The sequence below is a fragment of the Spinacia oleracea genome, chromosome 6, assembly GCF_020520425.1.
Source record: "Spinacia oleracea cultivar Varoflay chromosome 6, BTI_SOV_V1, whole genome shotgun sequence".
Classification (NCBI taxonomy): domain Eukaryota; kingdom Viridiplantae; phylum Streptophyta; class Magnoliopsida; order Caryophyllales; family Amaranthaceae; genus Spinacia; species Spinacia oleracea.
In genome coordinates, this window is record NC_079492.1 from 115,184,481 (window position 1) to 115,256,569 (window position 72,089).

A 72,089-nucleotide genomic window follows, 5' to 3' on the forward strand; every position below is an offset into this window, starting at 1 on the left:
CACCCTTACATGCGTGTCTAATTTATTAAAAAATTACTTAGGAAAAGGTTGTCATCTCTATTTGTAGAAGGTAATCTCACACATCACTGCATAAGCAGTTAAGCACTAGCAGTGAAGGAAATCAAGAATGAGAAGTTGAAGAAGAGAGGAACTTATTATCATCTTGATTTGAAAACTGAAATCATGAAAAATGGAGGGACCAGAAGAAGTGAATATGCATGTGAATTACTCTTTCTTCTGCCATTTTCACCCTTTTCAGAACCCACCCAACCCACTTTGGCCCATTTTCCCTTTTTTAAGTTTTCAAGTTACACCACATGCCCACATACTCCCCCCTTTTATGCCTAGTACCGACCCCCACACGCACACTAATTATTACGGTACTCCACTTGATACGGATTATTTACCTTTTCTAGTAATTAATATACGGGCGAACCAAGTTAGTTTTGATCGAATGGTGAAAAATGTTATCTTCCAAACTCAAGATTAGGAGTGAAATCTCCACTGAAATACCATATGACTTTAAAAAAACATCTTTTCTGCTAAGGGCCCTAATCCGATTAGAAGGACAAGTGCATTATATTGTACGATTTGTACCACCATTATGTTAAGAGTGATACTCCCTCCGTATTTATTTAAGAGATACACTTGGTCGGACACGGGTATTAAAAAGAACAATTGAATGAAATAAAGTAATAAAACAAGTGGGATTGAGTAGATATTTTCATGAGTAAAACAGTGGGGACCATGTCATTTTAGGGGGTGAGAGGTGGTGGTGGAGTGTAGATAGATTATTTAATTAGATGATGGGGTTAATAAGTTACTAAAAATAGCAAGTGTATCTCTTAAATAAATACGGCCGGAAAAAACAAGTGTATCCCTTAAATAAATACGGGGGAGTAATATAATGCATTTTTAAAACAAAATCTATACATTTTTTAACCGACATTTAAAATTGAAATTTTGAAAGTTTTACGAAGAAAAATACTTTAGAATGTGTTGAACTATGTCAAATTTCATCCTATAATCAATTTATTCATCACAAGGAATAGTTAAATGATGTGAAAATCAAATCATTCACGTAAAAGTTTAAGTGAAAACGGGTAAAATTAAAAGTACATTTATAAGAAGCCTTCCCTCCCCTTGCTTATTCAATATACGGAGTAAGTGAGTAACTACTAGACCAAAATATAGTTTCTATATTTAAATTGGCGATTTAGTTTGACAAGGCGATTAATAAAATATGAAAATGTTATTAGGCACTAAATTTTTGGGACAATACTAGATATAAACTTGTACTAATGGTTAAATTGAACATCAGTTTTGATTATAAACTCGTAATATGAAAAGCTTTTTTTATTTTACAAATGAATTATAAAGGCAATACAAATTACAAATAAGATAGGAATATGTAAACGTATGACCTATGGGCTATGGTACATAAACTCTCATCTTAACATGACTCTTAAATAAATTAATAAAAAAAACAAGTTCAATAAGAGGTTATACTTATACATTGTACGAGGGCGAAGAGACCAATATCTGATATGTATTTCAAGATACATATCAAGTCCGTAGTATTGTACACCACTCCACATGCAAGATTTTAGCCTTTTGGGTTTCCTCTTCATAAAAGAAAAGGAACACATTAAAATTTAATGAAGATGACATAATTATGGAGGTGCATGGACATGATTATTATTTAGATTAATTAATGGATATAGGTATATCTATCTAAACAGAGATCCACGTGTAGTTAATACATAGATGAGATGGCTCCCACGAGGCACGAGGAGAGGAGCACATCAAAGATTTGACCCAGTCCAATCTACTTTTAGCTAATTAATCACTTCATTTTCTAAGATCTTTAATCATATTAAATTGATTAATTAATCAACTAATCACGAGCTTGGTTAGAAGTTAGAACTAACTACAAAATTTAGGCACCAATTGAGGTTGGTATGAGTGGTTAAGGGCCTCTTGCTCCTTAACCAAGGCCTCGGGTTCAAGCCTTGGGAATGGAAAAAATCTCAACTGGGAGGGATGTTGCCTATCGAGGTACCTATGCAAACTCCCGTGAGAGATTAGTCTACTCGTCGAAGGCGGTGGAAACTTCTCGTAATAGAAAAAAAAAAAAAAAAACTACAAAATTTTGGTAACTAACTAGTCTAAAACTGCCTCTGCGGCTCTGCCAAATGACCATCTCTCCCCTCCAAACTAAAGATCGATGGCCTTGGGCACTGGGCAGGTGAATGGCATATTGGCATATTGCCATGTTGACATGCCACTGAGGACCATCGATTACGGCTCAAGACGAAAAAGCACGTATGTATATGTGCGGGTTGTATGTTTTTTAGACAAGAAAGACAAGTTAGTTTCATCACGTCCTAACTGCTACGAATCATGCTAACATAAGGCTTAGGCCTGTTTAATTCACCTTATTTTTCATTATCTGATCTGATCTAAACTTCTTTTTTTTATTTGATCTGATCTAATTTTTCTTAATTTAGATTTAAATAACAAAAACTAAAATTATTAACGTTAAATGATTTACATATATATAAAATAAATTTTATTCAAATTTATAATATTGTTATAATTACAAATTATTTATTTGACTTTACATTATTCAACTATTCCATGTATTAAATAGACTTGGACATGGTGTGAATATATCGGTCTAATTTGGACATGATATGGACATACCGGTTTTGACAAGGACATAATGGTTCTGACTTTGACATTATTTGGACACACCGGTTCTGATCTGGACGTATGAGTTCTGATTTGGACAGATTGGTCCAGATATAGATATAATCTGTACAGATCGGTTCTAATCTAGACATGAGCTGTACAAATCGATTATGATCCGGACATGATCTGCACATACCGGACCTGATCTGGACATGAAGGTTCTGACCTGGACATGATCCGCACATACCAATCCCAGTTCTAATCTGGACAAATCAGTTCAGATTTGGGCATGATCTGTACTGATCGGTTCTGATATGGACATGAATTGTACAGACCAGTTCTGATCTAGACATGATCTGCACATACCAATCATACCAATTCTGATTATACCAGTTTAGATTTGGACATATTGGTTCTGATCTAGACATGAATTGCACAGGTCGGTTCTGATCTGGACATGATCTGTATAGATCTGTTCTAATCTGGACATGATATTTACAAATCTAGACATGATCTATACATATCATTTCTGATCTGGATATATCGGTTTTGATCTGAACATGATCTGTACAGATCAGTTTCGATATGGATATATCGGTTCAGATCAGAACATGATCTCTGCCAATCGATTCTGGTATGCACATACCGGTTCTGATCTAGGCATGATCTATACATATTGGTTATGATATGGACATAATTTGATCATGCCGGTTATAATCTGGACATATCAATACTCTAGACATGATCTATATAGATCGGTTTTGATCTGAACATAATATGTACAAGTTAGTTCTGATCTGGACATATCGAATCTGATCTTCACATTGTGTGTAATTGTCAGTACAAATCGGTTATGGTCTGAACATAATATGTACAAATCAGTTGTGATTTGGACATGATCTGATCATACCGTTTTTTATATAGACATATCGGTTCAAATCTAGACAACAACATTTTTCTTATTAAAAGCAATAATAGTAATAATAATAATAATAATAATAATAATAATAATAAATAATAATAATAATAATAATAATAATAATAATAATAATATGATCTGATCTGATCAGAACTAAACTTATTTTTTCTAGTCTGATCTGATTAAATCTGAAATAAGTAATAAGGTAATGAAATAAGGTGAACTGAACAGGGCCTTGGACATGCAAGCACAACACAATCGATAACATGTAGGCTTGTTACTCTCGTTTCAATCACGACATCTATCTAGAGGGTTGGGCCTAAATAACCCCAAGGCATGTTGAATTGACACTAGGCATGACCTATTATCCCCTACTTCATACATATACAAACAAATTTCCGTCCCCCCCCCCCCCCCCCCCCCCCTCTAAATATAGCTACGTTTAGGACGTATTCTACCTCTGGACTCAATAGCTATACTTAATGTGACAACCACATTCACAACTAAAAGAAAATCTACTTTTTTAATGGTGTATAAGATTGAAAATAAAATCGTAAAGATACTCTAATTTTGCAAATTCTCATTTCTTTGAAGAATGATGAATACTTCGTTGATTTAATGTTTGTTTATTAGTTAAAAGGATGACCAAATTATTGATGGTCTTTCTAAATTACTTTGTAGCAATAAAAAAAACGGAGGAACACAATCTTCTCAATTGAAAAATGGCGTGATCATTATACTATTTTCTTTTAAAAAAAACTTGTATTTACAACAATAGCATAGAAAAGGCATGAAAATTACTCTGTTAAATCTGACTATTTGTATCTTCAGAATCCGAACAAGGAAATTTGATTAATCAGCAACCAACCCAAGAGTTCTTTAAAATGTTATGGTCTCTCAACATCCTTCCCAAGTGAAAACTTGTCATTTGGAAAATCATGCTTCAGAGTCCCACGATGAAGCCATAATGGAAATAAAGGCGGTATGCCTCACTTGCAGTATACATGATGAGGATGCTCATCATGTTTTTCATCGGTGTTCACCAGCAAAACAGGTTTGGATGTGTGGATATTTGTGAATCTACTCTACCTTCGATGAGAATATTTCCCTCCAAGAATGGATTGTCTAACATATACGACCCTTTATAAGCTCATATGATCGACTAGGGTAGATACACCCTATTTTCTCAGTACTCTTTGGGCTCTTTGGATCTCCAGGAACAACAAGGTGTTCAAGGGACATGATACTATAATTCTTGTAGTGTTATCTCATGTGGATGATGCAATGGCGCAATACAAAGTTATAAGTATATAGTTTAGATTAACAGTATGAATTTATCCACACCCCATCAATGGTGTCAACTTACTCTCCGGGTTTCTTAGAGTTTATATTGGTAACATTAATTAAGAATGGTGTTATAGTCTACCATCTACAAGTGGATGCAACGTGAACAAAAGGGAATCATCGTGTTGGGCTGGGTTGGTCTTTATGCGTTACATAAGCGGTGAATGGAGTAATGGAAGGTAATGCTTCGGAAATTTCTAGCTCAACGACGCATGTAGAGGCAAAAGCTTGTTTACGAGGAATGAAATGGGTGTTATCTCGTTATATTGATACAATTTGCATTTCCAGACTTTGCTAATCTTGTTACTAACTTGAGGAACCCAGGGACCCCGGAAAATTCAACATGAATTGACGCTTTCAAGTATTCGCCAAAAATGTAAGAGTTTCAGCATATGTGTGATCCCCAAGATTGATCGTGACAAAGTCTAACAAGCCCATAACTTGACACAAGTCATAGTTCAACTAGAAATTCGCACATCGCAACATCCTTTAGAGGCAGATTAGTTTGGTTTTATTTTGATGTTTTTATAGTTTCTTTATTACTTTTTGTATTTAAAGTCGTAAAAAAAAATACAAACATGGAAAGGACATGTATTAGTATGAAAATAAAATTTCAAGACCATAGTCTTGTTCTTCACCACCTCATACTATCTCAAATAACATTATTAAAGATGGCTACTTCAAACATATAGATCTAGAAAATCTCATCATGAAGGATACACTGTTAGATAATAGTCTTCTATTTGTGAGTGTGGGAGTATTCTCCCACATGGAAGAAATATGAAGTTTGTGATGTCTTTAAATAGACCCATGTGCATAGTATATTAAATATGTGGTGGGTTAAGTTGTTGGGTCAAATGGAGCATTGGGCTTTGGTGTGCTAGTATTGGGTTGGTAATATAGCTATATATTACTAATCAAGACTTAGCACTAGCACTTAGCACGCGCACGGTTATTAATGACATAATTAACGTTAATCTTTTTGCGGTTACTAGTTAATTAATATTTCGATATTAATTAATTATTTATTTTAAATAGGATAATAACAAAAGGGCGGTTATTAGTAACTGCCATATGGTTTCCTATTTAATCTAATGCACATTGATTATGTTAATTACGTTTTCCTTCATATTTATCACAATGTCAGTTTCTTCAAAAATACTTGTTCATGGAGAATGGTTTAATTTGCTGTAATCCGTTCTTGATTAGGGAATCCTAAGGGTAGATCACTAGATTAGTTTTGAATTCCATCAGCAATATAGTGGGGGCTAATATTATCCTAAGGATAGAGATTAACTCGTCCTAATCTAGTTTCTGTATTTCGTTTTCATAATTCAAAGTTTCGTATTTAACATACACATATGATATTTTTTACATTATACATTATGCCTAACATTTTGATTTCACAACCAACATGAGTTGGTGGAGAACTCATCTTGTGACTTGGAGTTTAAAAGGTCGAGCTTCATCAAATGCGCAATGGTTGAAAGTGACTCAAGCGAAAACTTACGTAATCAGGATGGCTAACATGTAATATATGTTGGTTCACTAACTTCTTCTTACCTTAAAAATAAAATAATATTAATAATTTCAATTTCACAAAATAAATACCACGGAGTAAAAGGAAATTGAAAAAAAAAAAAACCATCGTTATTTAGGAATGGGATAGCATATAAATATACTTTCGCCTATTTATTCAAGCCTTCCTTTAAAATCCCCTTTTGCCCTTACAAAAATTGACATAAAAAAGCAATACAAAAAAAGTTTCCCCAATACAACCAACTTAACCACCCCCAAACCTAATTAGTAATTAGCCTTTTTTTTCTCAAATTCCCTCTCTGTCATTCTTGCACCCCTTCTTCTCTCTCTACGTTACTTCCCCATTACAGAACCAATTGCACTGCACCGTTTTTCTCCCTCCTCAACCTCAACCTCAACCTCAACCAGATGCGCTGATTAATTTTCTGGATTTCCCGGGTCGGGTCAATGTGGCCATCGTGGGGGAAATCATCGCAGAAGATTTCCGATACACCTAAACACAAATTCCAATCCTCCAATTTCCGATGTTCGTCGTTTAAAGACATCGAAAATCTCTGCAATTTCGACCTCGATTTCCCCATTTCTTCTTCTCCCAATACTACGAACACCACCCTCAAACGGCAACCTTCTGTTCCAACCCAACCTCGAACCTGCCGCGCCGTTTTCCACCGAGTCCGAACCGCCAACTCGCTCCTTCAACAATGGGCCAGCAGATCCAACCCACCAAAACCCGAGAATACCCCCACAAGAGCAACGCCCGGCTCATTAACAGAAACCAGCCCCAAAATACCCTCCCCTGATGCCCGAATCGTGGTTTACTACACTAGTCTCCGGATAGTCCGGCCCACATTTCAGGCTTGCCGGGCGGTTATGTCGATACTACAAGGTTTCCAGGTGGTTATAGATGAGAGAGACTTAGCGATGGATTCGAGTTTCATGTCGGAGCTCCGGGAACTTCTCGGATTAAAACCCACCGAGCAGCTGGCCTTGCCGAGGGTTTTCATTGGTGGGAGATACGTAGGTGGGGCGGATGAGGTTAAATATCTTCATGAGATCGGTGAACTCAAAAAGCTCGTTTCCGGAATACCCCCAAAAAAGCCCGGTACGTGCCATACGTGTGGTGGGTACAGGTTTATCCTCTGCGCCGAGTGTAGCGGTAGCCATAAAATCTTCTCGGAAAAAATTGGGTTTCGTACTTGTTCGGCGTGCAATGAGAACGGTCTGATTCGATGTCTTGATTGTTCTTCACCTCCTTTCCGCCGTCCGATTTTAATGGCTGCTGATTGATAGACAGGTCCATCTTTCCTTTTTTATTTTTTTATTTTATTTTTTTGGTTTTTAGAATGGGTAATGTTTAGGCCCATTAGGGCCTTAATTAGGTCCGAGATATATTTGACATTTTTCTTTTTGTTTGGATTTGGTTGTGTTTTTGTTATCCATGTAGTGTAAAGATGATGATGACATAAATGGAGAAAAAAAGGAAAAAAATTGGACATATTTTTTTGACAAAAACTTTATACGGAGTATTATAATGTTTACCGATTTTCGGCTAAAATGCTAGAATATGTTAAAATTCCTGAACGTTTATTTTGAATTACTAGCATTTTAGCAGGAAGTCCGTCTATAAAGTTTGTTTTGATGGTATTTATTTATATAATAATGGAAGATAGATTTGGTGGTTTGATAAATGTGGCATCTTAAAGGTGCAATTCTATTTGGTGCTATTATTGATGGAAACTGTGTTTGGTTGATAGTTTATGTTTGCACATTTACAAAAAAAAAATATAAAAAAGTAAGGTGGATTAGAGTTGTCACTTTCAAGAGGATGAGTTATTTGATAATGAGTCATGTTGTGTGTTTTGTACTAGTACTACATGCATAATAGTGACATGTTGATCCATTTTTGACTTTTGTTGTGTTCATTTTTCAATTTTGATGCCTACTCTGTGTTATTTTTTAGTTGGTTGTCGCATTTTTTATTGTCCTCACCATTTTAGGAAGTATGAAACTGTATGACATCACTAAAAGACTAGGAATACTTCTGTTAGGAAATGTGACAAAATATTCGGATTATTTGTGATTATTCTACAAGGATATGATGAAGTAGTGACCAATGACCAGTGACTCATTATGGATTCGTAATTTGTTTTGGGGTTTGGTTGAATAAAGGTGTGTGTATTAATCTCATAAAAGATGGTTAGGGACATTGAGGTAGTCTGTTATCAGTTTTGTGGGGTGTTTACTGTGTTATCAGGTTTGTCTGTAAGTTGTTGGGGAGGGTGCGTTGAAATTGATAGTGCGAATGCCTGATTTCGATCTAGATACATGAGATGGATTGATATTGATTTCGACAAAGTTGGCTATGAGTGCTTTCTCTGAAGATGGTTCAATCAGTGCCGATGGAGTAAAACTGTTTAACAGCATTGTCGTTTTAATTGGTATATTTGTCTGTGCGGATATTTGGGATGGCAATGAAGCATAGATTGGCGGACTACTGTTATAATGATTAATCATCAACCATCATAGGCGTGAGGCGTGAGGGGTTGGCTGACTACTGTTATGAAATTAGATTTCTGCGTCATGCAGAAATTACAGATATGTGATGTGTTTCACTTGTAATTACAGTTGTATTGGCTCCCCCTTCCCTCCCTTGTATTTTCTTGTGTAGGAAACTTGAGTTTTATGAGCTACAAAATGAAGTTTACCCCACAACACCTAGCAATAAAGCTTTAAGATGGTAAAAGAAACCAGAAATTTTACAAGTGGTGAACATTGATAATTTGATACTGATATTTAGAATGAAAGGCATCTTGAACAGAGAGATGAATCTGTCTGGCCTGATTTCAGCTGCGTGTGGCTACAAAGCGCATGCCTGAAAGCCTGTGCTTGAACTGCAACACCTACTATGTATGGAGTATGGAGTATGGAGTATGGAGTAAAATCATCAAATTCAAACAGCAGTCAGCCAAACAAGTGTAATGTAAGTGTAACTAAGAATAAATCATTTAGCTGGTTGAAGAAAACAAGTGTACCTGGGATAAAGCGAGTTGAATCCTTGCATCTCACATAGCTACAAGGAGTCATTTGCTCTGCACCTGCGCAACAAATCTAAAATACGGAGAAAGAAACAAAGGCATGTCAAGCAATCATTCCTTCAACATCAAACATCAATACCTGGTGCTAAGATTCGGATACTTTCTGCATTATCATTATTAAGCTCTATGACTCCTTTTTTTTTTTTGAGTTACAACTTACAACAGTGTTTATTCATCTGCTGACAATTAACATGCATCCTTTTTATTTGCATATGCTAGAGAATATACCAAGTAGCTAGCTAAAATATACTTGAGAATCTACCAAACACTTTTCAGTTACGTTGCTGTTATTTGGCCGCGCATATTAAGAATTACTGCACACATTACCAAGTTAGACGTGGCTGTGAAATTTAAACATATTTTTTGGTGGGTTTAGTCTACCTGATGCGGAGAGTGTTCCACTTATTCCTGGCTCTGTAACACTCTCACTATACTGTAATGACTGTATATCTGTAATACCTAAATAGTAGAGTACTCCGTAAATGTTACACACTTACAGCATGTATAATACAAATTAATAGAATATATATACTCTGAACTGCTATGATGACAGAGGAGGATAGGCGGCTAGCCGGGCACTCTGAACTCGTCTGCTGCAGCAGGCATAAGGCTTATTAGGCAAAGGATCAATGCAGTAAGATAGATGGATATCCTTGTGCTCTTCATATTTGGTTTATCATAATTGATCACTTAATCAAGTTTCTGGACATTGTTATGGCTTTACCTCGACTACCAACTTTTGGATTCATTAAACTTTATAATCAACTTCTTTTTACATTGTTGGCCCAATTGGCCCAATTGCATGACTATGGACTGTTGCACACCCCAACGACCTAGTTGATCCTTACGAAGTTACGATTGTAGTTGTAAGAAGCTCAATAATTTTTATTTCAAAATTACCCTCCTTTAAGAATTTAGGATTATCCTAAAACACCATTTTATACTTGTCAAAATTAGCTTTAGAATTAGACATAAAAAGGTTATCCCCAACAAGTTTCAAACACAAATTCTTATTTACAATGGGTGTACAATAAATATTGTACACCGAAGTAAAAGTTAACACAAAATGCTTAAAAGTTAAGCTTATATATGTAAAAGTTATCTATTTTTAAGTAATAAATTTTTTCATTTTAGTAAAACTTATTTCTTCAATAATGTATAAAATCAATCATTTAACCTTTCAAAATATTTATCTATTAATTTTTTTTACTAATATAAAAGTTAATCAAAATTAGGTTAAAGTTATAAAAAAAAAAAGGTTAAAGTTATCTTGGTGTACAATAAATTTATTGTACACCTTGTGCGTGCAAGACCTATTGAGTTTCAAATCATTACTTGGATTTCAATGATCGATGAGATTTGCTCTAAACAAAGATATGGTAACATAGTTGAATCCACAATTACTTCTAATCAATATTGTATTTCATTTTCTTAGTCTCTTACTACGTACTTGCCAATTAAAGCAAATCTCTATTATATAAGCCAAGAGGTGAGGGGCTTTTTCGTAACATCACTTTTCGTATCCCCCTATGAATAGACTAAGTTACCCCTACTAACCTATATTAAGACTAACTTTAAAATGCAAAAAAAAGTTAAAAAGTTAAAAGTGAAATCAATAATGCCCACAACAAGGGAAACAACAGCAATTCAAGAATGTAGGAATATTTTCCTTTATTATTCCATTAATATACATACAAATTTCAAGCATGATATGTTGCTGATCTTTAGGCCTTAATTAGCATAATATACGACATACTTTAAGTGAATTTTCTACACATTACCTAATATACAAGATCATAATATGCATTGACATCTATATAATATATTAAAAGAGAGGAAATTAATGTGGTGATGACAAATGTCACTCATTGATTTGCCTCTCTTTTAATATAAAATGAATTAATAATTACAAATTTTTCTTGACTTTGTAGCAGGTAACCGGCCATCCAGGCTTAATAATAGTAGTTGGGTCATAAAGGTTGGATTATTTAGAAATATCGCATAGGTAGGCTTAATTAAAGAAAATCGGGCAAAGGTTGGATTAATAATTACAAATTTTCCTTGACTTTGTAGCAGGTAACCGGTCATCCAGGCTTAATAATAGTAGTTGGGTCATAAAGGTTGGATTATTTAGAAATATCGCATAGGTAGGCTTAATTAAAGAAAATCGGGCAAATGTTGGATTAATAATTACAAATTTTCTTTAATAGATAATGTTTATGTCATACTTAACTTAATGAATTTTATTGTAACCATTACTAATATGGAAAAATCTATAAAGAATTAAATATCCATCAATAATTTTACTAACTTATATAGAAAATTTTCTATATATTTATAATGAATATGTAAATCTATATTTTATATCTATCTCTTTTCTATTGTTGGAAAGGATCATTCTCTGGAAAAATAATCTATTACTGCGTAGCATATATTCATTATTAGTAGTTCTTTGGCATTCATTTTGCTTAATCATATACGAAGTATATACTACCTTTTATTATTATTTTTAATTTTTCTTACTCATGTGTATTTAATCTCATCGCAAAAAGTTTCGTATGCGAAGATTGATGATATTTATTACGAAGTATTATTCTTTTACACCTAAGTATAGTACGAACTTCTACGTGTTATTCAAAATTCCTATTTAGTTAAATTTAATAACATACGAGTATAATTTATTATCCAAGTAAGAGAGAATAATTTGTTCAAGTATTACTTAGCCGTGTTGATGTTGCCACATGTTGGACATCTGTCCCCAACTTGTGTTAAATATTATGCTTTATTCAAAATTATGATCTTCGACATCGCTAATGATTCATCAACCTTAATCTCTTATATACGGCTTGACTTCGGTTTATATGGATTCTTACTCATAATATACTAATAATGAGGGGTATTGGAATGGGGTATGAGATTATTTCGACAAAAATGCTAATAGTTGATCGATAATGGCTAATTGATGAGAAATGCATTATTTCGGAGTTCTAATATTAAAAAATGCTAATAGTTGATCGATAATGGCTAATTGTTGAAATATATTGTGTACACATCAAGATCATTGACTAAAAACATTATACTAAGAATCTACTTCAATATCACAATATTTACAATATGACAATAATTTGTTTAACATAAAAAAATATTTTAACAATGTTGTCTAAAATATTTTATTTAAAATATTTTAACACCCATTTAGCATGCATTAAAATATTTAACTTAAATTTACTAATGACTAATTGTATGTAATGTCAACTTTTATTTAAAAATGTGTCTTATATTGACTGGGATATGTATAACGAATATTTACCTTTGCTTTAATATTCGAAGTAGTATTTTTCAAGGTTGTGTAAAATATGCTTTATTGAAAGAAAAAAAATTGTTTAATAACTTTGTATTTTTTCTTTTTCGAATTTATAATTTCTACTTATCCTTTTATTTAATACTTCCATAATCTTTTAAGGGTTTTATAGTTTTATTTTATATTATTAGTTTCTTTGTCTTTGATCATTTGATGGGTAATATATTTGCCTTTATTTTACATTGTAATCTAATTATAAATCTTCGCGCACAATTTTGGATAACGAAAATCGATGTGCAGCTATGTAGCTCTCTGATTTGCCTCTCTTGTACTTGATTCTATAAAAATTCCACTATCTCCCAACGTACCTATTTTTCAATTAAATTATAATATATAAGCTTACAATAACTTCACGTAAAACTCCGTGAAAAGACTATTGCAACGATTAAATTTGGACGGAGAGAGTACATATTATAATGTTTTGTCCATTTACTCAATTATTCTAATAAGACACTGGAATTATAGAAGACTCTACAAAAGAATTTAATTAAAAAATCTCGACCAAAAAAAAAAAAAAAATGGTAGTCCATGGGTGGGTTTGAGGCGAGTGTGGATACACGGGTCGGTGATAGAACGGGGGTGAGTATTATTTTTTACCCGTTAATAAGGAGATTGGGAGGGTTGAGTATCTTTCCTATCGTGATTCGTGAGTGACGGGAATATGGATGAGAATTTTAGACGAGTAAGAGTATGGAGACCCCGACCATCCCCAAAGTCATGACTAGCTGAATGAAGGAAATAAGTTTAACATAAGTGATGAATGGGGAGGAAACAATTTTGTGTATGTACCCTTATTTGTTTTTTTTAATAGATAAGACACTAAATAAGGCTATAACAAATTTATCTATCATTAGTTTTAATCAGGAGAATATCTATAAGCTATATGTGTCCAAAGTATATTCTAATCAGACACCCAAATTGTCAAATACTATAGGATAGAGTTTTAAAATTCAAAACTCTCTTACCCGAAATTAATGTCGGGGCCAACCGTCTCGGGCTACGTTTGACACATGTGATGAATCAGGAGCAAAATAATTTTGTCTATGTGCCCTTATTTGTTTTCTTATTTTAATAAATAACACACCGAATGAGGCTATAAAAAATGTATCCATCATTAATTTTAATTAGGAAATTATCTATAAGCTATAATTAATGTGCCTGGAGTATAATTAATTAGACAACCAAATTGTCAAATACTTTTAGAGTTTTAAAATTCAAAACTCTCTTATCAAAAGAGTTTTAAAATTCAAAACTCTCTTATCAAAAAAAATGTATGGTCCAGCCCTGTAAGGCTTGGTTTGAGGCGGGTGTGGATACACGTACATGTGATGAAGCGGGGTTAATTTTATTTTCCGCCCGCGAGGCGGGGATGCGTATCATACTTATCGTGGAGACGAGCATGGGGATGAGAATTTTAGGCAGGTATAAGTGTTGAGCGACGACCAGCCTACTTCGAAGTTATCTCTATAAGGTATATGGTGGGAGTGAGTGTTAAATGATCGGGTAATGATGTAGATGGTAGGGGAGTATTAACTGGATATGACTATCGAAGTAAAGAGCGAGTGAGAATAAATTTATGTTTGACATGGGTTATGAAAGGGGAAGAACATAAATTTATCTATGTACTATTATTTAATTTTTTTGAATTTGTTAAATAAATAAGACAATGAACGGGGAAGTAACAGATCTATCCATAATTTTCTTTAATAAAAAGATTATCTATAAGCTCTATTCTGATGACAATTTTCTATAGCTATAGTTTAGTAAAAGTTTAGATATGCAAATTTAATATTCATATCATAAATCGTGCATCGCACGGGTACTATACTAGTAATTATCTAATTTACATAATATACAAAATATTCTAACAAAGAAAATAGGCGATGCGTTCATTCAACCCTTTCATTTTCTCTCTTCATAAACCACGGTGATTCCTATATTTTCCCCTCAATTTCCCCTAATTTCTATCATATTTCTCACAATTTCTTACTAATTTTTCTAAAATTCTTCAACAAATTCGTGAATTGCTAAGAACATCGTAGTTGTTGATTACATCTTCAACAAGTTTATCCTGTGGTGAAGGGTCCCAGACTTTACTCCGACATCGGCAAAAGAGCTAGAGGTTCATTTCTTTTTTACCATGTTTTCTGTTGATCGAATTTCAAAGTTATTGTTCTTGATTTTTTTGGGTATAATTAATGGGTTGATTTTGTGTTTTTGATGGGTTTTTGTTTGTTGTTATTGTAGATCTTATGTGCAAGGATTATCAGAGTGACCACAAGTTCACCCTTACCACTTACACTACAAGTTCAATTGATGGACGCCGCCACTTGGGTACGGTGCTGATGCGCAAGGTCAATTTCTAGGTGAAGAACGAGTACGATATGATCCAAAATTACATAAGGTTCTTCAAGATGTCTTCAATAAGCTTAAGATTACTAAGGTTCTCTTCAATTAATTTTGTTTTGTTTTCTGATTTATTCTATTGCTCATGTACTAATTTTCTTTGGTTAATTTATTTGTTTGGGATGTTGAATTCAGCTTATAAAAGTTAACAAACTCATAAAAGGGAGGTCGTTGGATAATCTGGAGTTTATGCAATGAATGAAGAAATACTTTTCATTCGGTTAATGGTGGTCTCCACAAATAATTAATCACAATTTCTCTTTTTTCAGAAAATAGGTTTAATTTTAAGAAATTAATCATTATTATTCAATTTGTGTGATTTTTATTTTTGTATTTGATGTTCAAGACGTCCTAATTAAAAAATGGTGGGTTATTTTCGTACTATTTTTTATTTTGAGATATATTATTGGCATTTTTAGATAAATTTGAAATTTTGTAGTTGTAGAGTTTTTTATAGGTTTTTTATTTGACTTATCATGTTTGACAAAAAGTGGTAATACTACATGACATTGCTCACATATATTAGGTTGTTTGGCTACTGATATAATTAAAATTAGTACCTTAACAGGTTTCAGCCCTACTGTGTGTATTTAAATTAAAGAAAATTTCTACGTTTATGCAGCTTAGGACGCAATCGGGTCAAAGAAAAATTACTCTCAAATCTTCAAAAACAAAGCTTTTTAATGGGTGCTACCTCCAACAATTGAAGATTTGAATTCAGAATAATCCTATAATGTTAGTTATATGTTGAAAGTCAATTGAGCAGAAAACATGTGATTAACCAAGTACATTGGGAGTACTTGAGCAGAAAACGAGTTTTATTTTATTCGATTTGTTATGTATTTGATAGATTCAGATTTCTTTTGTAGATGTGGTATGACTTTTTATTAATGAATTAATTTTATTTCAAAAAAACCAAGTACATTGGGAGAAAAGAAGAAGTGAAACACACTATTTATATGTTAAGTTTCTTTACTTTAGTACTACAATTTTGATTTTTCGTCATATAATATGTACATTACATTGTTTAACTATGTAAATGCTTTTAACTAGAGATTATATCTAATTTTTCTTTATATGAATTTTTCAAACAATTTTTCTAGCATATTATTTAGTGTGATTAGTTGTCATAACGCAATTTTTAGTTTTATATAATCTCACACGCATAACGTGCATATAAGACTAGTAAAATCATAACAAATTAACAAGGGGGCGTAAGTGCGTCATGCCTTGCTTTATCAAAAGAAAATTACATCGTATTATTTCTACATTGAATTAGAAATTTGATAGGCTGGAAAACTTCGAAATTACGAACATCTAATTAGACATGTCAAACGGGTCGGTCGGGTCGGGTTGTAAAAAATTATTTTCGGGTTCGGGTTGAATCGGGTCGGTCACTTTCGGGTTCGGGTTTACAAATGCTTGTTCAAGACCCAGAACTTTCGGGTTCGGGTTGACCCAACGGGTTGAGAGCATTTAAAACGCGCATTATATTTTCATTAATTTAGGTGATAAATATACAAAATATGGGCACAAATTTACAAATTTTCCTACACAAGTTTATATTTAGTCAACTTCAAGCAATGGCGTATAATTCAAATTAAAATCATATTACACACAACAATAGTAAAAACAATGTGTTTATTATGCTTAAATTTTCTCATAACCTCATTTATTACTATAAATACAATGCTTTTCAATTGGTACTCGGGTCCAAAATGGGTTCGGTCGGGTTTTGACCCATTACTTTTCGGGTTACTCGGGTTCGGATAAAATCGGGTTACGGGTCACAAAATCTTGTTCAAGACCCAGTATTTTCGGGTCGGGCTCGGGTCGTTTTTCGGGTCGGGTCGACTTTTGACAGGTCTACATCTAATAAATTTAGCATAATCGTGTGACCACATGTATGATTTTGTGAGAGTGATGGATAACTCAGTTGGTTAAAGCTTCCATCTCGATTCCAGGTGATTCTGTGATCGATTCTCATCCCCGCCTTGTGGCTCATTCGCACCAAAAAAAAAACATGTGACACCTTGTGACACTCAATCGTGTTCACTCGTATGTACTCCGTTTCTCGACCAGAGAAGGGCAATATAAATAATGTTATGGATCGTTTCGTACCGTACATGTCGCGGTCTGTTCCTATGTTTGAGGAGCGTTATGGCTGAGTCATGGAAGACTTGTTGGGCAAGGTCAAAGAGGTTAGCAAAGATCAAGCAAACGGTTGGAGGAGATCAAGGAATCAGTTGAGCAATTCAAGGAGCACTACTAGCACAACTCCCTCAACAAATGCCGCACCAAAGTCGTATATAAAGACCAACCTTCTACGATAATTGGGAACTTCCTATTTCGGATCTCATCATATTACCTCATTCCACTAATGATGCCACAAAAATATATCCAACTACTATTTTTTATTCATTGCCTCTCTTTCTATTAAACCCATTCACTCTCAGTTTCTCAGTAGTCTATCTTTCTCACACTACCAAGGCCTTACGCCATGTATCACCACTATTGCATCACCTACTCCGATGATCCATTATTATTTATCTTTGTTAAATACATCTTATCCGATGATCTAACCTATTGCCGTGAACATATTAGATATCCCTAATGATCCGTAATCCATCTAGATCTTCTTCTCATATTTCCTATATTAATTACATTATACGTATGTATTACTGCAAGATACACATTTACATATATGCGGATATCCGTTGTACTTATATTCAATGGGCTTTTTATGCCAGCAACATAGTAGATTGGTGGACTAATGGCCACCTGCGGTTTTTATCCCTTTCGGGTTTTCCGCGTCACCATCTCTTGTCTCGTCTCTCTTTATTTTCTGCCCTTTATTTCCTGTCATTTATTTGCTATATTTAATCTAGTCGTCTATGTCCCAACCAAAGGTCGTCCATACGAAATTTGGCATAAACAGTTTGGCGCCGTCTGTGGGGAGATGGCTAGACTTATCTTCAAACACATATCCACAAATATCCTCTCAAACACAATATCCGACCCACTTGGGTTCACCAATAAAGTTGTCGCCAGGCTATGGATTGTTGTCATACTTTGTCGCCACCATGAGATGGAGCTACGTCAGGGCACATGTCGTCGACATGACAGGTGTCGTCGACGGGTCAGGCGTAGTCGACGGTCTGGTGTCCTTGACGGGTCAGGTGTCGTCGACCGGTCAGGTGTCGTCGACGGGTCAGGTGTCGTCGACGGTCAGGCGTCGTCGACGGGTCAGGTGTCGTCGACGGGTCAGGTGTCGTCGCCAGGCTCGTTGGTCGATGGGATATGGAATGACGTCAGGGTACATGTCGTCGCTAGATCAGGTGTCAACATCAGCAGCTGTCATCGCTAGAAGTGACGCGTCTGAGTGGTCGAATTCAACCTAGATGATGCATATCGTGACAACAACGACACCAACGCTTGATGACATCGAAAATAGGCACTAATATTTATAATATTCAACTCTAACCGTTTGGCCTCGTTTTCGAATACGTGACAGGTTTCGGACTAGACGTCACGGACCATCATGCAGATGTCACCACAAACAAGATACAATATGAGTTGTCTCGTGAAGGAAATAATTCCCTTGGTCCAAGTATGCATTCAATGATAAGTCTAATAAATGCGGTTCAGTATTAATAACAAGTTAATAATTCAGTGAGATCAAGTGAGCTGAATGCCTAGCTAGAGGCCGCTTCAGTTCAAGTGGAATTAATGATATTAATCCACAGCTTACTCTTGACTGAACCCGTAGGGTCACACAAATAGTACGTAAACGGATCAAGTATTTAATGGCATTAAATACTCCATCTATGGATATTCGGAATCGACGGATCTTGGTTTCAGTGGGAGCTGAGATCGTCACAGGCAAGAAATGAATACTCCGGAAACGATGATATTGCCGGAAACGGAAATATGGATCGTATCGGAAATATAAATATTATCCAAGTCGTAGATGTTGCCGGAAACGGAAACATGGTACGTATCGGAAAATATTAATCGGAAATAGAAATATTGCCGGAATCGGAAATATTGCCGGAAACGGAAATATTGTCAGAATCGGAAATATTATCGGAATCGGAAAATAATTCCGGAAACGGAAATATTAAATATTTGTTCGAAACGGAAATTGATTCCGGAATCGGAAATATTAAATATTGTTCGTATCGGAAATGAATTCCGGAATCGGGAATTTAATCGGAAGCGTACAAGGCCACTCGGAGAGCTAGAAACTGTGAAATGCATGGCCGTTTTCAGATGAATCATAGGCTATGATTATCTGTTTATTTGATCAGTTGAACTCTGAAACCGAGGAACACCTCTGGACATAATAAGGATGACAACTCTTACCTTATGTTCAAGAGCAAGCATCGAGCGACAAAGGAATTAGGAAATGCACACTTGCCCCTAAGGACAAGTGGGAGACTGAAGGAAATAATGCCCTTGGTCCAAGTATGCATTTAATGATAAGTCTAATAAATGCGGTCCAGTATTAATTAACAAGTTAATAATTCAGTGAGATCAAGTGAGCTGAATGCCTAGCTAGAGGCCGCTTCTGTTCAAGTGGAATTAATGATATTAATCCACAACTTACTCTTGACTGAACCCGTAGGGTCACACAAATAGTACGTAAACGGATCAAGTATTTAATGGCATTAAATACTCCATCTATGGATATTCGGAATCGACGGATCTTGGTTTCAGTGGGAGCTGAGATCGTCACAGGCAAGAAATGAATACTCCGGAAACGATGATATTGCCGGAAACGGAAATATGGATCGTATCGGAAATATAAATATTATCCAAGTCGTAGATGTTGCCGGAAACGGAAACATAGTACGTATCGGAAAATATTATCGGAAATGGAAATATTGCCGGAATCGGAAATATTGCCGGAATCGGAAATATTGTCAGAATCTGAAATATTATCGGAATCGGAAAATAATTCCGGAAACGGAAATATTAAATATTTGTTCGAAACGGAAATTAATTCCAGAATCGAAAATATTAAATATTGTTCGTATCGGAAATAAATTCCGGAATCGGGAATTTAATCGGAAGCGTATCGTACGAATTAGCATCGGACGAGGCCTGCCAGACGAAGGCCCAGCACGAAGCCGGGCCATCGCCCAGCGAGCCAACACGCACCATCGCATGCCAAGCCTCGACCAGGCCCAGCGCAAGGCCAGGCCCAGCCAAGGCTTGGGGCGCGCGCGCGAGAGCACATCAGTGGGCCGAGCGCTGTGCGCCTAGCGTGGGCCGCAAGGCTTGCGCGGGTGTACGGTGCTCGTGCAATGCTTGTGCGGGAATCCTAAAGCTATCGGGATTCGAAATATGATTAAATCCTAAAACTATTAGATAATGATTATTTAATTAGAGTCCTAGTAGGATTATAATTAAATAAATTAGTATCCTAATAGGATTCCAAAACCTTTTCCATAACTCTATAAATAGGTGCCTAGGGTCACATATTTACATGGATTGTTCAAGTATTCGAAGTGAGTTTTTGAGAGAAAAAAAAATTCAGTCACACATTTGCCCAAAAGTGCCGAAAATAATAGTACCTTAAGGGCGATTCTAGTTGGTCAATCTTAAGGCGGATCCGGACGTGCTGTGGACTATCTACGGAGGGACGACACTTGGAGTCTTAAAGACTTGTTCTTGTTCGGTTCGGGCGCAGCTAGGGAAGGCACGCAACAAAGAGTATGCATCTAGACTATGCTAAATGATTATGTGTAAATAATATGTAATCCTGGCTTAATGGTTGTTTCCGCATGATTTATGAATTGTCATATGTATCATAACCTAACAGTGGTATCACGAGCCCCTTATTATTTTTATAATCTAAATTGCATGAACATGGTTAAAAATTACAAATTTGCAAGAATTAAAAGGGGTGATTAATTTTCGTAATTGTTAATTAATTGCAAATTGCGTTTATTTAATTATACGTACGCAGTTTTTCAGCAGTTTCTTCGTTACTCATCCAAATCGAGTGATTTTTGTGTCAATTCCGCATGTAAAAGGCATTCTAAAATTTTGACAAAAACAATATTTTTCTGCCGAACCCAGAATTCTCAAATTCGAAGCCTAACTATGACTTTTCGGAGGTTTTAGTTTTTCGAATGCAAAATTTCGTAAATTTAAGATGTTAAATTAAATATTTGCGATTCTTGTTGATAAATCTTGAATTTTTGATTGACCTACTGTATATGTTTAACAAGTTTGAATGCCTAGCCTTGTTAATTATGCAATCTAATTTGTAATTATGATTAATTTGTTGAAAATTGGAATAATTTAGAATATAATTTGATTTTCATAGTTAATTATAATTTAATTAGATACATATGATTAAAAACCACCATAAAAATTGTAAATTTATGATAAATTTTAAATTTTTATGACCTAGACTTGAATCCATGTTAATCGGAAATCAATTGAATAATAAATTTTCGATTTTTCGCCCTAAAATTATGAAATTAATATTATTTTTTAATTTGTCATTAATTTTAAATATAAATTTTTAAAATTTTATGCGATTCGTTCATATAACTTGCACGCACAAAGCAATGGACGCTACGTGTTACCCTTAAGGGGTGTTGTATAGTGCAGGCATGTGACGACGAGCAAGGGAGCTCGTCGCCCATGCGGCACGAATGCAATGAGCAAGGCCATGGTGCACGAGCACAAGGCAGCAACCCTGCCTTGTGTCGTGGGCTATGAGCAATGGACGAATGGGCGAGGGCGAATGCAAGGCACAGCAGTCGCGTGTGGGCAGCAAGCGAGCTGCGCCACAACGCGCACTGCCTCGCGCAAGCGCGCGGAGCCTCGCGCGCATCGAGCGCAAGCTCGCGTGCCACGAGTGCTCCGCCCAGCGTCGATGCCTTGCGCAGCGAGCGCTGGCGAGCGCGCACAGCGAGCGCTGGCGAGCGCGCATACCGAGCGCTGGCGAGCGCGCATAGCGAGCGCTGGCGAGCGAGCGCAGCGAGCGATGGCTCGCGTGCATCGAATGCTGGCGCGCGCAGCGAGCACCAGCTCGCGTGGAGCCTTGCGAGGGATAGCAGCAGCAGCGATGCGACGCAGCGCATGGGCTGCGCGCACATGGCCAGCGATGGCTGTGTGCGTGTGGCCCATGGGCGTACGTTGCGTAGGGTGTTTGCGTTGCGATTAGATCGTTTTGAAATTTTAATTTGAAATTTTCAGTTTACGTAATTTTAATTAATTTTAAAATTAATAATTTAAATTATTTTCTTGGATTTTAATTTTGAATATTGTAATTATAATAAATTTTATTTATTCTAATTATTTTACTAAAATTAAAATCATGAATTAATTTAAATACGACTGAAATTAAATTAAACTTTTTGGATTCAATTATAAATTTATATGAGCTTTAAATTTTAATTAAATTTGTATGTTTCCGGTTAGACTAGAAATACATTTTTATGTTTAAAATTAGTAAAGCATATGAATTTATTGGTTTAAGTGGGAGCCCTTTTAGTCATAAACTCTTGATTAGGTCTACAAATCCTTAAGGTTAAAACAACTTGATTAGAATTAATAAGGACTGAATAATTGGTAGATTATTGGTGCCCTTGATTAATTGCTGCAAATGTTTACATGATGCATAATGTGTTTTACTAACCAGCTATGTGGGCCATTCATGATAATGAATGGGTGAATGGTATATATTGTATATGTACTATTTTGCAGGTTATGAAGTGACTAGTATGGCCCAAATAGGATAGAAAATATGGTCTGCGTACCATTAATTTGAATGTAATTGGTCTAAGGTACCAAAGTTGTTTTTCAATTCAAATATGGTCTGCGTACCATCAAATAGTTGTAATTAGTTTTAATTATAGCTTATCCTATTTGAAGAAAATGGTGCCTCCCACGGAGATTTTCAAGACGGACTTTGAAGTTAAAGCTTCAAGATGAAGTCGGGCCATACTAGATCACATTTATCTTATGCATGTTTTAAGTTATTTATTGCTTTTAAATATGTCTTAAAATGCATGAGATCAAAAGCTTGATTATGTTGCATGATTAAGGATTTTAGTTCACTTAAAATCTAACCAACATAGTAAGAGCCTTAAGTTCCAAACTCAAAAATTGAGTTAAAAGGTGCCATGCCAAAATATACACTTGCTTGGATATCCTTTACATCAATCTAGTAATAGTTTTCGCTCAACGAGGTGTTACTTATTGGTCCTAAAGGGGCAAGGTACACAAATAATTGTGAGTACATGTTAGTTTTGGTGAAACTCAACGATATAAGTAAGGAGTCCTTTTATGTCGTGGCAAAATCGATAGGTTTACCTAATAAGTTCTTAGACGTACCTATCAACCAAGAATAGTTTCTAGACTATTAGCAAAAGGCTTTTGCTTACCTAAGATGTTTTAGGATTAAGTCGACAAACTGTGCTTAGTTCTTCAATGATTTTAGGATCTTGGAATCATTTTATTCACACCTGCCGGAACACATAACTTGAATAAAATGCTTAATAAACATTGAATTATGCATGTATGCTAGAATTTAAGTTTATTAAGAGAAACTGTGAATGGTTATTTATTTGTTTATTCTTTTCAATTGTAGTTTATAATATGGCAAACAACAATTCATTCAACATTCGATCAATTCTCGAAAAGGAGAAGTTGAACGGGAAAAACTTCCTTGACTGGCAAAGGAACTTGCAAATAGTTCTTATGCAGGAAGAAAAGGAGTATGTCCTAGAAGAGGCGATGCCCGAAGCCGCAGGCGACGGGGTCACTCAGGCAGCCCTCAATCGTTGGATTGATGCCAACAAGGATGTGAAATGTCTAATGCTCGCCACCATGAGTGCGGATCTGCAGAAAACGTTCATCAACTCAGATGCTTTCACAATCATCAGTGAGTTGAAGAACATGTTCCAAGATCTGGCTCGAGTCGAAAGATTCGAGACTCATAGGCAAATTCTTGAGACCAAGCTTAAGAAAGGCGAGCCCGTAAGTCCACATGTTCTCAAAATGATTGGACTCATTGAGAATATGAGTCGGCTGGATCAGCAATTTTTTCAGGAAATGGCTATAGACACCATCCTCCATTCTCTTCATAGCGGGTATGATCAGTTCAAACTGAACTACAGTATGAATAGTCTGGACAAAACGCTCACTGAGCTTCACGGTATGCTGAAGACCGCTGAAAAGACGCTCAAAAGTGATAAGCAGGATGTGCTTATGGTGCGTGGGGGCAAGTTCAAGAAATCTGGAAAGAAGAGGAATGCTAAGAAAGGTGGCAACAAGGCCAGCCCAACTAAGCAAACTGGCGCCAAATCTGTAAAGAGGAAGGTCAGTCAACCCACTTCTGAATCCGAATGCTTCTACTGCAAGAAGAAGGGGCATTGGAAGAGAGATTGCTTGAAGCTAAAGGAAGATCAGAAGAACGGAACAGCCGTTCCATCTTCAGGTATTTTCGTTATAGACTGTATACTTGCTAATTCAACTTCTTGGGTATTAGATACAGGTTGTGGCTCACACTTATGTTCCAATCCACAGGGACTAAGAAGAAGTAGAAAGTTAAGCAAGGGTGAAGTCGACCTACGAGTGGGAAATGGAGCACGAATTGCTACATTAGCTGTAGGAACTTACTATTTGTCGTTGCCCTCCGGGATAGTTTTGGAACTGGAAGAATGTTTCCATGTTCCAAGTCTTACTAAAAACATCATTTCAGTTTCTTGCTTAGATGCTAAGGGATTTTCCTTTTTAATAAAAGACAATAGTTGTTCGTTTTATTTTAAAGAGATGTTTTATGGATCTGCTAGATTAGTCAATGGACTTTATTTATTAGATCACGACAAACAAGTATATAACATAAATACCAAAAAGGCCAAAAAGGATGATTCAGATCTCACCTATCTGTGGCATTGTCGATTAGGCCATATAAACTTGAAACGCTTAGAAAGACTTCAAAAGGAAGGAATTCTAGAACCATTTGACTTAGAGGATTATGGTAAATGCGAATCATGTTTACTTGGCAAAATGACAAAGCAACCTTTCTCTAAAGTTGGAGAAAGAGCAAATGAACTATTGGGTTTAATCCATACAGATGTATGTGGACCAATGAGTACAAATGCTAGAGGTGGTTTCAGCTACTTTATCACTTTCACTGATGACTTCAGTAGATATGGTTATGTCTACCTAATGAAGCATAAGTCTGAATCCTTTGACAAATTCAAGGAATTTCAGAGTGAAGTAGAGAATCAATTAGGCAAGAAGATTAAGGCACTGCGGTCTGATAGAGGCGGTGAATATCTGAGCTATGAATTTGATGACCCTCTGAAAGAATGTGGAATTCTATCAGAATTGACTCCTCCAGGAACACCACAATGGAACGGTGTGTCAGAACGGAGGAACAGAACCTTGCTAGACATGGTCAGGTCAATGATGGGTCAGGCCAAACTTCAATTAGAATTTTGGGGACATGCACTAAATACAGCTGCACTCACTATAAATAGAGCTCCGTCTAAAGCTGTCGAAAAGACTCCATATGAGTTATGGTTTGGAAAACCTCCAAATGTGTCTTTTCTTAAGATTTGGGGATGTGAAGTATACGTCAAACGATTAATTTCAGACAAACTTCATCCAAAATCTGACAAATGTATCCTTGCGGGCTATCCAAAGGAAACAAAGGGGTATTACTTCTACAATACATCTGAGAACAAGGTGTTTGTTGCTCGAGATGGTGTCTTTTTGGAGAAAGATCACATTTCCAAAATGACAAGTGGGAGAAAAGTAGACCTCGAAGAAATTCGAGTCGAACAACAAACTCTAGAGAATGCTCAAGATGACATTCAGGATGAAACTTAGAGATCTTTAGAAGAATCTGGTGAGAATCATGGTCAATCTAGAAATGTTACCCCGCGTAGATCGCAAAGATACAGATCTCAACCGGAAAGGTACATAGGTATTTTGACGAACGAGAGCTATGACGTTCTATTACTTGAAAGTGATGAACCTGCGACTTACAAACAAGCTATGACGAGCCCTAGCTCCAAGCAATGGCAAGAAGCCATGCAATCTGAATTAGACTCCATGTCTGAAAACCAAGTATGGGATTTGGTCGATTTGCCAGATGGCTACCAAGCCATTGGAAGCAAATGGGTTTTCAAACTGAAAAAGGACAAGGATGGGAAACTTGAAGTTTTCAAAGCTAGATTGGTTGCAAAAGGTTACAGGCAAGTCCACGGTGTGGATTACGATGAAACCTTTTCACCAGTTGCAATGCTAAAGTCTATTCGGATAATGTTAGCAATCGCTGCATATTATGATTACGAAATATGGCAGATGGATGTCAAAACTGCTTTCTTAAACGGCGTTTTAACAGAAACTGTGTTTATGACACATCCTGAAGGTTTTGAGGATCCAAAGAATGCTAAAAAGGTATGCAAGATAAAGAAGTCAATCTACGGATTGAAGCAGGCATCCAGGAGCTGGAATATACGTTTTGATGAAGCAGTCAGTGACTTTGGTTTCATCAAGAACGCAGACGAATCTTGTGTATACAAGAAGGTCAGTGGGAGCAAAATTGCTTTCCTAGTATTATATGTCGACGACATATTACTTATCGGAAATGACATTCCTATGTTGAACTCTATCAAGATTTGGCTTGGGAAATGTTTTTCGATGAAAGATCTAGGAGAAGCACAGTACATATTGGGCATCAAGATTTACAGAGATAGATCTAAAAAGATGATTGGACTTAGTCAAAGCACTTATATCAATAAGGTGCTTGATAGGTTCAAGATGGCGGACTCCAAGCGAGGCTACCTACCCATGTCTCATGGAATGACTCTAAGCAAGAATCAGTGCCCAAAAACACTTGATGAGCGTAGACGAATGAATGGGATTCCATATGCATCATTGATTGGTTCAATAATGTATGCTATGATATGTACACGCCCGGATGTTGCGTATGTACTCAGTGCTACGAGCAGATACCAGTCAGACCCAGGAGAGGCGCATTGGACTGCTGCCAAGAATATTCTGAAGTACCTGAAAAGGCACAAAGATGACTTCCTGGTCTATGGTGGAGATGATGAATTAATTGTTAAAGGCTATATGGACGCAAGTTTCCAAACCGACAAAGATGATTTCAGATCACAGTCTGGGTTTGCCTTCTGCCTCAACGGAGGTGCAGTAAGCTGGAAAAGTGTTAAGCAAAGCACCATTGCGGATTCTACAACTGAAGCGGAGTACATTGCTGCACATGAAGCAGCAAAGGAAGCTATATGGCTAAGGAAGTTCATAGGTGAACTTGGTGTAGTCCCCTCCATTAAAGGACCAATAGCCCTGTATTGTGATAATAACGGAGCTATTGCACAGGCGAAGGAGCCTAGACACCACCAGAGAGTCAAGCATGTACTTCGTAGATTTCACCTTCTACGAGAGTTCGTTGAAAGAAAAGAAGTCGAGATAAGCAAAATTGGAACTGATGATAACATATCAGATCCATTGACTAAACCTCTGCCGCAGGCGAAGCACAACTCGCACACTGCAGCTATGGGAATCAAGCATATTGGAGAATGGCTTTGATGACCCTGTTTAATGTTTTAAAGTTTTAGAGTTTAAATCTTTGTAAAAAATTTTTGGTTAATCATTCACAATAAATGAAAAGAATTCATTTTTCCATTTAATTTGTGGTTTATCAAATGATGAGTCCCTTCAATTTGACGATATATTCAAGATAGACTGTCAGGACCAGTCCTGTGACTAAGAAATGTCTATCAAGTGAACTTGAATGTCAAAAGTTGAAAATGGTCCCTAGTCGGAGTTTTCTATAAAATTGGACGCATAGAAAACGTTAGACGATTAGAATGCAAGATGACTAGTAGTTCTGTTTCTTGAACTATGTGGACATGGCAATGTCATAATCATTTGCATAGATACTTACTTTGGGAAGACTAGTATCGGAAAAGACCTATGAAACTTTACTGTAAGATATGAGAATCTGTCATAAGTAAATTTCATTAAAATTATTAGACACTAAATCCTCAATACCTGAGTAATTTGAGATTACTTGTTTGAGAACTGGTTGCTTTGACGTTGACCAACCGTCGCACCGTAAAAGGAGGCTATAAAGGCAACGCTCAGGTAATCACCTATCAAACGAAGTCTAATCTCAAGATCGCAAGATTGGGATTGTCCTCCCATAAATCGGGATGAGATGCTTAAAAGTTGTACAAGGCCACTCGGAGAGCTAGAAACTGTGAAATGCATGGCCGTGCTCGGATGAATCATAGGCTATGATTATCTGTTTATTTGATCAGTTGAACTCTGAAACCGAGGAACACCTCTGGACATAATAAGGATGACAACTCTTACCTTATGTTCAAGAGCAAGCATCGAGCGACAAAGGAATTAGGAAATGCACACTTGCCCCTAAGGACAAGTGGGAGACTGAAGGAAATAATGCCCTTGGTCCAAGTATGCATTCAATGATAAGTCTAATAAATGCGGTTCAGTATTAATTAACAAGTTAATAATTCAGTGAGATCAAGTGAGCTGAATGCCTAGCTAGAGGCCGCTTCAGTTCAAGTGGAATTAATGATATTAATCCACAGCTTACTCTTGACTGAACCCGTAGGGTCACACAAATAGTACGTAAACGGATCAAGTATTTAATGGCATTAAATACTCCATCTATGGATATTCGGAATCGACGGATCTTGGTTTCAGTGGGAGCTGAGATCGTCACAGGCAAGAAATGAATACTCCGGAAACGATGATATTGCCGGAAACGGAAATATGGATCGTATCGGAAATATAAATATTATCCAAGTCGTAGATGTTGCCGGAAACGGAAACATGGTACGTATCGGAAAATATTAATCGGAAATGGAAATATTGCCAGAATCGGAAATATTGCCGGAAACGGAAATATTGTCAGAATCGGAAATATTATCGGAATCGGAAAATAATTCCGGAAACGGAAATATTAAATATTTGTTCGAAACGGAAATTGATTCCGGAATCGGAAATATTAAATATTGTTCGTATCGGAAATGAATTCCGGAATCGGGAATTTAATCGGAAGCGTATCGTACGAATTAGCATCGGACGAGGCCCGCTAGACGAAGGCCCAGCACGAAGCCAGGCCATCGCCCAGCGAGCCAACACGCACCATCGCATGCCAAGCCTCGACCAGGCCCAGCGCAAGGCCAGGCCCAGCCAAGGCCTGGGGCGCGCGCGCGAGAGCACAGCAGTGGGCCGAGCGCTGTGCGCCTAGCGTGGGCCGCAAGGCTTGCGCGGGTGTACGGTGCTCGTGCAATGCTTGTGCGGGAATCCTAAAGCAATCGGGATTCGAAATATGATTAAATCCTAAAACTATTAGATAATGATTATTTAATTAGAGTCCTAGTAGGATTATAATTAAATAAATTAGTATCCTAATAGGATTCCAAAACCTTTTCCATAACTCTATAAATAGGTGCCTAGGGTCACATATTTACATGGATTATTCAAGTATTCGAAGTGAGTTTTTGAGAGAAAAAAAAATTCAGTCACACATTTGCCCAAAAGTGCCGAAAATAATAGTACCTTAAGGGCGATTCTAGTTGGTCAATCTTAAGGCGGATCCGGACGTGCTGTGGACTATCTACGGAGGGACGACACTGAAGGAAATAATACCCTTGGTCCAAGTATGAATTCTATGTTAAGTCTAATAAATGCGGTTCAGTATTACTTAACAAGTTAATAAGTCAGTGAGATCAAGTGAGCTGAATGCCTAGCTAGAGGCCGCTTCAGTTCAAGTGGAATTAATGATATTAATCCACAGCTTACTCTTGACTGAACCCGTAGGGTCACACAAATAGTACGTAAACGGATCAAGTATTTAATGGCATTAAATACTCCATCTATGGATATTCGGAATCGACGGATCTTGGTTTCAGTGGGAGCTGAGATCGTCACAGGCAAGAAATGAATACTCCGGAAACGATGATATTGCCGGAAACGGAAATATGGATCGTATCGGAAATATAAATATTATCCAAGTCGTAGATGTTGCCGGAAACGGAAACATGGTACGTATCGGAAAATATTATCGGAAATGGAAATATTGCCAGAATGAACGTGGTTAAATATACAAATTTGCAAGAATTAAAGGGGTGATTAATTTTCGTAATTGTTAATTAATTGCAAATTGCGTTTATTTAATTATACTACGCAGTTTTTTCGGCAGTTTCTTCGTTACTCATCCAAATCGAGTGATTTTTGTGTCATTCCGCATGTAAAAGGCATCTAAAATTTGACAAAAAAGTTTTTTCTGCCGAACCCAGAATTCTCAAATTCGAAGCCTAACTATAACTTTTCGAATGTTTTAGTTTTTCGAATGCAAAATTTCGTAAATTTAAGATGTTAAATTAAATATTTGCGATTCTTGTTGATAATCTTGAATTTTTGATTGACCTACTGTATATGTTTAACAAGTTGAATGCCTAGCCTTGTTAATTATGCAATCTAATTTGTAATTATGATTAATTGTTTGAAAATTAGAATAATTTAGAATTAATTTGATTTTCATAATTAATTATAATTTAATTAGAAACCTATGATTAAAAACCACCATAAAATTGTAAATTTATGATAAATTTTAAATTTTATGACCTAGGTTTGAATCCATAATATCGGAAATCAATTGAATAATAAATTTTCGATGTTTCGCCCTAAAATTATGAAATTAATATTATTTATTAATTTATCATTAATTTTAGATATAAATTTTAATTTTTATGCGATTCGTTCATATACTTGCACGCACAAAGCATGGACGCTTCGTGTTACCCTTAAGGGTGTTGTATAGTGCGGCATGCGACGACGAGAAGGGAGCTCGTCGCCCGTGCGCACGAATGCAATGAGCAGGGGCATGGTGCACGAGCACAAGGCAGCAGCCCTGCCTTGTGTCGTGGGCCACGAGCTATGAATGAATGGCATGGGCGAAAGCAAGGCATGGCAGTCGCGTGTGGGCAGCAAGCGAGCTGCGCCACAACGCGCACTGCCTCGCGCAAGCGCGCGCAGCCTCGCGCGCAGCGATCGCAAGCTCGCGTGCCACGACGCTGCGCCCAGCGTTGATCGCGCGCAATTGCTCGCGCACAACGAGCGATGGCTCGCGTGCATCAAGCGCTGGAGCGCGCGCACAGCGAGCGATGGCTCGCGTGCGTCGAGCGCTGGCGCGCGCGCAGCGAGCACCACTTGTGCGATGACTTGCGATGGAAATGCAGCAGCTATGCGACGAGCGCATGGGCTGCGCGCACATGGCCAGCGATAGCTGTGTGCGTGCGGCCCATGGGCGTGCGATGCGTAGGGTGTTTGCGTTGCGATTAGATAGTTTTGAATGTTTAATTTGAAATTTTCAGTTTACGTAATTTTAGTTAATTTTAAAAAATATTTAAATTATTTTCTTGGATTTTAATTTTGAATATTGTATTATATAAAATTTTATTTATCTAATTATTTTACTAAATTAAATCATGAATTAATTTAAATACGACTGAAATTAAATTAAACTTTTTGGATTCAATTATAAATTCATATGAGCTTTAATTTTAATTAAATTTGTATGTTTCCGTTAGACTAGAATACATTTTTCTGTTTAAAATTAGTAAGCATACGAATTTATTGGTTTAAGTGGAGCCCTTTTAGTCATAAACTCTTGATTAGGTCTACAAATCCTTAAGGTTAAACAACTTGATTAGAATTAATAAGGACTGAATAATTGGTAGATTATTGGTGCCCTTGATTAATGCTGCAAATGTTTACGTGATGCATAATGTGTTTTACTAACCAGCTATGTGGCCATTCATGATAATGAATGGTGAATGGTATATATAGTATATGTACTGTTTTGCAGGTTATGAAGTGACTAGTATGGCCCAAGTAGGATAGAAAATATGGTCTGCGTACCATTAATTTGAATGTAACTGGTCTAAAGTACCAAAGTTGTTTTTCAATTCAAATATGGTCTGCGTACCATCAATGTTGTATTGTTTTAATTATAGCTTATCCTATTTGAAGAAAATGGTGCCTCCCACGGAGATTTTCAAGACGGACTTTGAAGTTAAAGCTTCAAGATGAAGTCGGGCCATACTAGATCACATTTATCTTATGCATGTTTTAAGTTATTTATTGCTTTTAAATATGTCTTAAAATGCATGAGATCAAAAGCTTGATTATGTTGCATGATTAAGGATTTTAGTTCACTTAAAATCTAACCAACATAGTAAGAGCCTTAAGTTCCAAACTCAAAAATTGAGTTAAAAGGTGCCATGCCAAAATATACACTTGCTTGGATATCCTTTACATCAATCTAGTAATAGTTTTCGCTCAACGAGGTGTTACTTATTGGTCCTAAAGGGGCAAGGTACACAAATAATTGTGAGTACATGTTAGTTTTGGTGAAACTCAACGATATAAGTAAGGAGTCCTTTTATGTCGTGGCAAAATCGATAGGTTTACCTAATAAGTTCTTAGACGTACCTATCAACCAAGAATAGTTTCTAGACTATTAGCAAAAGGCTTTTGCTTACCTAAGATGTTTTAGGATTAAGTCGACAAACTGTGCTTAGTTCTTCAATGATTTTAGGATCTTGGAATCATTTTATTCACACCTGCCGGAACACATAACTTGAATAAAATGCTTAATAAACATTGAATTATGCATGTATGCTAGAATTTAAGTTTATTAAGAGAAACTGTGAATGGTTATTTATTTGTTTATTCTTTTCAATTGTAGTTTATAATATGGCAAACAACAATTCATTCAACATTCGATCAATTCTCGAAAAGGAGAAGTTGAACGGGAAAAACTTCCTTGACTGGCAAAGGAACTTGCAAATAGTTCTTATGCAGGAAGAAAAGGAGTATGTCCTAGAAGAGGCGATGCCCGAAGCCGCAGGCGACGGGGTCACTCAGGCAGCCCTCAATCGTTGGATTGATGCCAACAAGGATGTGAAATGTCTAATGCTCGCCACCATGAGTGCGGATCTGCAGAAAACGTTCATCAACTCAGATGCTTTCACAATCATCAGTGAGTTGAAGAACATGTTCCAAGATCTGGCTCGAGTCGAAAGATTCGAGACTCATAGGCAAATTCTTGAGACCAAGCTTAAGAAAGGCGAGCCCGTAAGTCCACATGTTCTCAAAATGATTGGACTCATTGAGAATATGAGTCGGCTGGATCAGCAATTTTTTCAGGAAATGGCTATAGACACCATCCTCCATTCTCTTCATAGCGGGTATGATCAGTTCAAACTGAACTACAGTATGAATAGTCTGGACAAAACGCTCACTGAGCTTCACGGTATGCTGAAGACCGCTGAAAAGACGCTCAAAAGTGATAAGCAGGATGTGCTTATGGTGCGTGGGGGCAAGTTCAAGAAATCTGGAAAGAAGAGGAATGCTAAGAAAGGTGGCAACAAGGCCAGCCCAACTAAGCAAACTGGCGCCAAATCTGTAAAGAGGAAGGTCAGTCAACCCACTTCTGAATCCGAATGCTTCTACTGCAAGAAGAAGGGGCATTGGAAGAGAGATTGCTTGAAGCTAAAGGAAGATCAGAAGAACGGAACAGCCGTTCCATCTTCAGGTATTTTCGTTATAGACTGTATACTTGCTAATTCAACTTCTTGGGTATTAGATACAGGTTGTGGCTCACACTTATGTTCCAATCCACAGGGACTAAGAAGAAGTAGAAAGTTAAGCAAGGGTGAAGTCGACCTACGAGTGGGAAATGGAGCACGAATTGCTACATTAGCTGTAGGAACTTACTATTTGTCGTTGCCCTCCGGGATAGTTTTGGAACTGGAAGAATGTTTCCATGTTCCAAGTCTTACTAAAAACATCATTTCAGTTTCTTGCTTAGATGCTAAGGGATTTTCCTTTTTAATAAAAGACAATAGTTGTTCGTTTTATTTTAAAGAGATGTTTTATGGATCTGCTAGATTAGTCAATGGACTTTATTTATTAGATCACGACAAACAAGTATATAACATAAATACCAAAAAGGCCAAAAAGGATGATTCAGATCTCACCTATCTGTGGCATTGTCGATTAGGCCATATAAACTTGAAACGCTTAGAAAGACTTCAAAAGGAAGGAATTCTAGAACCATTTGACTTAGAGGATTATGGTAAATGCGAATCATGTTTACTTGGCAAAATGACAAAGCAACCTTTCTCTAAAGTTGGAGAAAGAGCAAATGAACTATTGGGTTTAATCCATACAGATGTATGTGGACCAATGAGTACAAATGCTAGAGGTGGTTTCAGCTACTTTATCACTTTCACTGATGACTTCAGTAGATATGGTTATGTCTACCTAATGAAGCATAAGTCTGAATCCTTTGACAAATTCAAGGAATTTCAGAGTGAAGTAGAGAATCAATTAGGCAAGAAGATTAAGGCACTGCGGTCTGATAGAGGCGGTGAATATCTGAGCTATGAATTTGATGACCCTCTGAAAGAATGTGGAATTCTATCAGAATTGACTCCTCCAGGAACACCACAATGGAACGGTGTGTCAGAACGGAGGAACAGAACCTTGCTAGACATGGTCAGGTCAATGATGGGTCAGGCCAAACTTCAATTAGAATTTTGGGGACATGCACTAAATACAGCTGCACTCACTATAAATAGAGCTCCGTCTAAAGCTGTCGAAAAGACTCCATATGAGTTATGGTTTGGAAAACCTCCAAATGTGTCTTTTCTTAAGATTTGGGGATGTGAAGTATACGTCAAACGATTAATTTCAGACAAACTTCATCCAAAATCTGACAAATGTATCCTTGCGGGCTATCCAAAGGAAACAAAGGGGTATTACTTCTACAATACATCTGAGAACAAGGTGTTTGTTGCTCGAGATGGTGTCTTTTTGGAGAAAGATCACATTTCCAAAATGACAAGTGGGAGAAAAGTAGACCTCGAAGAAATTCGAGTCGAACAACAAACTCTAGAGAATGCTCAAGATGACATTCAGGATGAAACTTAGAGATCTTTAGAAGAATCTGGTGAGAATCATGGTCAATCTAGAAATGTTACCCCGCGTAGATCGCAAAGATATAGATCTCAACCGGAAAGGTACATAGGTATTTTGACGAACGAGAGCTATGACGTTCTATTACTTGAAAGTGATGAACCTGCGACTTACAAACAAGCTATGACGAGCCCTAGCTCCAAGCAATGGCAAGAAGCCATGCAATCTGAATTAGACTCCATGTCTGAAAACCAAGTATGGGATTTGGTCGATTTGCCAGATGGCTACCAAGCCATTGGAAGCAAATGGGTTTTCAAACTGAAAAAGGACAAGGATGGGAAACTTGAAGTTTTCAAAGCTAGATTGGTTGCAAAAGGTTACAGGCAAGTCCACGGTGTGGATTACGATGAAACCTTTTCACCAGTTGCAATGCTAAAGTCTATTCGGATAATGTTAGCAATCGCTGCATATTATGATTACGAAATATGGCAGATGGATGTCAAAACTGCTTTCTTAAACGGCGTTTTAACAGAAACTGTGTTTATGACACATCCTGAAGGTTTTGAGGATCCAAAGAATGCTAAAAAGGTATGCAAGCTAAAGAAGTCAATCTACGGATTGAAGCAGGCATCCAGGAGCTGGAATATACGTTTTGATGAAGCAGTCAGTGACTTTGGTTTCATCAAGAACGCAGACGAATCTTGTGTATACAAGAAGGTCAGTGGGAGCAAAATTGCTTTCCTAGTATTATATGTCGACGACATATTACTTATCGGAAATGACATTCCTATGTTGAACTCTATCAAGATTTGGCTTGGGAAATGTTTTTCGATGAAAGATCTAGGAGAAGCACAGTACATATTGGGCATCAAGATTTACAGAGATAGATCTAAAAAGATGATTGGACTTAGTCAAAGCACTTATATCAATAAGGTGCTTGATAGGTTCAAGATGGTGGACTCCAAGCGAGGCTACCTACCCATGTCTCATGGAATGACTCTAAGCAAGAATCAGTGCCCAAAAACACTTGATGAGCGTAGACGAATGAATGGGATTCCATATGCATCATTGATTGGTTCAATAATGTATGCTATGATATGTACACGCCCGGATGTTGCGTATGTACTCAGTGCTACGAGCAGATACCAGTCAGACCCAGGAGAGGCGCATTGGACTGCTGCCAAGAATATTCTGAAGTACCTGAAAAGGCACAAAGATGACTTCCTGGTCTATGGTGGAGATGATGAATTAATTGTTAAAGGCTATATGGACGCAAGTTTCCAAACCGACAAAGATGATTTCAGATCACAGTCTGGGTTTGCCTTCTGCCTCAACGGAGGTGCAGTAAGCTGGAAAAGTGTTAAGCAAAGCACCATTGCGGATTCTACAACTGAAGCGGAGTACATTGCTGCACATGAAGCAGCAAAGGAAGCTATATGGCTAAGGAAGTTCATAGGTGAACTTGGTGTAGTCCCCTCCATTAAAGGACCAATAGCCCTGTATTGTGATAATAACGGAGCTATTGCACAGGCGAAGGAGCCTAGACACCACCAGAGAGTCAAGCATGTACTTCGTAGATTTCACCTTCTACGAGAGTTCGTTGAAAGAAAAGAAGTCGAGATAAGCAAAATTGGAACTGATGATAACATATCAGATCCATTGACTAAACCTCTGCCGCAGGCGAAGCACAACTCGCACACTGCAGCTATGGGAATCAAGCATATTGGAGAATGGCTTTGATGACCCTGTTTAATGTTTTAAAGTTTTAGAGTTTAAATCTTTGTAAAAAATTTTTGGTTAATCATTCACAATAAATGAAAAGAATTCATTTTTCCATTTAATTTGTGGTTTATCAAATGATGAGTCCCTTCAATTTGACGATATATTCAAGATAGACTGTCAGGACCAGTCCTGTGACTAAGAAATGTCTATCAAGTGAACTTGAATGTCAAAAGTTGAAAATGGTCCCTAGTCGGAGTTTTCTATAAAATTGGACGCATAGAAAACGTTAGACGATTAGAATGCAAGATGACTAGTAGTTCTGTTTCTTGAACTATGTGGACATGGCAATGTCATAATCATTTGCATAGATACTTACTTTGGGAAGACTAGTATCGGAAAAGACCTATGAAACTTTACTGTAAGATATGAGAATCTGTCATAAGTAAATTTCATTAAAATTATTAGACACTAAATCCTCAATACCTGAGTAATTTGAGATTACTTGTTTGAGAACTGGTTGCTTTGACGTTGACCAACCGTCGCACCGTAAAAGGAGGCTATAAAGGCAACGCTCAGGTAATCACCTATCAAACGAAGTCTAATCTCAAGATCGCAAGATTGGGATTGTCCTCCCATAAATCGGGATGAGATGCTTAAAAGTTGTACAAGGCCACTCGGAGAGCTAGAAACTGTGAAATGCATGGCCGTGCTCGGATGAATCATAGGCTATGATTATCTGTTTATTTGATCAGTTGAACTCTGAAACCGAGGAACACCTCTGGACATAATAAGGATGACAACTCTTACCTTATGTTCAAGAGCAAGCATCGAGCGACAAAGGAATTAGGAAATGCACACTTGCCCCTAAGGACAAGTGGGAGACTGAAGGAAATAATGCCCTTGGTCCAAGTATGCATTCAATGATAAGTCTAATAAATGCGGTTCAGTATTAATTAACAAGTTAATAATTCAGTGAGATCAAGTGAGCTGAATGCCTAGCTAGAGGCCGCTTCAGTTCAAGTGGAATTAATGATATTAATCCACAGCTTACTCTTGACTGAACCCGTAGGGTCACACAAATAGTACGTAAACGGATCAAGTATTTAATGGCATTAAATACTCCATCTATGGATATTCGGAATCGACGGATCTTGGTTTCAGTGGGAGCTGAGATCGTCACAGGCAAGAAATGAATACTCCGGAAACGATGATATTGCCGGAAACGGAAATATGGATCGTATCGGAAATATAAATATTATCCAAGTCGTAGATGTTGCCGGAAACGGAAACATGGTACGTATCGGAAAATATTAATCGGAAATGGAAATATTGCCGGAATCGGAAATATTGCCGGAAACGGAAATATTGTCAGAATCGGAAATATTATCGGAATCGGAAAATAATTCCGGAAACGGAAATATTAATTATTTGTTCGAAACGGAAATTAATTCCGGAATCGGAAATATTAAATATTGTTCGTGTCGGAAATGAATTCCGGAATCGGGAATTTAATCGGAAGCGTATCGTACGAATTAGCATCGGACGAGGCCCGCTAGACGAAGGCCCAGCACGAAGCCAGGCCGTCGCCCAGCGAGCCAACGCGCACCAGCGCACGCCAAGCCTCGACCAGGCCCAGCGCAAGGCCAGGCCCAGCCAAGGCCTTGGGCGCGCGCGCGGAGCATAGCGTGGGCCGAGCGCTGTGCGCCTAGCGTGGGCCGCAAGGCTTGCGCGGGTGTACGGTGCTCGTGCAATGCATGTGCGGGAATCCTGAAGCAATCAGAATTCAAAGTGTGATTAAATCCTAAAACTATTAGATAATGATTATTTAATTAGAGTCCTAGTAGGGTTATAATTAAATAAATTAGTATCCTAATAGGATTCCAAAACCCTTTCCATAACTCTATAAATAAGTGCCTAGGGTCACATATTTTCAGAGATTATTCAAGTATTCAAAGTGAGTTTTTGAGAGAAAAATTCAGTCACATACCTTGCCTAAAAGTGCCGAAAATTATTAGTACCTTAAGGGCGATTCTAGTTGGTCAATCTTAAGGCGGATCCGGACGTGCTGTGGACTATCTACGGAGGGACGACACTTGGAGTCCTAAAGACTTGTTCTTGTTCGGTTCGGGCGCAGCTAGGGAAGGCACGCAACAAAGAGTATGCATCTAAACTATGCTATATGATTATGTGTAAATAATATGTATTCCTGGCTAAATGGTTTTTCCGCATGATTTATGAATTGTCATATGTATCATAACCTAACAGTGGTATCACGAGCCTCTTATTATTTTCATAATCTAAATTGCATGAACGTGGTTAAATATTACAAATTTGCAAGAATTAAAAGGGGTGATTAATTTTCGTAATTGTTAATTAATTGCAAATTGCGTTTATTTAATTATACGTACGCAGTTTTTCGGCAGTTTCTTCGTTACTCATCCAAATCGAGTGATTTTTGTGTCAATTCCGCATGTAAAAGGCATTCTAAAATTTTGACAAAAAAAGTTTTTTTCTGCCGAACCCAGAATTCTCAAATTCGAAGCCTAACTATAACTTTTCGAATGTTTTAGTTTTTCGAATGCAAAATTTCGTAAATTTAAGATGTTAAATTAAATATTTGCGATTCTTGTTGATAAATCTTGAATTTTTGATTGACCTACTGTATATGTTTAACAAGTTAGAATGCCTAGCCTTGTTAATTATGCAATCTAATTTGTAATTATGATTAATTTGTTGAAAATTAGAATAATTTAGAATTAATTTGATTTTCATAATTAATTATAATTTAATTAGAAACCTATGATTAAAAACCACCATAAAAATTGTAAATTTATGATAAATTTTAAATTTTTATGACCTAGGTTTGAATCCATAATAATCGGAAATCAATTGAATAATAAATTTTCGATGTTTCGCCCTAAAATTATGAAATTAATATTATTTATTAATTTATCATTAATTTTAGATATAAATTTTAAATTTTTATGCGATTCGTTCATATAACTTGCACGCACAAAGCAATGGACGCTTCGTGTTACCCTTAAGGGGTGTTGTATAGTGCGGGCATGCGACGACGAGAAAGGGAGCTCGTCGCCCGTGCGGCACGAATGCAATGAGCAGGGGCATGGTGCACGAGCACAAGGCAGCAGCCCTGCCTTGTGTCGTGGGCCACGAGCTATGAATGAATGGGCATGGGCGAAAGGCAAGGCATGGCAGTCGCGTGTGGGCAGCAAGCGAGCTGCGCCACAACGCGCACTGCCTCGCGCAAGCGCGCGCAGCCTCGCGCGCAGCGATCGCAAGCTCGCGTGCCACGAGCGCTGCGCCCAGCGTTGATCGCGCGCAATTGCTCGCGCACAACGAGCGATGGCTCGCGTGCATCAAGCGCTGGAGCGCGCGCACAGCGAGCGATGGCTCGCGTGCGTCGAGCGCTGGCGCGCGCGCAGCGAGCACCACTTGTGCGATGACTTGCGATGGAAGATGCAGCAGCTATGCGACGAGCGCATGGGCTGCGCGCACATGGCCAGCGATAGCTGTGTGCGTGCGGCCCATGGGCGTGCGATGCGTAGGGTGTTTGCGTTGCGATTAGATAGTTTTGAATGTTTAATTTGAAATTTTCAGTTTACGTAATTTTAGTTAATTTTAAAAAATAATTTAAATTATTTTCTTGGATTTTAATTTTGAATATTGTAATTATAATAAATTTTATTTATTCTAATTATTTTACTAAAATTAAAATCATGAATTAATTTAAATACGACTGAAATTAAATTAAACTTTTTGGATTCAATTATAAATTCATATGAGCTTTAAATTTTAATTAAATTTGTATGTTTCCGGTTAGACTAGAAATACATTTTTCTGTTTAAAATTAGTAAAGCATACGAATTTATTGGTTTAAGTGGGAGCCCTTTTAGTCATAAACTCTTGATTAGGTCTACAAATCCTTAAGGTTAAAACAACTTGATTAGAATTAATAAGGACTGAATAATTGGTAGATTATTGGTGCCCTTGATTAATTGCTGCAAATGTTTACGTGATGCATAATGTGTTTTACTAACCAGCTATGTGGGCCATTCATGATAATGAATGGGTGAATGGTATATATAGTATATGTACTGTTTTGCAGGTTATGAAGTGACTAGTATGGCCCAAGTAGGATAGAAAATATGGTCTGCGTACCATTAATTTGAATGTAACTGGTCTAAAGTACGAAAGTTGTTTTTCAATTCAAATATGGTCTGCGTACCATCAAATAGTTGTAATTAGTTTTAATTATAGCTTATCCTATTTGAAGAAAATGGTGCCTCCCACGGAGATTTTCAAGACGGACTTTGAAGTTAAAGCTTCAAGATGAAGTCGGGCCATACTAGATCACATTTATCTTATGCATGTTTTAAGTTATTTATTGCTTTTAAATATGTCTTAATTATGCATAAGATTATGGCTTGATTATGTTGCATGATTAAGGATTTTAGTTCACTTAAAATCTAACCAACATAGTAAGAGCCTTAAGTTCCAAACTTAAAAATTGAGTTAAAAGGTGCCATGCCAAAATATACACTTGCTTGGATATCCTTTACATCAATCTAGTAATAGTTTTCGCTCAACGAGGTGTTACTTATTGGTCCTAAAGGGGCAAGGTACACAAATAATTGTGAGTACATGTTAGTTTTGGTGAAACTCAACGATATAAGTAAGGAGTCCTTTTATGTCGTGGCAAAATCGATAGGTTTACCTAATAAGTTCTTAGACGTACCTATCAACCAAGAATAGTTTCTAGACTATTAGCAAAAGGCTTTTGCTTACCTAAGATGTTCTAGGATTAAGTCGACAAACTGTGCTTAGTTCTTCAATGATTTTAGGATCTTGGAATCATTTTATTCACACCTGCCGGAACACATAACTTGAATAAAATGCTTAATAAACATTGAATTATGCATGTATGCTAGAATTTAAGTTTATTAAGAGAAACTGTGAATGGTTATTTATTTGTTTATTCTTTTCAATTGTAGTTTTTAATATGGCAAACAACAATTCATTCAACATTCGATCAATTCTCGAAAAGGAGAAGTTGAACGGGAAAAACTTCCTTGACTGGCAAAGGAACTTGCAAATAGTTCTTATGCAGGAAGAAAAGGAGTATGTCCTAGAAGAGGCGATGCCCGAAGCCGCAGGCGACGGGGTCACTCAGGCAGCCCTCAATCGTTGGATTGATGCCAACAAGGATGTGAAATGTCTAATGCTCGCCACCATGAGTGCGGATCTGCAGAAAACGTTCATCAACTCAGATGCTTTCACAATCATCAGTGAGTTGAAGAACATGTTCCAAGATCTGGCTCGAGTCGAAAGATTCGAGACTCATAGGCAAATTCTTGAGACCAAGCTTAAGAAAGGCGAGCCCGTAAGTCCACATGTTCTCAAAATGATTGGACTCATTGAGAATATGAGTCGGCTGGATCAGCAATTTTCTCAGGAAATGGCTATAGACACCATCCTCCATTCTCTTCATAGCGGGTATGATCAGTTCAAACTGAACTACAGTATGAATAGTCTGGACAAAACGCTCACTGAGCTTCACGGTATGCTGAAGACCGCTGAAAAGACGCTCAAAAGTGATAAGCAGGATGTGCTTATGGTGCGTGGGGGCAAGTTCAAGAAATCTGGAAAGAAGAGGAATGCTAAGAAAGGTGGCGACAAGGCCAGCCCAACTAAGCAAACTGGCGCCAAATCTGTAAAGAGGAAGGTCAGTCAACCCACTTCTGAATCCGAATGCTTCTACTGCAAGAAGAAGGGGCATTGGAAGAGAGATTGCTTGAAGCTAAAGGAAGATCAGAAGAACGGAACAGTCGTTCCATCTTCAGGTATTTTCGTTATAGACTGTATACTTGCTAATTCAACTTCTTGGGTATTAGATACAGGTTGTGGCTCACATTTATGTTCCAATCCACAGGGACTAAGAAGAAGTAGAAAGTTAAGCAAGGGTGAAGTCGACCTACGAGTGGGAAATGGAGCACGGATTGCTGCATTAGTTGTAGGAACTTACTATTTGTCGTTGCCCTCCGGGCTAATTTTGGAACTGGAAGAATGTTTCCATGTTCCAAGTCTTACTAAAAACATCATTTCAGTTTCTTGCTTAGATGCTAAGGGATTTTCTTTTTTAATAAAAGACAATAGTTGTTCGTTTTATTTTAAAGAGATGTTTTATGGATCTGCTAGATTAGTCAATGGACTTTATTTATTAGATCACGACAAACAAGTATATAACATAAATACCAAAAAGGCCAAAAAGGATGATTCAGATCTCACCTATCTGTGGCATTGTCGATTAGGCCATATAAACTTGAAACGCTTAGAAAAACTTCAAAAGGAAGGAATTCTAGAACCATTTGACTTAGAGGATTATGGTAAATACGAATCATGTTTACTTGGCAAAATGACAAAGCAACCTTTCTCTAAAGTTGGAGAAAGAGCAAATGAACTATTGGGTTTAATCCATACAGATGTATGTGGACCAATGAGTACAAATGCTAGAGGTGGTTTCAGCTACTTTATCACTTTCACTGATGACTTCAGTAGGTATGGTTATGTCTACCTAATGAAGCATAAGTCTGAATCCTTTGACAAATTCAAGGAATTTCAGAGTGAAGTAGAGAATCAATAAGGCAAGAAGATTAAGGCACTGCGGTCTGATAGAGGCGGTGAATATCTGAACTATGAATTTGATGACCATCTGAAAGAATGTGGAATTCTATCAGAATTGACTCCTCCAGGAACACCACAATGGAACGGTGTGTCGGAACGGAGGAACAAAACCTTGCTAGACATGGTCAGGTCAATGATGGGTCAGGCCGAACTTCCATTAGAATTTTGGAGACATGCACTAAATACAGCTGCATTCACTATAAATAGAGCTCCGTCTAAAGCTGTCGAAAAGACTCCATACGAATTATGGTTTGGAAAGCCTCCAAATGTGTCTTTTCTTAAGATTTGGGGATGTGAAGTATACGTCAAACGATTAATTTCAGACAAACTTCATCCAAAATCTGACAAATGTATCCTTGTGGGCTATCCAAAGGAAACAAAGGGGTATTACTTCTACAATACATCTGAGAAAAAGGTGTTTGTTGCTCGAGATGGTGTCTTTTTGGAGAAAGATCACATTTCCAAAATGACAAGTGGGAGAAAAGTAGACCTCGAAGAAATTCGAGTCGAACAACAAACTCTAGAGAATGCTCAAGATGACATTCAGGATGAAACTCAGAGATCTTTAGAAGAATCTGGTGAGAATCATGGTCAATCTAGAAATGTTACCCCGCGTAGATCGCAAAGATATAGATCTCAACCGGAAAGGTACTTAGGTATTTTAACGAACGAGAGCTATGACGTTCTATTACTTGAAAGTGATGAACCTGCGACTTACAAACAAGCTATGACGAGCCCTAGCTCCAAGCAATGGCAAGAAGCCATGCAATCTGAATTAGACTCCATGTCTGAAAACCAAGTATGGGATTTGGTCGATTTGCCAGATGGCTACCAAGCCATTGGAAGCAAATGGGTTTTCAAACTGAAAAAGGACAAGGATGGGAAACTTGAAGTTTTCAAAGCTAGATTGGTTGCAAAAGGTTACAGGCAAGTCCACGGTGTGGATTACGATGAAACCTTTTCACCAGTTGCAATGCTAAAGTCTATTCGGATAATGTTAGCAATCGCTGCATATTATGATTACGAAATATGGCAGATGGATGTCAAAACTGCTTTCTTAAACGGCGTTTTAACAGAAACTGTGTTTATGACACAGCCTGAAGGTTTTGAGGATCCAAAGAATGCTAAAAAGGTATGCAAGCTAAAGAAGTCAATCTACGGATTGAAGCAGGCATCCAGGAGCTGGAATATACGTTTTGATGAAGCAGTCAGTGACTTTGGTTTCATCAAGAACGCAGACGAATCTTGTGTATACAAGAAGGTCAGTGGGAGCAAAATTTCTTTCCTAGTATTATATGTCGACGACATATTACTTATCAGAAATGACATTCCTATGTTGAACTCTGTCAAGATTTGGCTTGGGAAATGTTTTTCGATGAAGGATCTAGGAGAAGCACAGTACATATTGGGCATCAAGATTTATAGAGATAGATCTAAAAGGATGATTGGACTTAGTCAAAGCACTTATATCAATAAGGTGCTTGATAGGTTCAAGATGGTGGACTCCAAGCGAGGCTACCTACCCATGTCTCATGGAATAACTCTAAGCAAGACTCAGTGCCCAAAAACACTTGATGAGCGTAGACGAATGAATGGGATTCCATATGCATCATTGATTGGTTCAATAATGTATGCTATGATATGTACACGCCCGGATGTTGCGTACGCACTCAGTGCTACGAGCAGATACCAGTCAGACCCAGGAGAGGCGCATTGGACTGCTGCCAAGAACATTCTGAAGTACCTGAAAAGGCACAAAGATGACTTCCTGGTCTATGGTGGAGATGATGAATTAATTGTTAAAGGCTATATGGACGCAAGTTTCCAAACCGACAAAGATGATTTCAGATCACAGTCTGGGTTTGCCTTCTGCCTCAACGGAGGTGCAGTAAGCTGGAAAAGTGCTAAGCAAAGCACCATTGCGGATTCTACAACTGAAGCGGAGTACATTGCTGCACATGAAGCAGCAAAGGAAGCTATATGGCTAAGGAAGTTCATAGGTGAACTTGGTGTAGTCCCCTCCATTAAAGGACCAATAGCCCTGTATTGTGACAATAACGGAGCTATTGCACAGACAAAGGAGCCTAGACACCACCAGAGAGTCAAGCATGTACTTCGTAGATTTCACCTTCTACGAGAGTTCGTTGAAAGAAAAGAAGTCGAGATAAACAAAATTGGTACTGATGACAACATATCAGATCCATTAACTAAACCTCTGCCGCAGGCGAAGCACAACTCGCACACTGCAGCTATGGGAATCAAGCATATTGGAGAATGGCTTTGATGTCTCGGTTTAATGTTTTAAAGTTTTAGAGTTTAAATCTTTGTAAAACATTATTGGTTAATCATTCACAATAAATGAAAAGAATTCATTTTTCCATTTAATTTGTGGTTTATTAAATGATGAGTCCCTTCAATTTGACGATATATTCAAGATAGACTGTCAGGACCAGTCCTGTGACTAAGAAATGTCTATCAAGTGAACTTGAATGTCAAAGGTTGAAAATGGTCCCTAGTCGGAGTTTTCTATAAAATTGGACGCATAGAAAACGTTAGACGATTAGAATGCAAGATGACTAGTAGTTCTGTTTCTTGAACTATGTGGACATGGCAATGTCATAATCATTTGCATAGATACTTACTTTGGGAAGACTAGTATCGGACAAGACCTATGAAACTTTACTGTAAGAGATGAAAATCTGTCATAAGTAAATTTCATTAAAATTATTAGACACTAAATCCTCAATACCTGAGTGATTTGAGATTACTTGTTTGAGAACTGGTTGCTTTGACGTTGACCAACCGTCGCACCGTAAAAGGAGGCTATAAAGGCAACGCTCAGGTAATCACCTATCAAACGAAGTCTAATATCAAGATCGCAAGATTGGGATTGTCCTCCCATAAATCGGGATGAGATGCTTAAAAGTTGTACAAGGCCACTCGGAGAGCTAGAAACTGTGAAATGCATGGCCGTGCTCGGATGAATCATAGGCTATGATTATCTGTTTATTTGATCAGTTGAACTCTGAAACCGAGAAACACCTCTGGACATAATAAGGATGACAACTCTTACCTTATGTTCAAGAGCAAGCATCGAGCGACAAAGGAATTAGGAAATGCACACTTGTCCCTAAGGACAAGTGGGAGACTGAAGGAAATAATGCCCTTGGTCCAAGTATGCATTCTATGTTAAGTCTAATAAATGCGGTTCAGTATTAATTAACAAGTTAATAATTCAGTGAGATCAAGTGAGCTGAATGCCTAGCTAGAGGCCGCTTCAGTTCAAGTGGAATTAATGATATTAATCCACAGCTTACTCTTGACTGAACCCGTAGGGTCACACAAATAGTACGTAAACGGATCAAGTATTTAATGGCATTAAATACTCCATCTATGGATATTCGGAATCGACGGATCTTGGTTTCAGTGGGAGCTGAGATCGTCACAGGCAAGAAATGAATACTCCGGAAACGATGATATTGCCGGAAACGGAAATATGGATCGTATCGGAAATATAAATATTATCCAAGTCGTAGATGTTGCCGGAAACGGAAACATGGTACGTATCGGAAAATATTATCGGAAATGGAAATATTGCCAGAATCGGAAATATTACCAGAAACGGAAATATTGTCAGAATCGGAAATATTATCGGAATCGGAAAATAATTCCGGAAACGGAAATATTAAATATTTGTTCGAAACGGAAATTAATTCCGGAATCGGAAATATTAAATATTGTTCGTGTCGGAAATGAATTCCGGAATCGGGAATTTAATCGGAAGCGTATCGTACGAATTAGCATCGGACGAGGCCCGCTAGACGAAGGCCCAGCACGAAGCCAGGTCGTCGCCTAGCGAGCCAACGCGCACCAGCGCACGCCAAGCCTCGACCAGGCCCAGCGCAAGGCCAGGCCCAGCCAAGGCCTTGGGCGCGCGCGGAGCATAGCGTTGGCCGAGCGCTGTGCGCCTAGCGTGGGCCGCAAGGCTTGCGCGGGTGTACGGTGCTCGTGCAATGCATGTGCGGGAATCCTGAAGCAATCAGAATTCAAAGTGTGATTAAATCCTAAAACTATTAGATAATGATTATTTAATTAGAGTCCTAGTAGGGTTATAATTAAATAAATTAGTATCCTAATAGGATTCCAAAACCCTTTCCATAACTCTATAAATAAGTGCCTAGGGTCACATATTTTCAGAGATTATTCAAGTATTCAAAGTGAGTTTTTGAGAGAAAATTCAGACACATTTCTTACCTAAGAGTGCCGAAAATCTTTAGTACCTTAAGGGCGATTCTAGTTGGTCAATCTTAAGGCGGATCCGGACGTGCTGTGGACTATCTACGGAGGGACGACACTTGGAGTCCTAAAGACTTGTTCTTGTTCGGTTCGGGCGCAGCTAGGGAAGGCACACAACAAAGAGTATGCATCTAAACTATGCTATATGATTATGTGTAAATAATATGTATTCCTGGCTAAATGGTTTTTCCGCATGATTTATGAATTGTCATATGTATCATAACCTAACAGACACTTGGAGTCCTAAAGACTTGTTCTTGTTCGGTTCGGGCGCAGCTAGGGAAGGCACGCAACAAAGAGTATGCATCTAGACTATGCTAAATGATTATGTGTAAATAATATGTATTCCTGGCTTAATGGTTGTTTCCGCATGATTTATGAATTGTCATATGTATCATAACCTAACATCTCGTACCTTGATAAGATCTCGAGACGATTTGATCACTTGACGTCGCGAGAAGTATGGTATAAAACTCAACCCCAGTGATTTTAATTTAAACTAATATTGTTTCTAGTCCTTGTTGTCACTAAAACAGATGCGAACGCGTGACGTCATCCACCAATGACATGACATCAACATAGTTTCGTCCGACGTCACCTCCACATCAGTCGACAACGTCTCCAAAAACGAAGGCGACAAATGGAGATTCAACAACAAATTGTCGGCAATACTAGATTTTGTGGCTAACTTCAGTCCAAGTATCAAATAGGAGAATTTGTAGTTGTCCTGAAGTCGCCACAGGGGAGCATATAGTATACTCTATCTCATTTAATTGTCATATAGTATACTTGATTTGCTTTTTATATAGTATACTTTGCTTGTTTTCATTTTCAAAAGCACTTTGAAATATACGCTATACGTTGTTATCCTACTTTTTGTACTAACGTCGTCACCACTTGTCGTTTGATCATGTCGTGTCGCCAAGTATTGTCTTGTCTACAGGTATTGTCTTGTCTACAGGTATTGACGTGTCGCTTGGCTAGGTCATGAGTACATCAGGCGATCGACGTTAGAATGCAGGTGACAAGGTACTGTCTTGTCTACAGGTACTGACGTGTCGCCTGGCAAGGTCGTGAGTAAAGCAGGCGACCAACGTTAGAAGGCCGTGAGCATATAGTATATATACTTTATTTGATTTAAATTTTATACGATATTTTTGATGCGACTTAATTTTCGAAAGTATCTGAATTATTATTACCATGTTGATGCATGTCGCTTGTTATGATTTCAAGTTTAGTTAAAAGTAAACTTTTCATATGAGAATGTGGTTGTAGACAAGATGTTAGCCAGGTACGTAGCATCGGGGGCTCGACATCAAATGACTATTCACACAACCGGACCCAAAAAACGTAACGCCTCAAAGTGACTTCCCACATCAACATTGCCAAGCCTACAACACAATCACCTCTCAAAAAATTAACCTTTCGCCATCACACTTTCCATGTCATCATATTTTCACCCCCCACCAACATCAAACCACTTGACATCATAAACCCAACGTCGTGTCCTTTTCCCACGTCCTCATCACCAAGTTCTTCATCAGCACATCATAACGCGTTGTTACGACAACATGTCACGATAGCAGGACGCGATAAGCCACACAAGAAGATAAGAAATCATTTGGCGTCAAGTATGACACATAGAAATAAATATCTAACATTTTTTAATTTTCTTTGGTGATAGTGTTACACGAGGTCACGATACGACATGAGGTCACGACGGCACAACATGACGCCACAACAGCAATTCACGACAGCAGGACCCGACCATTCCGATTACCCCCATGACGACAAGAAGTTTCTTGGCGTTAAACATGGTACGTAGAATTAATTATCGAACCTCTTTGTTTTAACAATATATTTCTTCGTAAATTCGCCAACAGATCGTCGATACATGAATATCAATGGGGGCTAAAGGTACGAACAAACTTTCAAAGTAAGTTATCTTTTATTTATAATATATACGTATTGTCGCTGCCATGTACGTCGCAGATCATGAGGGTCATCGACAAAATCGAATGGTATGAGTGAATCAATTCATTTATGTTAATTAGTGACGTCAAAATTGTATAAACTAACACCTCATACCATATTGAAATTTTCTCGCATCATCCGTGATAACTATTTTTCATTCACTAACGACATGCCTCGACTATACGCATTAGTATGTATATTAATGACAACAGATTACCTTGATCATGACGGTATGCCCCGACGCCACGAGATGGCAATGACCGATGACACGACGCCACCAGACTACCGAGAAAGATAAGGAAATCGGAATGTCGAATAATCATCATCAATCACCATGATGACACATGAGTAACTCCTAACCTATTTTTCACACACTTTCTCATTTCAATTCGTTCATTGTTGTTCTCTTGTATTAATATGTCTCGTATTCAACGGTCATCAAGTTAACTAATAAATTATTTCATCACGCCATGAATATCTCGATTTCTATAATGAATAAACCATTTTATCAAATCGTTTTGAGGTAATTTGACTTGACATGACGTTTAGAGGTTGCATCATGATGTCATGCATGCACGGCGTCAAATATAAACGAACGTCATCATATCTGCGGCCGACTTTAGTCATAATATCTTCCTAAAGCCGCCACAGGGGGGCAAGATAGTACATACTCCTGTTCAGTTTAATATACTTGTTACAACTTCGAAATTTAACTAACGATGTGATACAATTTATTTTCATGGTGATCTTGTCGTGAGATTTTGGTAGCAGGTACGACCGTACGACGCTAAGAGAAATGTACAAACATTGGAGGCTCAACCACTATCACATGTTAAAGTAGGCGGATAAAGAAAATTCATTGGATTCCCTAAAGATGACAAGTGATAGGACGTCAACCGATTAACAAGAAAGGTAATTTATAAAGAATTCACATGTATTTTAACTTACGACACATTGTTATGTAAGTTTTTCAAATGGTTTTACAAAAGGCGTTAAGAAAAAGTCCACTTAAGACATTATAAGGAATTCACATTAACCATATGTTCTTTCTTGTGCCACATTGCGAGGATCAACCGATAAGTCGACCAACATCGGACTAGACAATGTCAAGACCAGCGATGTGTCAATATCATTCAACATGACGGGACAACGCCAGATGTGACGGCAACGGTATAAGCGATAATAATGATCCCAGGAAAGAAAACAAGATCGGCGACGAGAGGTGTCACGACGCCAGGATAATGTTGTTGATTGAAGAGTCGTCATCAAAGGACCACTACTACAAAAAAGGGCATAGAGTACTGTTGAAATACACCTTATAGGACGCCTTAGAGGCGTTCTCCAACTCAGCGCGCTATAAAGTTTATAAAACGGGTAAAAGAAGCGTTATATATACCTAGTTATAAAGTACGATGATAAGAGATAAGCGTCCTCTATTCCCTTCCTAAAATCAGAAAATGGAGAAGGAATATAGAACGCTTAACGTACATAACCGTCTCCTATACTTTATTATAAAGCGCGCCTTCCGTACATAACCGTCCTCTATTCTTTCTGTTAAATATTGAGATACAGAACATCTTCCGTACATAGGCGTACTATATACTTCATGTTTAATATTAAGATAGAAAGTCGTTTCCTTACACAACCATTCTATATTCTACCCCTTTTTTTAATATTATTTAAAAATAGCAGCACACGCATCCCTAAAATAGGATACAATTCTAGTATGTAAACCAAATCTAAAAAGATATAATAAAAATGATATCCACACGATCTGTCCAAAAATCCTTTCATTAAATAACGAAATAATATTGTTTATTCAATAACAATCCTATTAATCATTGATAAAATATAAATGATCCAAGGTACATCAAAAAAAAAATCCAATATCACTACAAAAAAAACAGATTCTGCAGCAAGAACAGATTATGTAGCAACAACAGCTTCTGCAGCAACAACAGAAACCAGACTTGGTTCATCTGCAGGACTGAACTGAGGTAACCATCTCCTTGAGCTAGCTTAAGTCACAATAGATCATCATCATCATGATCTTCCTCTTCATCATTATTTGGTCGGTGATATTCGCTAACGTATGAGATCCACCTCTCCCTTAGCTCGTCAATCGTAGTTTGAGAATACGTGGGAGCTTTGATAAAATACTACAAGACAAGTTAAAATGTAAGAGTAAGAAATGAACATGATAGCAAGCAGAAATAGTATTTAACAAAGAACATGCAGCAAGCAACAGAACCAGCAAGTGATGAGTATATACAAGCAGGAAAGTACATATACAACCAGGACAGTTCATATACAAGCAGGTCAGAACCAGTAAGTGATGACTAATATTTGCAATTAGATGTGCTAAGTCACGCTTAAAATTTCTCAACTCAAGCAAAGTAAGTGCGAGCAGGAAGTAATGAGTATATACAAGAAGAAAAGTTTTACCGCAGGTTTATTGATGCAGGTGTGAAGATTCATCTGCAGGTGGCTGATTCTGCCTATAATTTTCTCGGTATTTCTTTCATTGAACTTGTAATTAAACCTTCCTCTATCTGCTACAAAGGCCATAGGCTCAGTATGAGATGCATTCAAATTAAATTCAATGCGTCTAACTTTCCTACGACACTTATGACTCCATGAGATACACATTTCCCTAATATGCCAGTTACTGTCAAATTGACCCCAAGATAGATAAATTGAGTATCTGTAACTTTTACCAGGTCCAAAAGCTCTAGCACAAACAGTATGCATCCGAATCACACTGTTCATTTTCCTCTCAACTCAATTTTTAGAGGTCTAGAGTCTTCACACCTTTGTACCTGAGTAGAGAGTCACGCTGTGTACATATCAAGAAAGAGTAACCGGAATGGAAGCAAATCTTTGCTATTACTCGACAATATAAGCAAATAATTGCAGCACGGTACAGGGATAAAATTTCAGTACCATCAAATTCACATTCTCACTATAGTTAGAGCAATGAAAATGTTTATCAATAAGCCTACAAAATCTTGGATTGATCTGTTACAACGCAATCCCATAGCATACTAAAGATTAAAGCAACAGAAATTCTAACGTTTGTCAAACAATTAGCGGAGACCTTTAAATATTCAAGCAAACCCAAGAGAATTACCTCCAAGTGGGTCAGCATGTCAACTACAACACCCAAGTCGTATGTAAATGCCTTAGTAATCATCATTACCATGTACTCTGACTTATGTAAATGCCAAGCAGACTCAGCAAATGCCTTAGTAAGCAGACTCAGTAAGCAGACTCATGACTTATGTCAAGCAGACTCAATAAATGCCTTAGTAATCATCATTACCATGTACTCTGTGTATATAATGTAGTCGCGTCATATCTAGCATAAGTACACCTAATGGAGAATGAATGACTTCAGTAGTAATGAAGGTTAACATGCTTAGGGACAAGGGAAGATCTAGGAAATAGGGAAAAAGTCTGAAAAGATTCACTATGATACATGTGTACTTTGATTTGCTGCAGTCTGAAAAGTTCACCCACTGCTTTTCTGCTAAGTTACTCAGGCTCATTTACTTAAGATAACCCTAGCTCTTCTATATTCAGACATGACTATGTCAGTATGTCTGTATGTTCACTTGACATTTCATTTTGGATCCAATAAATGTAGAATTTTCAGTTTATAGCAGGGAGGTGCAGACAGACAGGTTATGTAAAAATTCTCTAGAGCAAATATATATATATATATATATATATATATATATATATATATATATATATATATATATATATATATATATATATATATATATATATATGACAACAAGAAAGAAGCTACAAGATGATAAGTAGAAGCTGGTTTTCTTTAGCCATCTTTCCATTTTAAAGTCTTATTAAGAATATGTTTCTCCAAATAGAAATTTATACACAAATTTACATTATTTGGCCACCTTGCCATTTCAGTAATATAGTTGTACGTACCTTCCTAGCATAGCCACCATATGCCATACCACCAATTAGAGAATTGCATGAACTAGATATTTCTCAGGTCAAGATCTCATCATCCGGGTTCCCTGCAAAACGGGTTTAATAAAGGGTTAAGTATTTCAATTAAAGACAAAACTAGAGCAATAAGGACACTTAAAGGGTCAGAATATTACTCATGGTTTGAAAAAGTCTGTGTTCCTTCAACCCTTTTATTGTGTGAGCATTTGTGCCACCAGCCAATTAAAGAAATCATGTGAAAGTTAACTATTGATAGAAACAAAAGAAGATAGAAAAAAGAAAAAAAACAGCAACAGAAAATTGACCATAAATACACTTCACTGAAAGCAATTATTCTGAAAACATCTAAGAAGAGGATACATTTTATTTTTATTGCTTTTTAGTTCAACTTTGTTCTATTAATCGAAACCTAACTAACCATCATCGACTTAAGTTGCAAGGAGTAAACAAAAACTCCTTATGTAGGACTTATACCTGAAAACTGAGCTTAACTTTACAAGGAATAAACAGAGAGCTGTGCTAAGCTAGTCTTAATTGTTGTCTGTTGGGCAGGAAAAACAGCGCTCAACTCTTACCAATTACCAAACAACCAATTATGAGCCCCCTCACTACTCAAACATCAAGAGAACATCAAATATACAACTTTTTCTAAGAGTGGAGGTCAGGTAAATGCATTTTATCCATAAGGCAGAAAGGGTCTGATATTTATATTCAATGTCTGGTAAATGTTAAGGGTGTCCACCACATTTGGATTCCCGAAGGAAAGAAACTATCACCTCGACTAGTCTGATTATGTACCGTGATTAGTGTTATGAACTACATTCATCAGCAAAGCTGCAGAGGCGATGTTCCACTTCAATGGCCTCGTCTACATGTTATATGATGCAAATTTATGGATAAGGCACTCAGGGTTATATTGCCTGGCTATAGGCTCAAAGAAAGTGAGGGTAAGGTGTCCGTATTAGCATTTCACCAACAAAGGAATGCTCACATTGGGTATGATCTGAAGAACAACTTGTTCAGTTTAGCCTATTCAGGAGCTTGTCCTGACGACACTGTCGATTTTCGGCAAAGGTGAAGGCAGCATGCGCTTATTCTAACAACTACACATTGCATCTACATATAACACTCAATAGACAACAAATCAGTACTAAAAGTAGAAAATTCAAAGATAATCCAGATCCTTGAAGAATTCAATTTTTCATTATCCCCTTTCTTTCCCTAACTGCAAATTTCAATTTAATCAAACTTAAATCATATTAACTAAAAAATTCAGTTTAATTTGACTAAATTCACCAGATTTTTTTGCAATAATCCTACTAAATTAAATGTAATTCGATTTAATTATTACACCCTCCTTTATGATTCGACCTAAAACATCAATTCGACATTACAATTTCGTAATTAAGAACATTATTAGTTGCAGGATAAAGATTTAGAACAAAACTAAGAATACTAACCTCGAAATTCGGAGTGTGGAGAGGCGATGGTCACCAGAGGTTGAAAAGAAGCAGCGGAACAGTAGCGCGGTGGCGGTACATTTGTGCGGCGGTGATCTGGTGGTGGTGCGCGATTATAGTCTAGATTTTGCGGGAGATTGAATTTGGGGGTTTTGTTAGAAGGGTTTTTGTTTTGCACGATTATGGTTAAGGTTTTGTAGGAGATAGAGTAGAATGTTTAGGTTTTGGTTTTGCTAGAGGTTTTTTATTCTAAGGTTTGATTAATTTAATCCCGCAGAATTAGTTTTTTTTTTTTTTAATGAGAATATAGTACGCAGTTATCAAGGACTTAAAACACCGCTCTATATGTTATTGATTTAAATATTGTATATATTAAATTTTTTTTTTTTATTATGGTAAAAAATATGAAACGGTTAAGTGATGTAACCGTTCTGTATTCTTTCTCCCATAGAACTGTTATTAGAGAAAACCGTATTCTATTATCCTATGAAACGCTTAAAACACTTAACCGTACTCTATTTAGCGTTACATATTCTAACTTTTGTAGTAGTGGACATTCAGTAACACGACGTAATTTCATTACACGGGCCCATATTAAGTAATATCTATCACTTACTTCGTGCGTTAATTACATTTTTCACTACATTGCGATTAAAGTTCAATTTCAATTTCAATTTTTCTCATCTGTCGCTTTGAACATCTTATTTGTTTGAAAACCAACACTAACATCGCATCAAGCAAACATCCACCTCTACCTTTTGTATATTCTACAGATCACTTCTTAACGATATCACCAACGGCAACAGCAGCGAACGACGTCATCAGAAGACGACATCAACGAACGACGCCATAAAATACAAGCGACGACGCCTCCAAGGTCACGATCCTTAAACTAATTGGATCCCAACGATGACATGTCGCTTCTAAGCGCGACTACTACAAACGACCCATGTACTATTTATGCGCACATAACTTCATTCTTTGAGTACCTTACAAGTGACATCTATTCCACAGCGAACAATAGAGACAGCGTAAACAACATTTTAAGCTAACGATGTGAACGCACCCCCGACACTGGTCCAAACGCCTAACCAATCGCCAAATATAAAATAGCAAAAACACATGTCTTTCCTCCTCAACACTGAAGACAAACGAAGCCAACCCAGAATGCTCGAAACCTACTTAAACTACTCTTCTGAAAATCCCATAGGCTAAACTCTTCTGCCATAGACAGCGCCGTCCAAAACATCTTACCCCTTGTCCTCATGTTATAGGAAACCTCATAAACCTTCGACTCTTCTTGACATTCGTCATAAGGTTACTTCGAACCACCCACTTCATTCACCTGTAACTTCAACTTAGTCGCCTACTACCTACCCTCACACCACATTACATCTGACTAAAATAATTTGACCTTGTGCCCGCTCGACACGAATTCCTTCTATAAAGTTCTTCGCATGACTACGAACAAACGAAGAGGCTTATATCGCCTGCATACGATAGATGTCATACAACAGAGACAATAGAGGCACGCCTGTAAACATCAGACGACCGACTAAGATACAACAGTTGGCCGTGACGCCTGTACGCATCAGACGAATATCAGACGACTGACTAAGATACAACAGTTGGCCATGACGCCCGTAAACATCAAACGACAGACTAAGATACAGCAGTTGGCCATGACGCCTGTAAACATCAGACGACAGACTAAGATACAACAGTTGGCCATGACGCCTGTAAACGTCAAACGACGGACTAAGGTACAACGGTTGGCCGTGACGCCCGCAAATATCAAACAACAGACGAAGAGACAAAAGTTGGCCATGACGCTAGATACCTAACTAACGTTATGTCTCACCATGTTTTCGCACAAGTTTCTAAGAACTATATTCTATTGTCTTACGCTCATTAAGAAAAACGATTCTTTCACAAGATGTCAGGTTGACATCTAATTAAGCTGAAGACACCGATATACGCATGACGACGTCAATTGTTGTCAGAAATCATGGGTAACACCAAGTGGCGACGTCATTGATCAAGGTTAAGTAAGGAAGACGACGGACAAGCCAAAGATAGTGACAGATTAGCATCGACAGCAAATGAACGTGGTGACAGACTTTGAAGATTATTTTCCTAACTTCCGGCTCGCTACAGTTAGGAAAATGGGGGCTATTGTTATGGATCGTTTCGTACCGTACATGTCGCGATCTGTTCCTATGTTTGAGGAGCGTTATGGCTGAGTCATGGAAGACTTGTTGGGCAAGGTCAAAGAGGTTAGCAAAGATCAAGCAAACGGTTGGAGGAGATCAAGGAATCAGTTGAGCAATTCAAGGAGCACTACTAGCACAACTCCCTCAACAAATGCCGCACCAAAATCCTATATAAAGACCAACCTTCTACGATAATTGGGCACTTCCTATTTCGGATCTCATCATATTACCTCATTCCACTAATGATGCCACAAAAATATATCCAACTACTATTTTTTATTCATTGCCTCTCTTTCTATTAAACCCATTCACTCTCAGTTTCTCAGTAGTCTATCTTTCTCACACTACTAAGGCCTTACGCCATGTATCACCACTATTGCGTCACCTACTCCGATGATCCATTATTAGTTATCTTTGTTAAATACATCTTATCCGATGATCTAACCTATTGTCGTGAACATATTAGATATCCCTAATGATCCGTAGTCCATCTAGATCTTCTTCTCATATTTCCTATATTAATTACATTATACGTATGTATTACTGCAAGATACACATTTACATATATGCGGATATCCGTTGTACTTATATTCAATGGGCTTTTTATGCCAGCAACATAGTAGATTGGTGGTCTAATGGCCACCCGCGGTTTTTATCCCTTTCGGGTTTTCCGCGTCACCATCTCTTGTCTCGTCTCTCTTTATTTTCTGCCCTTTATTTCCTGTCATTTATTTGCTATATTTAATCTAGTCGTCTATGTCCCAACCAAAGGTCGTCCATACGAAATTTGGCATAAACAAAAAACTTCAATCATTTCACTAGTATAAAAACTCCACATGTTCAGATAACAATATTCAGCCATTATACATCCAATACGTTTACCAGAAGTGTCCATTTCAATAATTGACATGACTTGATATGCTAGACAAACTAATCAAGATATTATCACGATTTCTGCTTATTCAGTGTTTACTTAAATATCAAAGAAGATTTTCTTGAACATACATTTCTAAGATCAAATTTGTTCATTGTCCAAATAAGCTACAACGTCATGTCCAAGTGTGCAACTAGTTCGTCCATTCATAAACTTACACCACATAAAACAGTGTGTTTTTCCCATTGTTTAATTTGAAATAAACAACTGCAAATTAATCAGAGGTGGACACGTGGCGGGCTGTGTAGGCTTATGTGCCGGGTGTTCATGCCTTAACGGACCGGCCGTGTCTAGAACGGGCCAAAAGAAAGTCGTGTTCGGCCGGGAACGTGCCTATCTTATAAAAATGAGGCTCATGCAAGGTCCGTCCCACACTCCCACTTGTCGTGTTAAGATTTTTTTTGTTAATTGCTTAAAAAAATAAGAAAGTTGGTCCATTATGCGCAATCGTATCGTTTGTGCCAATTTTCTGAAATGATCATGGTCGATCTTACCTCTCATACTGTATCGGATTTACAATAGGCCCGTGTTGTTCCATCTCAATAATCGAGAATACCTAAAAAAGAGGGCAAACTCTTGTCAAAACTAGCAAAAAAATGTTTTCCCTAGTAGTTTAAGTTAAGTGTTATCCTAAAGACGAAACGAAGTAACTTCAAGGAAGCTCATCTAAGTACATGATTAGAGCAATTGACTGTGTCAAATAAATGGCTTGGCTGTGCCACGTAAGATGTAACCTCCGCCCGTACTGACTATTTCGTATATTCCATGATTGAAGGAACTCAAAATAAATAATACTTGTAAGAGAATTAATAACAATTTCAAGGAGTACCGAGTACGTACATGCAAATCATGCAATCATATTCACCCTTTAAAAGGATTGGGAAACCTAGTTGTTCATCACCTGTTAAGTTAATTAGTTTTCGGTGTCCGTAGGGATTTTCCCCGACATTTTACCCTGGATTTACGCTCTATTTTAATTAGCATGGTGAGATATGTTACGTTATCTATCTTATAGACAACTGAGAGAATATAAGTTAAATACTCTGTCTGCATGTACATTAATCTATTGAAAATAACAATACTTTCGTAATTGTTTAAAATCTAAAAAGATGAATTGTTGTTATTAGACTAACTCTAGTTATACATTATAGTTACACATAACGTCATTATCACGGTGGATCTAACATGGCATATGTGATTATTTATTTTTACTTGTATTATTTTATGTTAATTTCAACGTCTAATTGATATATGTCAAAACGTACACACGGTGACTGAATCTTTGGGAATACCTTTCATTTTGTTGACCTAAAATATAACTAGGGGTGTCAAATTGGATCTACGGATCGGGTTTAGGCTGGACTCATAAAATTCTGGTTGAAACGGATTCATTTGACTAACGGGTCGGATTGGATTTAAAATATAACGGATCGGTTCGGGTCAAATTTTTTTATGCTCGGGTTCATATCGGATCGGGTTGTAAAGGAGTCGGGTTGTAGTTGGGTCGGTTCAGATCGGATCAGATTGACATGATGGATTGTTAACGGGTTTAGCTGGCCGGGCTACCGGGTTCGGGTTCATATCGGGACGGATTAATCGAGTAGCAGACTAAAACGAGTCAGTATGGAACGGATTTAGCCGGTTTACATCGAATTCAGTTTCAGATCGGTTCGTGTTATTATCGGATCGGGTTAATCGGTAGCTGGTTGGTATCGGGGTCGGGTCCATTCGGTTCCAAATTACATAATTATAATATCGATGACTTAATTAGGGGATGAAAAAGATAAACTTTTAAGATCATTAATATAAGTTATTGATTATATTGTATATAACTTAGTTAAATACTACCCTCGTTCCTAAAAGTTATGTTCGCCTTGGAATATGTATCCAAAGTATGAAAACTTTGACCGTAGATTCTCATTATTATATACATCAAAACGTTATCATGTAAGATTTTGTTAGATTGGTCTCGATATGTATTTTCAAAATATCAACTTTTTATAATTTTTTCACATACGGGATTAGATATATTAATGGTTAAATATTGCATTCGATTCTGTGCAAAATAGTGAGCGTAAATAACTTTAAGGAGCGAAGGTAATAATCGATCAATTCAACCTCAGTTCTTGACCGGCTCTCTCCTTTCAACCTCCATCAATTCTCTCTCCTCTTCATCCCTTTTCTATCTCCTTCATCGTCGGTCCCTTTCTATCATCATCGTCGGTCCCTTGTTTGCTGCCAAATTTGGATTTGTTCTTTGTCTTTAACCTCATCAACCCGTTTCTTTCTCCCAACCTCCTTGCATCCGTCGCTTGCTTGAACCTCTTTGCGACTGCCTAGCAACCCCGTTGGCGCCATGACAGATTGAAGATGAAATCAGTGATTGAAGAATTTAGGGTTTTAGTTTTCACCAAATTCTAATGTTGTTATTAACACTTTAATTTTTTGTTCTACATTTTTAATTAATCAAATAATTCAAGAGTTCACATATTCAATTTTTGTGGAACTAATACATTATTATGAAATTAAAATTCTAGAGATAGATCAATTGAGTTTTTGCAATTAATGTTCCAAGATCAATTGATTTTGGATTTTATATCAAATTCTTCATTAATTGTATGGGGCATTAAATATCAATTTTCTGTTTGAATGTTGTTTTAACTATTGCAAGGAAATAATTAGGAATTTTTTGATTTTGAAGTCAAAATTATATCTTCCCAAACAAACTAGGGGATTTGAAATGACGGATTCATAATTCTTGGTTTTCCCCAAACATATTATTCGGAATTGAATGTTAGAATTTGAAATTAAAGAATTGAAATTCATCATTTGAAATAAAGTGCTCCTATCCAAACGCTACATTTGGTCCTTCTCAAGTTACAAGGCTACTGCTTTCTACGGAGTATTCATATAAAATATTTATTTTAACCAACACATTCGATCATGTAAATATACATATGTGACTAAATTGTTTAATTTGTTAATGTTGTTACAACACCGAAATAAACTTAACTAAATTTCATATTAATATAAAAAAATATTCAATATAAGAAAAAGTATTATTAACGACATGATTTCCTGCCATAAAAAAAGTTACAATACAACGGGATTATACGTTTCAAGCCCGTCGTGAAAGTGGACCGTAATAATTGACTATCCCATCGCAAATATATATTATGTCAATCGTTTGATTTATTAGTTTTTAGGGTTAGGTTATAACAGGTGTAAATACCCTCTCGTCGAAATATTGATGTTTTTTTTATAAATAAACTAGTGTGTGTCCCGGACGATGCCCCGATTACAAACTTAAAATATTGAATAATACATGATTTTTTTATTCACGTTGTTTACATGTGTTGCTTATGCGAGTTTGACCTTTTTAATAACTATCTGGAGATCGTTTATTTTATTTGGATGTGAATGTAATGTATGTAGTACGTATCATTTTTTTTACTAATAGCGTTCTTCCCTTTTTGGGTTGTTAGTATTCATAAACCATGTCTAATATCTAATAAAATGTTTTGTATACATGCTATGATCCATATATTCTAACACAATTGTTGACTAATTAATGAAAAAACATGTTCTATTATATGGGAAAAATAGACAAATTAAAAATGCAGTAATTATTCCAACCGATTTTCAATAATGGTAACAAAATTAAATTTTCTTGCAATCACTATGTGGTGAAAATTAATAACAATATTAATCATGTGAAAAATAGTATAAATACATGTATACTAATCCATACCACTTAAATATATTTAAATATATTTAAAAGACATAAACTATAGTATAGCTAAGATGGTAAGCTTTCTACTATATTTCTTGTTAGTTCCATGTTCAAACCCTAAGAAAAATATTTTGCGTATCAATATATCAAAAGCACATCCTCCAATCTCCATGTCATTGTTGATGTGACGCGTTGTTATGACACATGGCGGCGTAACATGATTTTCTTTGGAGATTTAATAATAGTATAAATAGATAGGTAAATCGTTATGTTTCCCTCCTTCATAAAATATAAAATAAACTTTCTGGTTCGCATCTTAGAGCATCTCCATTGGTTGTAGTTAGGGACTTGCTTGTAATTTTTAGAAATTCCAAGCTACTAGCTTGACCATTGGAGTTAAAATAATAAATTAGTTTGGCCAAGCAAATTAGCTTATTTAAGCTAATTTGCTTGAAAAAACTTGGCCAATGAAATAATATTAAATGAAATTAAATTAAAATATTGATTGACAAATATGACTACATTAAATATCAAGCTAGTAGCTAACCACTAGGGTACTAACTAGCTAGAAAGGAAAATAACTTGAAATATTATGTGGCATGACAAGCTAATTTATAAATTAGCTTACCATTGTAGATGCTCTAGCTTAGTCATAGTTTAAGAATTTGTATAAATTGGTAAAACGGTGTATAGCAATTCCTTACATGTGGAGTCGTGCGAATTACATAACTGACCATGGCATGTATGTATATAATTATATACTTCGTATAAAGGAACAAGTGACAATAAGAGGTACGTACGTAGGTTAAGGCGTTAAGGAACATGGTCATTATTATGAGGTCATTATAACATGAGAGCCAAGCTTAAAGTTTACTCGATCGATCATCGATCTGTTTTTGTTGAAGTGCTAAACAATCAACCTAAATCTAATTAAGGTGATTGAGCTGTGTCACACGACCACCAATTGCCATCTTCATAAGATCGAAATTAAGGTACCATTTCTATTTATTCATTTTCAATCATTCACCTTCCCTATCTCTTACCTTTTTTTAAAAAAAAAAAAAAACAAAGAAAAATTAATATAAGGTGAAGTGGCAAATGTAAATGCATCGATCCATTACCTTTTTAATTAAGTAATGGCACAATATTAAATCGTCTCTTTCGCCTATATCTTTAGTTTGTTCTCTAACGTGTGTGTAATGGTCTAGTGGTCTACTGATACTTAGAGGTTCTTTTTAGTTCACTTTCTATTACTCTTTTATGCAAATTTCAAGCTATGTCAAAACTCAAAAGAATTAAATTAAATTAAATTGTACCTATGTTAAAATGTCTTTTTTACGTCTCTTTTTGATTGCCTAATTAGGATAATATAATTATATTTTAATTTTGAAATGGTGAGTTGATGGGAGAGAAAATTGGTGGGACTACTAACCTAGTGAATATACTGCATTTGCGCACAACAAAGTCAAATTGTTGCTCATGTTTAGCAGTGTACTTTTGTATTGGGTGGCTTAATGCCACCTGCTATCTTAGTTTAAATCCTTTTGTGAGACTGTAAGAGAGCGTTTGATTCGTACATCGGTATGGGTTAGAATCATTGGTTTTGCTACAGATGAAAAGAAGGCAACCTTCATATATTCCAAGGAACTTTCACATGGAAATGGGCAACGAAGTGGGTCTAAACGTAAATGTAGAGTTGCCTCTATATATCACAATATGTTGATCGATATGTAGAATAAAGTTGAGTAGGTCCAAACAAATAATGTTATAGCACTAGATTTGTCAAATAATGCATGGGGATCGGATCATTAATTATTTATTACCCCGTATGTGTAACGTACAAAAGCACACTATAAGATGTATCCTTTTAATTTATTAGTTTTAGAGTTGAGTGTGGTTGATGGTCCATGCATGCATATGATTGTGTTGGTAATAATTAAGGCATATTATGGTGTATAAACCTATCATATTATAAAGTGTAATGCTTATGCTCGGTCGCTTCTTACGAGATGAGTACAGAGATAGAGGATAATGAATAATTTGTCATGGATTACAAAATTTATCAAATTTTATTTATGTCCCTTATTTGATACTATGTATGAGTTGAGAACTAACAAATTTATTGGAATAGCCTTATTAACTTTCTTATTCTCTTATCATTTCTTACTTTTCAGTAAGGGTGAATTTGTCGATCTTTTCATCATCTCTAGAGTGGAAAAAGAAGAGGAATGAGGACTAATACATGAATAAAGTGGATTTCTATTACTATATATCTTTCATTTTCCCATCTATCGATCCTTACAATTTAAACAAATACGGATCACGCAGCAAGATATAAGAATGAATTGGTATAGTAATTAAGGTTCTATTTTTTTCACCTTATTTCCACTTATTTTAGAACAAATAAGTTTATATAATATAAGTCTAGGAAAAATAAGGTTTACACAAGTATAATTTATAACTAAAATAAGTTATCATAAGTTTTAATAATTCAAATAAGTTCAGGAAAAAATATGTGAAAATCAGGTGAATGAAACGCATCCTAAAATCCTATCCCCATACATATACTTCGTATCTATATATTATTAAATCTCTAAAATAATGCATGACATTTCTCCACGTGCCACCGTTAAATGACATGGCGTCATGTCATGCATACACATTAGTCATATTGTTATCAAACACACGGTATCACTCTCATAGTCTCATTGATGTAAACTTTTAATCACCATTCCCATTCATCAACGTAGGACTCTAAACAATAAAAAAAAAAAAATTATGTCCATGTTTAACCATTTATGATAACAAAAATTTATTTAATTTTTCTTTAAGTCTCTTTTATTGCTATAGTGTGGCTGTTTGGGTTACACAGAATTCAAGGATTTTCCGTTCACAAATTGGGGATGTAACTGTTGTTCAGATTCAACTTCAGCTAGCTATGGAGCAACATAAAGTTTTCAAGGGAGAAGAAGGTGCAAATCTAGGTTTCCTTCATCCTCCGGAGCAGATGCCTATCTTTCTACATGGTTTTTTCTTTGCAAACATAGGGTTAAAAATCTTACCCATGTCAACTAGGGTAGTTCAAATAGATGGGGCATGGAATAAAGGGACTTTAAGAGCTGGAATGAGTGGATCCTTCAACCACTACAAGAAATTGGCTAATTTTTTATCGCCAAAAGTGGTCGGTAAAAAACGAAAAACGGTCGGTAATAAGTTTGGCGACCGCCAACGGTCCCAAAAGGTCGGTCAGTGTTCACTTGGACGGTATTTCGCAGATCTCCGACTAAAAAGCGGTCGCTAAAGTTTACCGTCTGCAGTACCGACTGCTTATCAGTCGTAAAATTAACGACTGTTTAAGCAGTCGTTAAATTAGCGACTACTAAAGAAGTCGTTAAATTAACGACCGTTAAAGCAGTCGTTAAATTAGCGACTGCTAAAGCAGTCGATATTTTAACGACTACCTTAAGCGGTCGTTAAATTAGCGACTGCTAAGTCAGTCGTTAACTTAGAGACCGGCTATGTAGTCGCTAAATTTTGTGACCGCCTATGTCAGTCGTTAAAATACGTATTTAGTCGCTAATTTGGGTTTTATAATTTCTTCTGATATTTGTTTTTGCGGTCGTTAACCTGCCTGTAGTGGTCGGTAAATTTGTATGCAAATATCATTTTGCATGATCTATTGTCGTATATATACGAATTAATATATAGCCTGTAAAATCGTATGAAAACTGCTCAAAGTTATATTAACCCTGTTCAAACTCAACCAACAAAATTCATAATGATCTTGATGTTCAAACCTGTTAAACATGATGTTGCGTATATAAAGAAAAGTTGCAATTAGTTCAAACTCATACATAAATACTAACTATCTAGCACAATTAGTTCAAACTCATACATAAATACTAACTACATAGCACAAAGGTGTCCCGCCGCCAGTGGGATCTCGAGGGTCCTGCGACTGCGAGAAAGGAAAATTAGTACACTGACTGAACATCCTCTCATAGGACTCCATTGCCCTTTTCAACTCGGCGACGTCCCTCTGCCGCTCAAGTCTCTCTTGTTCTCTCTCCTTTCGCTCTTCTTCTCTCTCCCTTTGCCTCAGAAATCTCTCATCATCCATAGCTTTTATCATCTCAGCTTTTGTTGTTTCAAGCTCAATGGATTTTTGAGACAGTTGTTGTTGAGTTTCTTCCAAACGGGATGAGAGTTGAGAATAAATAGATGAGTGTATGAGTTAGAAGAAATACCACCCCTTCTAGAAGATGGTTCATAATATGGAGCTGCTCCATTCCCTAGACCGGGAACTTTTCCCTTATTTCTCCCACCTACTGTCTCAAAGTAGATTTGATTGGGATCTTTATTAATGCATTTTTCACAGCATTCAACAACATTCTTTTCGTATGCTTCCTACGAGAATTGAAATATATTAACCCAACTTGCATAACAAATAAGGAACTTCTGTCAAGGAACAAATATATTATCTTTTTTAGCCCAACTTTGAACAAATAAACCTAACTTATCATTTTAAACCGTTTACAGGTTTCATATGGTCTATTTAAGATTTATAAGAAACATTCCAATATATGTATGCACATTTAAGGCTTATTTGGTCAATATAGGTCATATTTAGGCTAAAATAAGACATTTTCGCTCCCAATTTTGTACTAAAGAACCTAATGGCAGATTTAAACCTCATTACATGTTTTATGAGCTTAGTATTGACTTCCTAATACATATTCCAATCTATTTATTCACATTTAAAGCATATTTAGTCGTTATAGGTCATATTTTGCCTAAAATGACATTTTCGGTCAATATATATCATATTTTGCCTAAAATGATATTTTTTTTTTTTGGTGCAAATGAGCCACAAGGGCAGGGATGAGAATCGATCCCAGGATCACCTGGAACCGGGATGGAAGCTCTAACCAACTGAGCTATCCATCACTCTCACGCCTAAAATGATATTAACTTTATGATCATGAAGCTAATTTGCCACTTCTTTGAAAATAGAGTGAAGTGCAAGATATGGGATCCAAGACATTCCATAATCTTTTAAATTCACATTTTACAGTAATGGGCTAGTATTAACTATTGCGGTAGATACGGTGCAAGATAAGAAGTCAAAATTTGGTGGGTCAAAAAATAAATAAGGAAATAATAAATAAATAAAAAGTACAAAATATAAATAAGGAAATTAATAGGTGGGTGGATCATGGATTAATGGGTACTGAATTACTGATCATATGTTAAAGATAGTCGGCACAAAACATGGAAAAAATACGTCAATCTGTTCACAATCGAATTAATTAGGAACCATTTAAAGCCGGTTAATTATTCTAATCAAACATTCCTTTCTTTAATCATTTTACCCGGTTAATCATGTTTAAGCCTGCAAAATCTAAGAGAAATATTATACTTAAGGGGATAATTTAACTTATTAATTGACCATTCATCTAGGAATTGAAAGATGAGTGATTTCAATTTCAACTCTTGATACAACGACGTTAACACAGTTTCGCTTCCTAGCTCTTATTCTGTATTTGGTTTAGTATGATCGATTGAGTTTTTCTTTAAATAAGGTGAACTTGAAATTTTGTCAAAATACCATTTATCTATATCACCTACTCCTGGACAAGTAAACAACTAATAAAAATTATTCGGTACTAATCCGCACAACAATTACCCTTGCGGCCTTGCTTATAAGATGTATGCTAATCACCCGAAATTGAATAATCTCCATTATATTAGGAAAATCTTGATGTTATTAAATATTACTCTCTCCGTCCCAGATTAGTTGTTACGCTTAACTTTGCACAAAGTTTTAGGTGATAAGTGGTTGTTTGTTTATCAATTATTATTTTATTGAAAAAGTAGATGTGGTAGGACTTATTGGGGTATTTTTTTATTTGAATGTTTAGGGTGTGGGGACAAAGAACAAATTAGTGGGAAGAGAGAGACAATATAATAATTGTGGGATCATTCCTAATTTAAAAGTATAAAAGTGTAACAACTAATCTGGGACGGAGGGAGTAATGTAAATGAACTTTTGGCCGTCCCCCTGTATAATAGTCTAAAACGCCCCTAATAATATAAAAAATTGCAGAGTGTATGAACAAATTAGACATAATTAAAAAATTTAACAGCTTAAAATTACTATTGACAAAACAAACGCAATAAAAATATGCCTTAATCACTCCATAATTTACGTCCAAGTATCAATCATTTTCATCTTTAATTATTTTTTGATTTGCTTACTATTTACTGAAATGTGTTTGTTGCTTTAAAATGTGCAAGAAATGTTTTTTTTAAGATACAATTTCAATTATAAATGAGGGAATAAACTCGAACCCGGAATCTGTAGTATACAAACTTTTAATTTTAACCATTATGTCAAGACCCTAGCGATTTTGGATCTTTTAGAGTTCTAAATTAACTCTACAAGGTAGAGTTTGAGCATATCAACCATTGAATGAAAAATTAGTGGTTCATATATTATCTTTCCAAAATTTCCCTATTTTTTCTCATCAATATGAGCCATTGATTTATAAAATGTATGGTTTAGATAAAACTCTACCTTGTAAAGTTTTATTAAAACTCTAGAGGATCCGGACTCAACTTTAGCAGTTCAAAATGACATGCACGAGAGTGACTGTAGTCTAAAAGTGATGGCTTTTGTAAGGTGGGCGAAGGTTGCTGACTAGTCGTCGCTCCGTAGGCACGCACACCCCCTGAATCAGACAAACTCACTGAAAGGAACTCACCTGCTCTTTTACTCAGTCCTCCTCCTATTTCATCATCCCTAATCAACTCGTTAATCTCAGTAAAATTAAATGCTCTTTCCAAATGCTCTTTGAATAATTAGAGAAATAATACGCGGATTTATGACACAAGAAAAAAGGAGGTTAATTTCCTGGTAAGTTTCTTTCCCCTTTTCATTTTCAAAATCCCATTATTACTACTCGTTTTTTAGATTTAAGACCCACCTCTCCAAAATTCCCAGAACCCCAAAATTTAAAATACCCAGAAATATTAATCTACTTCAACTAGTCAAAATGCTAACCCCCTTTTCATGGTGAACGCGTTTCTTCTTCCTCTCATCCTCAATTCTCTCTCCTCCCTGCTTCAAATTTCAAGTGTTTTTTTTACTCATTGCTGAAGATTCCAAGATCTGTTCATTGTTTGTTCATCGAATTTGGTACTTTGTCCTGAGTATGTGATTGAATTTGCTACAGAAGATTTCTGCAGTATTTTTTAGTGATTTGAAGATGGGAAGTAATTCGTGGGTGTTCTTCTATGGGATGAATTTGGTACTAGTGTTTCATCTTCAGCTTGTTCTTCCTTGTTCTTCCCTTAATTCTGAAGGTGGGTAAATCAGTGATTCTGCTTCTTCAAAGGTTCAAATTAAATTTAATTTCTGGGTTTTTCTGGGGTTAAGCTGAAATGAATTGGATGTTGATTTTTTATTTTATTGACAGGGTTGGCTTTGTTGGAGTTTAAAGAAAAAGTTGTGAGAGATCCCTTTAACGCCCTTTCCAATTGGAATGATAAAGATGGTGATTTGGATCATTGTTCTTGGTTTGGAGTTTATTGCTCTGATGGCAATGTTATAATTCTGTATGTTAGTCTTGTCCCCTTTTCTTTATTTTCAGTATCTTTTTCTCTGTTTTCGGCAATTTTGATTTTAGAATTATGTTCATATTTTGGTTACTCAAATTGATTGATTTGTTTAATTTCTTGTATTTTTTTCAGTATTTAAGTAGATTTTATTCTTACCGCAATTGTCTCACATTGTAGTTAATTAGTCATGTTCTAGCAACTCAAATTGGCAATTTTTCTCATGTTTGTGTATTATTGTGTTTTTTTAAAAACTAGTGATGACTAATGAATAATCCCTGCACTTTTTGTTCATATTCATATCACTATCATATTTTCCTCTACCATTGGTGAAATTAATCCCTAAAGGCCTAAACCAGTGATTTTCGACTCACAGGAATTTGAAGGATCTTTGTCTTGGAGGAACACTAGCATCTGAACTTGGAAATCTATCTCATATAAAATCAATGTAAGATAATAAGTTTGTTTTTATTTTGTTGATGGAATACTTACACTCCACTCTGTCTTTTCATTATTCTGGCCTTAGTGTAGTTTTGTAATTTTTTGTTCCTTTTAGTGATTTGTTTGTTGGCTTTGCTGTTTCTCTTTCTCATTATCAGTATATTGCGCAACAATTCCTTTGACGGCATCATTCCAAGTGAGATCGCTGACTTGGAAGAACTAGAAATGTTAGACTTGGGTTACAACAATTTTAGCGGACAGCTCCCTTCTAATCTCGGGAACAACTTATCGCTGTCAATTCTGTGAGTAGATCCTGTTGCTATGCCTATGATTATCAAATGTTACAATAATCATTCTTGTTTGTATGTTTTTCTCTTTAGGGAGCTTCTATTAATCCATTTGTTTTTGTCTCTCCTTTGCATTTGATACAGTCTACTGGACAACAACAATGACCTCGGTAGCTTATCTCCAGAGCTTAATCAGCTGCAGATGCTATCTGAACATCAAGTGGATGAGGATGATCTACGTGCCTTTTCTGCTGAGGCATGCTGCAACAGCAAATCTTTTTCTTGGTGAGAGCCTATGAAATGATTTCATGTTAAATCTATCTGTCTTGCTATTTTAAATTACCATCGAAATGATGGTTGAGGGGTTAATCTCCATATAAATAATATCAAATTGGGCTCAAGGATGACAAAAAACTATGGCCCTTTTCCGTTACAACGCCAGGACAAAATAAAACATCCTCTCCGTTTCTTTATGTTTCCGGAAATTGCCTTGTTGTTCTATTATAACCTGTACCTTGCTTCTTTACCAGGTATACTGGCCGGCCAGATAATTTTGTCGGAAGGAGCTTGCTGCAAGTGCCTGGTTTTCCAATTAGGAGGATTAGGAACAGAAGAGGACCTGCTACAGAACGACCAGTTCAAGCGCCATCTCCCTCCCCATCCCATTTGCACTCGCCATCTCCATCTCCATCTCCATCCCCTTCTCCTTTCTCATCACCGTCACCATCTCCATCGCCATCAAGTGGCGTCTTTTCACCGGCGCTGGCTACGGCTCCTGTAATATTTGCTGACCCCCCTTCTCCAACACCAGCAGATCCACCTGTTGTTTCTGTATCACCAGCAGCACAAGCTGCTCCAGTGAATCGAGTTCAACACAACACTAGGAGCTCCAACTCAAATCATCATAGGGTTGTTATTTGGGTCTCTGTTGCCGGAGGCTCGATACTTCTAGTTATATCAGCAGTTGTCATTATCATCTGCAGAAGCAGTAAGATGGGTACTGTGAAACCTTGGGCCACAGGGCTAAGTGGACAGCTTCAAAAAGCATTTGTTTCAGGTGTGATATCCTTAAGTTGCTTCATCACTTATGCACCAACTACTGTTCCAGCATTTTTTTAACTGATTTTTTGGTTCTCCAGGTGTGCCCAAGCTCAAGAGAGTGGAACTTGAAGCAGCTTGTGAAGATTTCAGTAACATAATTGGCACTTTAAATGATGGGACTGTATATAAAGGTACTCTTTCTAGTGGCATTGAAATAGCTGTTGTGGCAAGTTCAGTGAAGTCTTCTGAGGAATGGTCAAGAAAATTGGAATCCCAGTTTAGGAAGAAGGTATTGATACTTTGCACTGGCA

General features: G+C 36.8%; 2 protein-coding genes and 2 long non-coding RNA genes across 11 annotated transcripts in view; 3 read left to right on the plus strand and 1 right to left on the minus strand.

The window, feature by feature from the left end:
• The first annotated feature begins 6,683 nt into the window (after window positions 1-6,683).
• LOC110776213 (uncharacterized protein At5g39865) lies at window positions 6,684-8,051 on the plus strand. The gene has a single exon (XM_021980766.2). The coding sequence runs from the start codon at window positions 6,944-6,946 to the stop codon at window positions 7,781-7,783; it is 840 nt and encodes a 279-aa protein (XP_021836458.1). The 5' UTR covers window positions 6,684-6,943; the 3' UTR covers window positions 7,784-8,051.
• A 6,751-nt stretch (window positions 8,052-14,802) lies between these two features.
• On the plus strand, window positions 14,803-16,434 carry LOC110776210 (uncharacterized). Its single transcript, XR_002530060.2, has 3 exons — window positions 14,803-15,074; window positions 15,200-15,395; window positions 15,981-16,434. It is a non-coding gene; the product is annotated as an uncharacterized lncRNA (long non-coding RNA).
• A 35,412-nt stretch (window positions 16,435-51,846) lies between these two features.
• Window positions 51,847-55,771, minus strand: LOC110798946 (uncharacterized). 7 transcript variants are annotated; one of them, XR_008922889.1, is made up of 6 exons: window positions 55,513-55,771; window positions 54,208-54,240; window positions 54,029-54,120; window positions 52,741-52,890; window positions 52,517-52,626; window positions 51,847-52,230 (listed from the first exon to the last, which is right to left on the minus strand). It is a non-coding gene; the product is annotated as an uncharacterized lncRNA (long non-coding RNA). The 7 variants fall into 7 exon arrangements; XR_002536252.2 differs by having other exon boundaries at window positions 52,789-52,907; window positions 55,513-55,769; XR_002536251.2 differs by having other exon boundaries at window positions 52,789-52,890; window positions 55,513-55,767.
• A 13,388-nt stretch (window positions 55,772-69,159) lies between these two features.
• Window positions 69,160-72,089, plus strand: part of LOC110798949 (probable inactive receptor-like protein kinase At3g56050) — a 4,194-nt gene continuing 1,264 nt past the window's right edge. The window contains exons 1-8 of one of the 2 annotated variants that reach the window (XM_022004145.2): window positions 69,160-69,308; window positions 69,628-69,757; window positions 69,871-70,009; window positions 70,386-70,457; window positions 70,609-70,752; window positions 70,882-71,022; window positions 71,268-71,794; window positions 71,877-72,067. In XM_022004145.2, coding sequence (XP_021859837.2) covers window positions 69,661-69,757; window positions 69,871-70,009; window positions 70,386-70,457; window positions 70,609-70,752; window positions 70,882-71,022; window positions 71,268-71,794; window positions 71,877-72,067 — 1,311 coding nt within the window. In that variant the 5' untranslated portion in view covers window positions 69,160-69,308; window positions 69,628-69,660. Of the gene's footprint in view, window positions 69,309-69,627; window positions 69,758-69,870; window positions 70,014-70,385; window positions 70,458-70,608; window positions 70,753-70,881; window positions 71,023-71,267; window positions 71,795-71,876; window positions 72,068-72,089 lie in introns of those variants that run through there. The other variant, XM_022004147.2, reaches the window with a different exon arrangement.

Bases quoted from the DNA above. Each gene is read 5' to 3' on its own strand.
- LOC110776213 (XM_021980766.2), top strand. From the start codon at position 6,944: ATGTGGCCATCGTGGGGGAAATCATCGCAGAAGATTTCCGATACACCT.